At 44.1% G+C, this 72,089-nt stretch overlaps 1 protein-coding gene across 1 annotated transcript; it reads left to right on the top strand.

Moving 5' to 3' along the window:
- Positions 1–10,702: 10,702 nt before the first annotated feature.
- On the top strand, positions 10,703–47,812 carry REEP5 (receptor accessory protein 5). Its single transcript, XM_075341897.1, has 5 exons — positions 10,703–10,899; positions 24,260–24,353; positions 41,989–42,127; positions 47,045–47,213; positions 47,385–47,812. The coding sequence occupies exons 1-5, from the start codon at positions 10,782–10,784 to the stop codon at positions 47,432–47,434; spliced, it is 570 nt and encodes a 189-aa protein (XP_075198012.1). The 5' UTR covers positions 10,703–10,781; the 3' UTR covers positions 47,435–47,812.
- Positions 47,813–72,089: the final 24,277 nt, after the last annotated feature.

Genomic DNA, 72,089 nt, shown 5'->3' on the forward strand with positions numbered 1-72,089 from the left:
ACTCCGATCTGAAGATGTTCACCAAGCTTTTGGCAGCTAGGCTCAATTGTTGGTTACCCCAACTTGTGCACAAAGACCAGATGGGTTTTGTCCCTTGCCGTCAAGGGGGGGACAACACCAGGAAGGTCATAGATTTGGTGGACGTGGCGAATCGGAGGAAACAACAGACGCTATTGTTGAGTCTTGACGCGGAAAAGGCTTTTGATCACCTCGCGTGGCCTTTTCTCTTCAAGACATTGGAGGTCTTCGGGATCTCGGGTGGCTTCATGTGTGCTTTAAAATCTCTTTACAGTGCCCCTACTGCCTCTATTAAGCTCCCCCTTCACATGTCTAGGCCCTCCAACGGCACCAGGCAGGGGTGCCCCCTGTCTCCCCTTCTCTTTGCGCTTTGCATAGACCCCTCGCGTCCTCGGTCAGGAGCAACCCGGACATCTCGGGGGTCCTGGTTGGGAGCAAATCGTTTAAAATTTCGCTTTTTGCCGACGACGTTCTCATTACACTCACTAACATCCACGTTTCCCTTCCAAATTTAATGCGCACCTTGGGTGCATACGGGAGCCTTTCGGGGTATAAAATCAATTCCAGTAAAACGGAGGCAATGCCATTGAACCTCGACCCGTTGGCCCTGGATTATCTGCGTTTGAATTTTAAATTCCGTTGGAAGTCAGATGCGGTCAAGTACCTGGGGGTCAACTTGACATCTACTTATGACTCTCTCTATAACCTTAACTTCCCCCCCCCCCTTTTCCGAGAGCTGAGGGCCCTTTTGAGTAAATGGATGCCCCTACCCCTTTCGTGGATGGGACGCATGGCGGCAGTAAAAATGAGTTTGCTTCCCAAACTCCTACTTCCAAGCAGTTTGGAGTCAGACATGGTGCACCATTGGCTCAGGGCAGGCCTTTTCAGATTTGCAGATATTATAGATGGAAGCACAATGCAGATCCATTTGTTTGAGCTTCTCAGAGATAAACTTTCCCTCTCTAATCGAGAGTTTTTCCAATACCTGCAGATCAGAGACTTGGCTGGCTCCTTGTTTGGAAGGGCGGGGGTTTCAGTCCCCACAGACTTTGAAAAAATTTGTAGAAGGGGCATGGACACGAAGGGTCTGATCTTACATGTTGCTTTCTGAGCTTCAGGACGGGTCTGAGGGGATTTTTCCATATATGCGGAAATGGGAGTCTCTATTGGGAAGGCAGGTTCTTCCTCGGGAATGGACAACAATTTGGGGTAACGCCGCCAAGACATCAATATGCACATTATATAAAGAGAATATCTACAAAATTTTGTTGTTTTGGTACCACACTCCAGACTTCCTTCATGGCTTAGACTCCTCTATACCGGCTTGCTGCTAGAGATGCGGGGGGAGCACTGGCACCATTTTACACATACTCTGGTCCTGTCCAGGGATAGTCCCCCTCTGGGAGCAGGTAAAGGGGTTGATTCACAAAGTACTTTATATAGAGGTAGATCTTGATCCCTTGATCTATGTTCTGGGCCTCGGGATTGGGGGCATGCGTAAAATGGCCTCTAGGCTTATGTCTCACATCTTTACAGCGGCGAGGTGCCTAATAGCAAGGAATTGGAGGCAGCCAGGGACCCCCTCACTCCAGAGCCTCAAGTATAGATTATTGGATGTTAGACGCATGGAACACCTTACGGCACTATTGAATGACACAATGGAACGCTTCTAGGCGTATGGTCACCATGGGACTACTTTGCGGGGTGTGAGAACCTGTAAGACCCAGGCCTGTGGGCCCTAGGGAAACTGACTGGATTCTTGTATTCTCTCCTCTCCGCCACCTTTCCTTTCCCTCCTCAACCCCCCTCACTTATCTTGGCATTGTCTGTCTAGTTGTGAAGTTTATTGTTATATTTTGGCACTCAGTGGTATTCATAATCATTAGTAAGGTATCCCTCAAGTCGCAGCGGCTTCACCTACAGCTTGGGGTAACTCATGTCTGCGGGGTAGGCGTTTTGGTGTGGAATGTTATCACTAGGTACTGCGACTTTATTCATTGTACTTATTCTTTATGGGGACATGTGTCTCAAGAATTGTGATTTTCTTTTACTTTTTATTTCCTGTATGAAAATTGAAAATTTTAATAAAAATTTAAAGTTTAAAAAAAAAATTGATGGTAAGATGCATTGAGCCAAATACAGGACCAATCTTGAAGAAAACTTTCTGCGAAAGACCTGAGACTGGGACGGAGATTTGTCTTTCAACAAATGATCCCAAACATAAAGCAAAATCTGCAAATGGAGTGGTTCACAAATAAACAAATCCAGGTGGTAGAATGGCCAAGTCAAAGTCCAGACCTGAATCCAATCAAAAATGTGTGGAAAGAGCTGAAAACTCATGTTCACAAACGCTCTCCATCCAACCTCACTCAGCTCGAGCTGTTCTGCCATATATGGCAGCCTGCTAATACTCATTCATTGCAATTTCTGTTAGAACCCTTAGAGGTCGTTGGTATTCTTTTGAATTGCTGAGTTCCCTTTAAGCTAAATGTATTCTGGGTAAGGAACGCCTCCCTGAGCTGAGAAGAAGCCTGCAGCCATTTTCTCCTTGGATTTGTTAGGAAAGGACCTGCTGATTCACCTCTCTGTAAATTCACCCCTGCCTAGTGTAATCCGGTGAGCAAAGCAAATTACATGTGTTAGTGATAGAATCTTAGATGGAAGGCTGTAGTAAATGAATTGTACATTGTAATCCTACATCTTAGTCCTTGCCTTGTTTGTATAGATAAGATTTTCTATGTATTGCAGATGCAGTGACCTTTCACCTACATTCTCATAAGAACTGTATCTCATGTACTGTTATGCTATGTTAACTCTGTATTAACACTGTACTGACTGTAATCATTTTCTTGTTATAGTTTGTACCCGTATTCCATATTCCGTATACCGTATTCAACTGCATCTTGGATATACCGTATTCAACTGTATATTGGATATTCCTATATTCACTGTATATTCCACGTATACTGCAATCAAGTACACGTTACCAGCCAATAAATCAAGGCTACTGAATTCAGTCTGTTTATTTGAAATGTGAACGAGGGTTTAGCTGTATGCCGGAGATTCACAGCGTTACGAGAAAGAAGGCAGAACACGACCTGTTTGCAAAGGAATAATGGGCAAGAATTTCAGTCTCTCGATGTGCAAAATATATTCCAAGCGACTTGCAGCTGTAATCGCAGCAAAAGGTGGCGCTACAAAGTATTAACTTAAAGGGGACGTGTGAGTGGAAGAGGAGACTTTATTCCCCTTCCCCTCCCCCCCTTTTTTTTCCTTTTTCTCTCTTTTTTTCATCTTTCCCTCTTCTTTTTTCATTCTTCCCTCCCTGATCTTCTTCACTTTTTCTTTATCTATGTTCATTTCTTCAATCAGACCCTTTTCCTCTTTTCTCTAGTCTATTATTTTATTTTATTTGTAGTCAAGGTTTTTTAGATACCTTGGACATTACTGAAACAATAGAGGATAAGTTGTTTACCTCTGGTGCCAATACTTATTTAAGGTCTTTTAGTACCTTGGGTATTACTGAAAAGGTAAAGAATAAGTTGCTAATCAAGCACAATTATACAGAAAGGTTCTCATGTAATAAGTTTGTTTTTCTTTTCTGTATTTCATGGAAAAATGTATATGCATATTGTACTGATATTCCTTTGTACGATATTGCTTAATAAACACAGTTTAAACATAACTTAAAGGGGACGAATAATATTGCACGTCCCAATTTTGTTATTTATTTTTTTAAAATGTTTAAAATAAGCATTACACTTCGTTCAACTTCATAATTGTGTCCCACTTGTTGTTGATTCTTCACCATAACATTAAAATTTTTATCTTTATGTTTGAAGCCTGAAATGTGGGAAAAGGTTGCAAAATTCAACGGGGCTGAATACTTTCGCAAGGCACTGTAAATAGTAATCCGTTAATGGATCCTTTTTTTCAAAACGGACAAAAAAGTTATGCAAACACAACTTTTTTGTCCTTTTTGAAATAAATAGATTTTTGCAAGATCCATTTTTTAACATGGGATTGCTGCTTGGATCCATTCTGATGGATGATTATTGGACATGTGATTATATGACTAAACAACATTGTAATGCTATTAACTTAATATTTCTCCCGTGCCTCCCCCATACTCTGGGACGCTCTACCTCAGCATATCAGACTCTCCCCTACCGTGGAAAGCTTCAAGAGGAACCTCAAGACCCATCTCTTCCAACAAGTCTACAACCTACAATAACCCTCAGTCCAGTACACCACTGCGCAACCAGCTCTGTCCTCACCTATTGTACCATCACCCATTCCCTGTAGACTGTGAGCCCTCGCGGGCAGGGTCTTCTCTCCTCCTATACCAGTCTGTTTTGTACTGTTAATGATTGTTGTACGTATACCCTCTTTCACTTGTAAAGCGCCATGGAATAAATGGCGCTATAATAATAAATAATAATAACTTACAGATTAACTATATCTGCAGGGAAAAAGTGTTTAGGGACATGACAGGTTCCCTTTAATGTCTACATACTTATTATATTATACTGTATGTTGTGGTGCTAAAACACCTTGCAGATCGGTGGGGGGCCAGGTTCTGAGAGCTACAATGATTACTCAACATACTGATTTAGAAGCGCTTGGCTCAGCCTACAGCAAGCACAGCTCCTGCATAAGCACACGCACAGAGCGGTGTAGACTTTCCAATGTTCACATCCATCTTTCTGTGCATGGACTCATGCAGAGGCTGAGACCTTGTGAGAGAGAAAAAAAATGATTGAAGTTTATACTAGCAACAAATAGGAATAACGTTTGGAACACCATTCTAAGTCCAAACTGGGTGCAAAAACCTAAAAAACCATCACTATGGGGAGATAAGGTATGCACACCAGTGACTATGTAAGGGGAATACATTAAATAGCAGAAACTGCTGTGTGAATACTGACTTGAAAAATCCAATAGCTATATGCAAGAGTGAATATGTGAAAAATGGAATCTGCATTACTGCCATGAACATATGAATCAAGAGAAATTTAGCTACTGAATTGATCAATGCAATAGAGCCCCAACACTACGCCAAAGTATTTCTCTACGTTGGGGTCCCTAGCTTGTGTGTGTCCTCTCATGCAGTTAAAAAACTTACCGTGTATGGGAAGCTGAGACCCAGGCTATTTATGCATATGATATGGATTGGCAATAGGTGTGGTTGGGGAGGGTTTACAAACGAAAAAATACTAACAAATAGGAATAACGTTTGGAACACCATTCTAAGTCCAAACTGGGTGCAAAAACCTAAAAAAAATCACTATAGGGAAATAAGGTATGCACACTAGTGACTATATAAGGGGAATACATGAAATAGCAGAAACTGCTGTGTGAATACTGACTTGAAAAATCCAATAGCTATATGCAAGAGTGAAAATGTGAAAAATGGAATCTGCATTGCTGCCATAAACATATGAATCAAGAGAAATTTAGCTACTGAATTGATCAATGCAATAGAGCCCCAACACTACGCCAAAGTATTTCTCTACGTTGGGGTCCCTAGCTTGTGTGTGTCCTCTCATGCAGTTAAAAAACTTACCGTGTATGGGAAGCTGAGACCCAGGCTATTTATGCGTATGATATGGATTGGCAATAGGTGTGGTTGGGGAGGGTTCACAAACGAAAAATACTAACAAATAAGAATAACGTTTGGAACACCATTCTAAGTCCAAACTGGGTGCAAAAACCTAAAAAAACATCACTATGGGGAGATAAGGTATGCACACCAGTGACTATGTAAGGGGAATACATGAAATAGCAGAAACTCGCGGGCAGGGTCCTCTCTCCTCCTATACCAGTCTGTTTTGTATTGTTAATGATTGTTGTACGTATACCCTCTTTCACTTGTAAAGCGCCATGGAATAAATGGCGCTATAATAATAAATAATAACTTACAGATTAACTATATCTGCAGGGAAATAGTGTTTAGGGACATGACAGGTTCCCTTTAATGTCTACATACTTATTATATCATACTGTATGTTGTGGTGCTAAAACACCCTGCAGATCGGTGGGGGGCCAGGTTCTGAGAGCTACAATGATTACTCAACATACTGATTTAGAAGCGCTTGGCTCAGCCTACAGCAAGCACAGCTCCTGCATAAGCACACGCACAGAGCGGTGTAGACTTTCCAATGTTCACATCCATCTTTCTGTGCATGGACTCATGCAGAGGCTGAGACCTTGTGAGAGAGAAAAAAAATGATTGAAGTTTATACTAGCAACAAGTCAGTGAAAAACATGAGAGCAGCACATGTAGATGATAGAAAACAGATTCACCGATTAAATCGTGAGCCAATATAGGCTCAATGGGGTCAGACAGTGATGAGATATAAGCAATGTGTGGAGTTGCAAATGTACCGCCCCCGTGTCAGCGGCCAAGCCGCTCCGATCCGGAGCCGCAATGGCTCGAGGGGTCTCCGGACCCGGGGGTCTGCGTGGACACTCGAATTAAAAAAAGAAGAGAGGGGGGGTATGTATAGGGGATTAGAAAGTTCGTGACGCCACCCACGGTTTGTGGTAATGTAGGAGATCACCGCTGCTGTTAGGGGAGCCCGATGGCGATGAGGTAGCAGCAGGATGTTTCACCCCTCCGTGGGTAGGGGGTTTGTGCCCCGGGGCCCGTTGGGTGTTGGTGATTGGGGTGCCGTTGGGTAGAGGAAAAGGGGCTTTTCAGCATACTCAGTCCAGGAATAATAACACCGACAGCTTGTAAACCAGAGTTCTGAGCACCACTGCAGCCTGGAGGGAGCACGCTGGGATCCGTGCCCTTGGTGTTGCTGTTAGCCTGTGGCCTTTTCCGTGGCACCGTCTCACTAGTTGGACCCTCAAGCTTAAAACTTTTCGGGTCCCACTCACCCGTATGGCTAACGGAGTGAGCTTGCTCTCAGGGTTCACGCGTAGGATTTCTGTGGACTGTATTTGGGAAAGTCCTATACCATCGGTGCACTAGTACCTTGATTTTGGAGCGGGTTGGGGATGAATCTTGAAGTCTTCACCCACGTCGGGTAAATTACCGGGACGCGTGAAGCTACTTCCCGGCCTGGGGTCCACGTACCCCGTAGTGCCCTGGCCCCTGCTCGGTGATGGCTCAAGGCCTCCGGATGCCCTCCTCGGCAGTCCGTGCCCCTTGATGCGATCCCCTGCGACAGGGGTTCCAGCTCCTACCAGGCCCAGACTAACGTCTGCCACCTAGTATACTCCAGGAGCCCTGCTCCACCGGTGACCTCTCCCTCTCAGAGAGTCACTTTCCACCTCCTACTCCTTTCGCTCCTGATTCACTTCTCTGTCACTTTCTCACTTTTCCCTACCAACCCCCCCATATGGGCAGCCCTATTCCCTTCAGGCCCCCCAATGGTGTGTCTGGTGGGTTCGGTGTAAAGTGTTCCTAGGATTTTTACTGACTAAGCTGTTAGCAACATCAAAGGACCAGGATCTATAACCAAGGAGGAGTGGATACTGTGCAGAAGGGCAGGTTGCACAATACCCTGTGGCGACCTGATAGGCCAGGGCGTCACACAAATATTGCTTAGTGGCTCCTGTCAAGTATTACAGTTCATCTCCCGCTCTTCACTTGAATGTACAAAGCTGTTGTCTGCTCCATATAACAATTGTATCTGGAGTAGGTATCACTTGATCAGTGGGGATGCCAGAAGAAGAGATGAGCGATCCTGCCGAGTCTCACGGTGACATCTGACGCTGTTGACACTGTAGAGCAGTGGTTCCCAAACTCCAGTCCTCACGACCCCCAACAGGTCATGTTTTCAGGATTTCCTTAGTATTGCACAGGTGATGCCTTGATAATGATTCCATCACCTGTTCAATAGTAAGGAAATCCTGAAAACATGACTTGTTGGGGGCCATGAGGACTGGAGTTTGGGAAACACTGCTGTAGAGTCTGCCACTCCTCACTATGCCTCCTTTGGTGCTTCTGAGTTGTAGAGACAAGCTCCTGCGTCGGCCAGCTGTGTTCTCATTAGTGATTGGGCTAGCAGGAGTTAATTTCTGCTAGCCTGCTGGTAACCTCTTGGATCACATGTTGTGGGAGAACTATCACAGTCACTCCCCGCCTTTTTAGATGGAGGAGCCTGTCCTCCCATGCTGACTATAGCTTTAGCTAAACTGGTCCATGTGCTGTTGTATCACAGTGCTGCTAGTGATTGTATTGCTTTGTGTGTGGCCTTGTTGTGGCGTTTTCTCGTCGTCTCGTTATTTCCTCCTGCTTTTATTTTCCTCCTTATTAGGTTGGGGCCACACGGGGACTACTGCGATCCACTTGCATGACACTCGGCTCGTGCTGGCAGTACAGCAGAGCCGAGTGTCATGCATGTGTCCTTGAAACTGAGGTCCGTTCGTGCGAGCAGACCTCAGCTGCGGGGGGCGGGCCGGCACTCAGGAGGGGAGGGAGGGATTTCTCTCCCTCTCTCCTGCGTAGCTGGCTATTGCCATTCTCGCACTGCACTAGCGGTACACCGGAGTACCGCAAGTGCAGTGCGATTTTTCTCTTGCCCCATTCACTTGAATGTGTGCGAGAGAAAGAGTCTCGCATTACAATCGCAGGATGCTGGGATTGTTTTCTCGGTCCAATTAGGGCTGAGAAAATAATCGCTCATGGGTGCTGACACACAGGCTAGAATTGGTCCGAGTGGAATGCGATGTTTTATCGCACTCCACTCGCACTGTTTTTCTCGCCGTGTGGTTTAGACCTTACTTGTCTAATACCTCTGTGTGAGCGTGCTGTGTGATTGAGTTTTGGTTTCCCCTGTTTGTCCTTTTCTGTGGGCTCTACCACTCCTGTCTTGGCCCTCCTCTGGGGAGAGGGTATTAGATTAGGGTTGTTCAGGAGCAGGGTAAGGAAGGCTGCCCAGACATAATCATCACTCTTTTCCACTTGTGTACGGGTTCTGATGTGAGAGCATCAGAAGCAATATGCTAATGACCCTCTGCTGTGGGGGTCAGCCGAGGGTCATGCGACTGTGATGCGATCTTGCGATCATATCACAGCTGTGGAGAAGAGGGAGGGAACACTTCTCCCATCTCCTCCACTGTCTGTCTTTTCGTACATTGCACTGCGAGTGCAGTGCGATGTTTCACACACTCCCATAGACTTGTATGGGGGGGTGATCTGAGACTCGCTGCGAAACGTAGCATGCTGCGATTACACCGAGAGCACGATTCATGTCGAGAAATAAAAGGAAAGAGGAAACTGCCTCATTGATTAACACTGATGCGAGTGCAATACGATTTTTTTATCGAATCGCACTCACACCAGAAAATCACAAGTGCAAAAGAGCCCTTAGCCTTATCTCTGGGATCAGGGACAGCTAGGGTTCCCTAGTATGCGGGCCAGTTTAGGAGCCCTGATCCCCAGTTATCTCATGCAATATTTTGTTCACTGCAGGGTCTTAAAAAAACCTATAAAAAAAGGAATCAAAATGATGTATGTACCCCAAAATGGGATCAATAAAAACCTATACAACGCCGCAGGAAAAATAAAGGTATATGTCTCAGAAAATGCTGACATAAACTTACTTTTACACAGTTCTGATTTTTTTTAACCTCTAAAATAACAGAACTTTTAAGTCTGGTATCACCCTCATCGGACTGACCCGCAGATCACCTGCCGCAAGACAAACTGCGCAAAAATAAACCCCAAAGGATAACAGAATTGGGGGGGGTTTATCATTTCACTCCATTTGAATTTTTTTCCCTCATTTTTATTGCATTATATGGTGAAATTAATGTCATTCTTCAAAAACACAAATCTCTCACATGGCTATTTTGATGGAAAAAAAAAAAAGTTAAAACAACTACATAGATAGAAATATAAAAACTTAAAATCTCAAGAAAAAATCCATAAGGCTGTGTTCACACGTTGCGTTTTTGATGTATCATTTGTCTACAGCACAAGTTTAAATAAAGTTTGTGTCATTCACCACAAAAGCAGCAAAAATGGTTTTTCACTCTCATTGCTTTCAATGGTTAAAAAAAAACAGTGTGTGTGTGTGTGTGTGTGTGTGTGTGTGTGTGTGTTCTGGAATGTCATAGCTGTTACTGGTCCTGTACACTGTGTACAGCATAGGATAAGGGCTTCAGGTGCCTCTTGCAGATCGGTCACGTGACATACCCCTCCGCCTGAACAGGCATTAACCCTTCCACCAATCATGTCCTTTCTATCAGTTTTTAAACCTTAGCCAAGTAAGCCACCACCTGATTGGTCGCTCTGCCCATTATGGTGCGCGCACACACATCCCGCACACAATGGCTGCGCTGCTGCTGTAGTGAGCCCGGGGTGTGGCCGCAGTGCATGGAATGGTGTGCGCAGCGGACAGAACAGCAGGCATGCGGGCAGGACAGGCAGGGAGGGGCAGGCAGGGTGGGGAGCGCTGCCAGCTGACGGCTCCTGTCTCCCAGACTTGGCCTAAATGCTGACGACGAGAGGCGCTGTCCGCAATGAACTCCGCCCCACGGCTCTGCCCGCCTCCAGCTCTACACTGAGCTCCGCCCTCCTTTATCTTCAGCTCTACCCTCTGGCTCCGCCCTCTTCCATCTTCAGCCCGAGCTCCGCTTCCTCCATCAATAACTCCGCCCTCCTCCATCTTTAGCTCCGCCCTCCTCCAGTTTTAGCTCCGCCTGACGGCTCCGCCCCCTTCCTCTTCAGCTCCGCCCTCCTCCATCTTCAGGCCGAGCTCTTCTGCGGGTGTCACACATCAGCCATCGCACGGCCCGGACACAGCATGGTTATAGCGCTGAAGGACGGCTTCGAGAAGTTTCTCAGCCAGAAGAATGTGTTCACCGACCTGCTGGAGAAGATCGAGGCCAAGACCGGCGTGAACCGGCGCTACATCGCCTTGGGTGAGCCCTGCCCTGCTGGCAGCTGTGCCCCACACAGGCAGTGATGCCAGGGAGCAGAGCCTGCTGGGGAGCGCTGCTGCTCTCTGGTGTCACCTCCTTTGTATACGGGGCTCCTGAGTCACTGGGGGAAATGTCGCAGTTCGGTGATTGGTCCTGATGAGACATTTGTGACTTATCACTGGAGCAGCCATTGTGCCACAAATGCTTAAAGCCCAAGTGGTGATTGGCAGACGGTGGGCTCCTGTCACTATGGGTGAGGCCAATGGGGATATTGTGAGAAAATGGCAGAGATTGCAGGTGATGGGACGCGCGGTCCCATCTGACATGTCGCTGTCGTGTTTGTCGTCCAGGTGTCTGTCCTGTGCCCAGTGATGGGTGGTATATGGGCGGCTGTGGCTGATCTGTCCCTGCCGCCTGTGTCCAGGGTGGAGGTATCCATGTGGTGTGTGATCGCTCCATGTGGCCCCCCTTTACCATATGGCAGCGCTCCCGATAGGTGATGGATGGGCCTCTGTGTCGTCCCCTCTCAGCCCACGTTATCGATGGCGAGATGTACGAGGTGTGGCGGCTCCTACAGACATTCGCTTTGGTGTCATTTAGCCGCTGCTGAAAAATTATTTTAACGAAAAAAAATCTTTTTTTTTACCTTTTTAAAAATCCATTCCCCAGTCTTGTTTGGGGTGAGCAGTGCAGGGCGGCTGTTCTAGGTGATTTCTTGGTGTAACCGATATAGTGGACCTGTCATCTGACTCCGGCTGCCCAAACCATGGATGAACCGGAAGCCGGAGCACACAGGGGTATGTCCTCTAAGGCTGCTTTCACACATCTGGTTTTTGCCGTCAGGCACAATCCAGCGAAATTTGGATAAAACTGATCCGGCATCGGATCCGTTTTATTCCCCATTGACTTGTATTAGCATCAGATTGTGCCGGATGGCCTTGTGTTGCACGCAGCGTCCGCCGGATCAAGCGAAGTTTCTTTGTCCGGCTGCCAGAAAGGAACGTTTTTTGACAACAGCAAAAAACTGGACCACGCAGGATCCGGCGCCATCCGGCATGTTGTATAATGGATGCCGGCAGGGTTGGTCTGGGCCGCCGGGGTATCGGGGAATCCACCGGTAGGCCTCGGGCCCTCAGTGGGCCCCTGTCCCTTTAATTAGTGCAGAGCTGTGTACAGCGCCACAGGGCCGCCGTTTTTTCAGGTTTGGCGTTATGTGCGGCAGATGCCCCTCCCCCCTACACTCTGAGGGCACCCCAGCCTTTCAATCACAAACTGCAGCGATGGCACAAGTTCTTTACTATTGCTGCAGTTTTTGCGGATGCAGAAGGACCTGCGGTGACATCACAGACAGTCATGTGACTCACCGTAGGTCCTGCACTGCGGAAGTCCCAGGCCAGTACATATCCGGTGTACAGGCCTGGAGACCGCGCGCTATTCAAATGTACGTGCATCATTCAGACGCTCGTACATGTGAACAGTGCGGCCGGTGTCAGGGCTGAGGCGGAGGAGCTGCTCAGCCCCGCACCGACACAGCGGCCGTCATCACACTGCCGCCGAAGCAGCAGAGGAGAGGACGCGCAGGGCTGCAGGTAAGCGCTCAAGAGGAGCCGAAGAAAAGAAAAAAAATCATTCTCACCTGTTCTCCTCTGTTCCCGCCGTGCTCCAGACCGCAAGACACAGACCCGCTCAGTGACCCGTCCGATGCACGGAGCCGCCGCTGCAAGCTGACTTCATTGCTGTACTGCAGTTAAATGGTTTACGGCGCCGCAAAGCATTTAACTGCAGTAAAGCCATGATGGCATCCTGCGGCAGCGGCTCCATGCATCGGACGAGATCATGGCGGTGTCCATGAGCCTGCGGACTGGTAAGGTAAGGACAGCAAAGGAACGGAGGACAGGTGAGAATAACGTGTGTGTGTGTGTGTGTGTGTGTGTGTGTGTGTAAACAACGACATAATAGGGGACAAGAAGGGAGGCCCATTGCTACAGTACACAAGGCTGGGGGGCCCTTTGCTACAGTACACAAGGCTGGGGGGCCCATTGCTACAGTACACAAGGCTGGGGGGCCCATTGCTACAGTACACAAGGCTGGGGGGCCCATTGCTACAGTACACAAGGCTGGGGGGCCCATTGCTACAGTACACAAGGCTGGGGGGCCCATTGCTACAGTACACAAGGCTGGGGGGCCCATTGCTACAGTACACAAGGCTGGGGGGGCCCTTTGCTACAGTACACAAGGCTGGGGGGGCCCATTGCTACAGTACACAAGGCTGGGGGGCCCATTGCTACAGTACACAAGGCTGGGGGGCCCATTGCTACAGTACACAAGGCTGGGGGGCCCTTTGCTACAGTACACAAGGCTGGGGGGCCCTTTGCTACAGTACACAAGGCTGGGGGGGCCCTTTGCTACAGTACACAAGGCTGGGGGGCCCTTTGCTACAGTACACAAGGCTGGGTGGCCCTTTGCTACAGTACACAAGGCTGGGGGGCCCTTTGCTACAGTACACAAGGCTGGGGGGCCCATTGCTACAGTACACAAGGCTGGGGGGCCCATTGCTACAGTACACAAGGCTGGGGGGCCCTTTGCTACAGTACACAAGGCTGGGGGGCCCTTTGCTACAGTACACAAGGCTGGGTGGCCCATTGCTACAGTACACAAGGCTGGGGGGCCCTTTGCTACAGTACACAAGGCTGGGGGGCCCTTTGCTACAGTACACAAGGCTGGGGGGCCCTTTGCTACAGTACACAAGGCTGGGGGGCCCTTTGCTACAGTACACAAGGCTGGGGGGCCCTTTGCTACAGTACACAAGGCTGGGGGGGCCCTTTTCTACAGTACACAAGGCTGGGGGGGCCCTTTGCTACAGTACACAAGGCTGGGGGGCCCTTTGCTACAGTACAGTGAATGGATGACAAACTGAACACATCTATTGTAGATCAGATTTCTATCTGTTTCTAAGTGATCCGTCAGTAAGTGTCAATGGAGGAAAAAAGGTTCACACTCCACCCCCCTCAGTGGATTAGAAAACACTGATGCAAAATGGATGATGATACACACGTAAAAAGGGCATTTTTTATTGATGCAAACAGAGGTATGAATGTGGCCTAGAGTTATGATGTTCAGTCCATGGCCCAGTGGAGCTGCGGACGAACATCCATACCTATCCACATTCTGCCTTGTGTATCTCCCCGGATACGTTCTCATGTAGTGACATTACACACCTTTTCCACTTTAAATTTCCTTGCGGAAAATCTCCTGTATTCATTGTGACAAATTATTGCATGATATTTTAATAAATCTCATACTGACTCCAGAGTTATCCATAAACGCTCTCATCAGAGTTCTCCTTTACATCTGATAACCTTTTCTTCCAGCTGGGAGAGGGGCGCCGTCCTTACAATTGGGAACCTAGTGATCACCAGTGGATGTCTCCCCTGACTTGTGTAATTTCTTAAAAACTCACACTTTCCCTGCCTAAAATCTGTGGTCATGTTGCACCCTCGTGGAGACTATTGTCAGCCCCTTCTTCCCTCCAGAGGTTGTGGTGCCCCAGGCACGTTGCAGTGAGACTGGCTGATCTCACACGTGTATAGCTCTGCATCAGGATTTGTAAGCCAAATTGGGTCCAAAAAGCAAAGAAGAATATGATTTCTTTACATTTATAGTTATTTTTACAGTGTTTCTGTTCCACTTGTGGTTTTGGCAAGAATTTACTGAGCAAAATCCGCATGTGTGACCGAGGGATTACGCTCCAGGCCGTTGTGACTTCAATGTCTAAACCTTCTTTGTACCGGCCTCCTACGTAGAGGAAAGAAATGACTTCCGCTCTCCTCGATTCGCCTGTATTATATACAACTCCTGTTTTCACCTGACATTATACCCGGCACTGCGCCTGATTTGAGTAACAAATTTCAGCGGAGAAAACTAAGACACAGAATTTTACTAATATTTTCTTATCTCTACTGTATTGTAACATCAGCGCCAATAATATGGGCATGGCAAAACCTCAACTGTGCCCAACCATGAGAATGACGAGGGGGCAGAGGACGTCTCAGACTCTTGGTTAGTTAATGTCTCACACACCCATGTGCCGGCTAGTGCCTGAGCTGGTCGTGCAGGGTATAATTGCCCTTCTCACATTACTAGGGCATCGCACCCATATATCCTAGATTGTAAACTACACCCTGCAGTAAACAGCCTCGTACAAATTAACATAGGTCATATACGTGATATACCTGTAAACTTTGTGGATAGAACATGTGCCTAATAAATAAATATGTATATGTGTACTGAAGACATAGGAATTCTTGGTAAATTGTTTCTAAGAGCAAACTAAAAGCAGAAATAGTAAATATTCTACTACCAAAAAAGAGAAACAATGCGAAAGGTTCTCACTGCTCAGAATTCTATTGATGCAATTAATCTTGTGTACATTTTTTTTTTTTTTCCTCCGGTATCGGGCTGTTTAGTGGTTTTGCATTTACCCATTCTGGTTTATGAATCTATGGGACAGTGTTTGATCTGCAGATCAAATTCACCCATAAAAATCAATAGATTTAGGAAAAAAATGATGCCACACCAATGGTGGCAAAACTAAAAAGCTAACATAGTGGGACTCAAATCCAGCAGGTTAGATACAATTTGTCAAAAGTCAACTAAACCCCTAAACTAACCTTTCATTAGAATATAACTTTTAATAATTTCAAATAACATAACAATATAAACACACTGTTCAAGTATTTAAAATGACTTATCGTATTTTTCGGACTATAAGACGCACTTTTTGTGGCCAAAATTTTTGGTGAAAGTGTGGGGTGCGTCTTATAGTCTGATGGCTGCGGGGAGAGGGGTGCGATAGTGGTGGAGCTGGTCATCAGAGGCAGGAGCAGGCTGTAGTAGCGCCTACCGTGATCACGTGGACCCGCTCATTATCTCTTTTCATATGCATGCATCCTCCCGCCCATCATCTCTCAGCCCTGAAGCCGGCGCTGACAGGTGGGCGGGATGATGGGTGGGGGGGCGCGCATAATAAACAGCCAGCCTGCGTGATCATCCCTGGCTCCTACAGCCCGGAGTGATCATGTGCGGCTGTATTCACTGCTCCCCGCGCATCATCAACAGCTTGGGGTGCAGTGAATAAGTATACTCACCGGTCACCGTTCCCTGTTGCATCGCGATGACCTCTTGTCTGCCTGCCCGCTGATGTGTGTGGAGAGCGGTGTGCACAGCGATGATGTCATCCCTGTGCGCACAGCTCCACACACGTCAGTGGCGCTGCTGCTGGCAGACAGGAAGATGAGCGATGCTGCGTGGAGTGAGGAAAGGTGAGTAGAAATGTTTTTTTTTTTTTGTTTTTTTTTTTTTGTGTACCACAGGGGGCTATACCAGGATGGGGGACATATATACAAGGATGGGGATAATATGAAAGGCAGGAGGATCATTACCAGGATGGGATACCTTAGTAGAGAATTTGGGGACATTATCCCCATAACAGTGTCAGCAGCAGATCCTCGCCCCATAACTGTGTCGTGACCACATTTTTTGCTTAAAATTTAATTTTCCTCCTCTAAAACCAGGGTGCGTCTTATGGTCCGAAAAATACGGCAGTGCAGCGATAGTTGTATTGATTGCTGATCAACTTTCTTAGGTGAAGAGGACAGACAGTCCTGATTTAGTTATATAGATTGCATTTAGCTGATCATCACCTGATTGTCAGCACTAAATGTCTGTAAGAGGCATCCTTTCCAGGAAACGAACACTGCACTCGCCATATTCAAACAGAATCCTTTGCCTCCCCAACATGTTTCACCACACTGGCGTCATCAGTGGTAAGGCAAGTGCAGTGTTTGTTTCCGGGACAGGATGCCCCTTACAGACATTTAGTGCTGACAGTCGGCTGATGGTCAGCTAAATGCAATCTATGTAACTAATCAGGGTTGTCTGTTCACTTCACCCAAGGCCTCATTCACACATCTGACTTTGTTACATGTGACCTCCGATTTCCCACATATTGGCGATACGGACACACATGGACCCACTAAAATCAATGGGCTTGCGTACACGTCTGTGTTTTGACATGGACAGTGTGTCCGTGTGGAGCACTCGCGTGCCCATGTGCTCCGTATGGTGACATGTCCGTTTCTTGCTGGCAGAAAACGAACATCAAACGGGACTGCACATTGATGTGATCTGTGGGACATGTACGGAGGAAACGCGTCACTGAGACAGACCTAAATGTATTTTTATACTTGCCTATCTCTGGCGCGGCTGTCACACTTGCTTCTGGGCCCGCTCATTATGCTCATGAATATTCACTGCACTGACTGCAGACCCGGAAGCAAGTGTAACAACCGCATCGGGGACAGGTAAGTATACAAGTTTGTGCTATCTGGATGTCACACGGATAGCACACGCACAGCACACAGACATACCTACACACCACAGACCATCTAAAATGTCTGTTTTTTGCATGGAGGTGTGAAGGAGGCCTAAGAAAGATGATCAGTAATTAATACACCTATCGCTGCACTGTCAGTTAAAGTATGGTACTTGAACGGTATATTTATATTGTTATATTTTGATTTAAAATTCTTAAGTTATATTTCAATGAGAGTCTTTAGTTTGGGGGTTTAGGTGCCTTTTGGCAAATTGTATCTAATTATCTCCCATCCGTTTCAACTTTATGTAAAATAAGTCAATTCCAGCAGATTGACACACAGTCAATGTTTGTTTTCATACACACAAAAAATAGCGACATTTACGCTATGAAGACTCCCTGTACTTTACAATAAAAGTCAAAGGGATGTCACAAGATGCCATCATTGATGGTGACAAAAGCGCTACTGGTTTGTTAATTTATTCAATGGAGGGATAAAAAGTACTGTAAAAGTAAAAAAAACATAAACTTGGAAAAACCGATGGCAGCTAAAATTATCAGAAAAAAAGTCAACATTTCCTAGTCTTCTGCTTGAATAAACCTGAGTTTAAAGGGAACCTGTCAGGTGCAATATACACTCAGAACCACGAGCAGTTCTGGGTGCATATTGCTAATCCCTGCCTAACCGTCCCGGTATACACTAGCATAGATAAAGAGATCTTTAGAAAAAGTATTCCTAAAGATCCCATATGATATGCTAATGAGGCCAGCGACTAGCCGGAAGGATATTAGTTCCCTTGGCTAGTCGGCCCTCTTAGCATGTAAGCACGCCCCTGTGGGCTAATGAATGCACAGCGTCAGAGGATGGTCGCATTCACCTCTGCTGCCGCCATCGCGTCTAGCTCCTGGATTTCGGCTCAGTATGTATAACCCCGGAGTTAGGGCCGTGTGCACTACTTCAATTTGAAGCCAGGACGTGTACACCCAGCTTCATAGTACGCATGACTGAAAGTCTGGGATCATGCGCACTGAGCCGAAATTCAGCTTTGGGCACAATGGCAGCAGAGAGGCGAGAGTGACCATCCTCTGACGCTGTGCGTTCATTAGCATGTTGGCACGCCCACAGGGGCGTAGTAACATGCTAAGGGGACCGACTAGCCAAGGGAACTTATTCTAAAGATCCCTTTAGCTATGCTAATATAGGCTGGGATGGTTAGGCAGGGATTAGCAATATGCCACCAGAACTGCTCGTGGATCTGGATGCATATTGCACCTGACAGATTGACTTTAAAAGACATGGTGGGCACATTGGATAATGTAGAAGTAAACTATGCCCCCCGTGTGTTTCTCTTCCCGTCTCCCATTCGTAAATATGTAAAGCTGTATACGCCTCTCCATTACCTGGAGACATCCTTTAGACTATCCGAGAGCAGGAGACTGAGAAACAGGCAGAACATGACCGTCAGGTTGACTTCTTGCATGTGTGGAATACAGGGGTAGAGGTGAGCGTGTCTGCCCGGTGGTCACTGCAGGAGCTTCTCCGATGTGCATGCTACCGTTGGAAAAGGGATTTTTTTCCCATTACCATTTACTACTGAGGTCCCCTGTGAGACTGATGCTGGAGTGCTTGTGTCTGACCTCTGCCTCCTTTATTCCATGTATTCCCAGACCTGCTTATTATCATGCATTTTGCTAATTGTTACATTGGCTTGAAAAACGCCGTACCCATGCAAGAAGGCTGATCTCAACATCCCTGGAGTATGGCGCATGGTACCCTATCAAAGTAAAAAAAAAAAAAATTGTTTAGTACAGAAATCCATGAGTATAATAAAACATTATTTATTTTAAATTATTAAAAATGACGAAAAATAGGTTTAAAAAACATTTATTAGACCGCGTCGTGAGTAAGAGCATGAGTGCTTGAAACGCGTAGACCTGGTCTACCACAAATGATTGTTTAAACCTATTTTTCGTCATTTGTAATCATTTAAAATAAACCCGATTGTTTTAAAGAGAACCTGCCGGGTGCAATATGCACCCAAAACCAGCAGCAGTTCTGGGTACATATTGCTAATTCCTGCCTAACCGTCCCTGTATACACTAGAATAGATAAAGATCTTTAGAAAAAGTATTTCTAAAGATTCTTTGATATGCTAATGAGCGCATGGACTAGTTGCAAGGGCGTTACTTCCCGTGACTATTCCGCCCTCTTAGCATGCTAACATGCTATTCAATGCCCATTGCCCAGCATCCTCAGCAGTGACAATGGACAATCAGAAGTCTTGGCACTTCCGGTCATGCGCAGTATGAAGCCTGGTGTACGTGTCCCGGGTTCGGAGAGGCCTAGTGCACATGACTGGAATTGCCAGGGACTTTTGACGATGTGCACTGAGCCTTCACCCAGCGTCTGAAGCGGTGACTATGGACACAGGTGCTTGTGTCACTGCCGCTGATGTTGGGCAATGGGCGTTGAATTGCCTGTTAACATGCCCCTGTAGGCTAAGAGGGCGGACTAGTTGAGGGAACTAATGTCCTTGTGACTAGTCCATGCGCTCATTAGCATATCATATGGGATCTTTAACACTAGTACTACTGAGGTAGTCATTTTGACTACTTTGCACTATGTATTTCTATATAGGTGTCACGAGTCCAGTAGTTCTAGTGTTAAACATACTTTTTCTGAAGATTTTTCTCTATGCTACTAGATACAGGGACGGTTAGGCAGGGATTAGCAATATGCACCCCGGACTGCTCGTGGCACTGGGTGCATAATGCACCTGACAGGTTCACTTTAATTTCATCATGGATGTCTGTGATAATGGTGCTGGAGTTATCAATTTTTTTTCTACTTGGATCGGTGCCATCCAGCTAGTTGGACTGGATAACCCATGCATTGGCTTCCAACATGACAGACCCGGAGTGGTGAGCTGACGCAAGTTATTCTTTCTGTCTTTATATAGTGCTCTATGACCTATGGCATAAAAACATTTTGGAAAAAACTATTCACAGATTTAACCGCTTAGTGATCAGGGCAAATTTTTCAATTCTGACCTGTCGCTTTGTGGCAATAATTCTGGAATGGTGCAACATGGCCCAGTGATTCTGAGATTGTGTTTTTTGTTTGTTTTCTTTTTTGTGAGATGTTATATTTTATGATAATGGTAAATCTAGGTTATGTTTTGCGTTTATTAGAAATTTGACACATTTTTTAAAAAAAATCCCAATTTTCAATCTTGAATGATCGTCCCTTTCATCCAGATAGTCACACCACAGTAAGTAGTTACTAACATTCCCTCATGTCTGCTTTACATCAGCACCATCTGTAAAATGGCCTTTTAGGCTATGTGCGCACAGTGCGTTTTTGCGCGTTTTTCGGGTGCGTTTTTGGCCTCCAAAACTGCAGGACTTTGCTTCCCCAGCAAAGTCTATGAGTTTTCATTTTTGTTGTCCGCACACATCTGGTTTTTTTACCTGCGTTTTTGAGTTAAAAAAAAATGAACATGTCAGTTCTTTCCTGCGTTTTTCTGCGTTTTCCCCCCCATGCAATGCATTGGAAAAACGCAGCAAAACGCAGAGATCAAAAACGCAGCAAAACGCAGCCAAAAACGCACCAAATCGCGGCAAAAACACATGCGTTTTTTATGCGTTTTTTTGACGCAGGTGCGTTTTTGTGCGTTTTTTAGCGGCCAAAAGCGCAGCGTCAAAAAGACGCAGTGTGCGAACCTAGCCTTATGTTGTTAGGATGTTGGAAGGTTAAAAATTGTGGCAGCAATTTTTTTTATATTTACAAAACTTATTTTTTTAGAACCTATTCAGTTTTGAAGTGACATTGGGGGATCCATATTGGAAAATCCCCAAGAGCGATGCCTTTTTTACAAACAGACCCTCAACATATGCAATACCGCTGTCAGGTAGTTCATTAACCCTTCAGCTGCTTTTCAAGAAATAATGCCATGTATGATATGACAGGAAAGAAAGATTGTTATTTTCACCACTGCTGGTAACATCTGAAGATGACACTATAGCTGGCAGACTCTAAGCCTATGTGCCCACGGGACTGTGTATCTGCGGATTTTTCTGCATCAAAATCCGCAGCTTTCCCTCGGAATCCGCACCTTTTCATAGGTGCGGATTTTGTTGCGGATTTGGCGATTTTTTTTTTTTTTTTTTTTTTTTAACACATTCAATTGAATAGGCAAAATCCGCAGGTAAATCCGCAACAATAATTGACACGCTGCAGATTTTTCCGCACGAAAATCCGCACGATTTCCGCTGAGGAAAAATCCGCAGCGTGGCCACAGCATTTCCCAAATGCCATAGAAATGGCTGGGGAGTACACACAGTGGTTTTTATGCATTTTTTTTTTTTCTGCAGTTTTTTTTTTTTTTTTTTAAACGCAACATCTAAATTGTCAGCGGTTTTTACTGCAATTTCTACCCATTACGGTCAACACAGCTTAGCAGAAAAATGGTGCCATTTACACTGCAGTTTCCTGGCCATAGCCTGCGTTTTTCATGCAGAATAAAAAAATGCATCGATACGATGTGTGAACATGCAGTATCTACAAGCAAATAAATGTAATCAGACTGCCATAACTATGGGACTATGGAGGTTTGGGGAAAGCCATGCAAAGCCTGACCGGGCGGGGAGACGCTACATTGTATCCGCGTCAGAATACAATGTACTGGGCTGCACAGTAATGTATGCGGGGCTGTCCTTATCTACCCATGTTCAGATTGTCTTGTGACTTCTGCTTCTTGTATAGTGTGACAAATGTTTGTAACCACACATGGGGGAAGGTTTTATGAACATGTCTGCTGGCAGCCAGACTGGGACATTGGTCAGCCATATACTGGTATAGAGGCCAGAGCCTCTGCTACCTTATAGGAAGATACAAGTTGTTGGCTTGTCATCTTTGGCTTCATCAAGGCAAATATTTATTTTAAATTTCCAACCCTCTTTGATAGATAAAAATGAGGGGATGTGGCAACTCTATTGCGATGTCCATCCACCTCCGTGGCTCAGGGTATTGTCCTGACATTCGCCACTGCCTCTGGTGGAGAGATCTCCATACACAGCACTGGATGAAGCCTGTGCAGCCGGGAGGGATTTATCTCCCTCTCTCCTCTGTAGTCAGCTATTGCCATTCTCGCTCTGCACGCATGGTACATCGGTGTCCTGCGAGTGCAGTGCGATTTTTCTCTCGCCCCATAGACTTGAATGGGTGCAAGAGAAACCTGGATCACGTTGCACCCGCAGCATGCTGCGATTGTTTTCTCGGTCCGATTAGGGCTGAGAAAATAATCACTCATGGGTGCTGACACACAGGCTAATATTGGTCCAAGTGGAATGCGATGTTTTATCGCATTCCAGTCGCTCCGATTTTCACGCCGTGTGTCTTAGGCCTAACTGTGTAAGTCAGTTGTTACCTTCACACAATAATTGCATCCAACAGGATATTTGTTGGAGATGGGATTGATTAAATAGTTTATTAAAGAAGCCATCCCATGAAGATTTTTTTTTTTTATTATTATTAACCTTTTTATGTACTGATATACTCAGCTCTCGACACTGTCTCCAGGATCTAGTGCAGTTCTGCTCCTTTTCTCAGTTATGTCACTGCTCTGCAGACTCTTCAGGATCAAGCGCTGTTCTGCTCCTTTTCACAGTGATTTCACTAGTCTGCTCTGGAGACTCTCCAGGATCCAGCACAGTTCTGCTCATTTTCTCAGTGATTTTACTGGTCTGCAGACACTTCAGGATCAAGCGCTGTTCTGCTCCTTTTCACAGTGATTTCACTAGTCTGCTCTGGAGACTCTCCAGGATCCAGCACAGTTCTGCTCCTTTTCTCAGTGATTTTACTGGTCTGCAGACACTTCAGGATCAAGCGCTGTTCTGCTCCTTTTCACAGTGATTTCACTTCTCTGGAGACTCTTCAGGATCCAGTGCTGTTCTGCTCCTTTTCACAGTGATTTCACTGGTCTGCAGACTTACCAGGATTCTAGCACTGTTCCTCTTTTCAGTGACGTCACCGCTCTGCAGACTCTTTAGAACATACTGCTCTCTGTGTGATCGTGAAGTGACATTTGCAATGTAAGTCTATGAGCATCAGAACGAGGCTCCATAGATTTAAATTGTAAGAGGCGTCCGGCTCGTACACTGAGTGATCCAAAGAGTCTGACGTGCGCAGACTTTGCTGAGAAGATAAACAGAACAGCACTGTATCTTGAAGAAAGCGTCAGTAGGTGGATGTATTAATACACAATGCTACATGTGGATATTTATTGAAAAAATATAAATTCATGGTTTCTGTAACCTCCCCCACTGGCTTCATGGGTTGGGCAGATTTCTCTATTCTCCTAGCTGTTTTGTTTGGAATGTAATGTGAAACGACTCAAATGGATTTCCTTAGTCTTCCTGTCCTGGTGGCTGTATAGCTTTACTATAAGTTGTTTTCGCTTGTGGTATACTATGCTCATTAATATATACTGCTCCGTCCTGGTATATACGGTAACTGCTGTGTGTGTAAAATGAGAGGTTCCATGGAGTAATCGCACATGACAGCTGAGGCTGTGCTTGGCGTGCCATTTGCATGTGTAGGAGGGAGAGGGCGGCAGACTTGGCAGCAGGAGTCTTGACGTGCACTTTAGGAAGCTGCAGCCAGACGCTCTGGAAGATGATTCGGTTCCTTGCGGCAGGTAAGTGGCAGAGAGGAGTTTCCACAGTAAAACTTCCATATGTCTGGAGAAGCATACAGAATACAGAAAACCTTCCATCGCCTTTAGGTTGTGGCCTAGTCTTAATTAGTAACTTTGAGAGAGTTCCATAAACTTTCCAGATTGAAGTGATTTCACGCAGCTCGCACACATCAAGGCACCAAGAGGGTTAGACGAGCAAACAAAATGTCTTCTGTCCGGATAAGTAATAGAGGTCGTTGTTCTCTGCTGATATTAATGCTTCATTTGTTTTTCTTTTTTTCCTGAACAGCTATCATCGGCATCCTGGCAGTTTACTTGGTGTTCGGTTATGGGGCGTCTCTGCTTTGCAACTTGATTGGATTTGCCTATCCAGCCTACATCTCGTAAGTGTCTGTTACTATAACTGGTTTTCTGTGTGTGTGTGGGCTGTTAGTCTTATCCCAAACTCGCATACACTGGAGATCAAAATTAAAGAACAGTGTATAATATGATCACTTTCTTTTTCAGTAATAATGTAATCAACATTGATCAATATTTGAAGGTTTTTGTAAGGGGTGCACCGTGCCACAACAGCGTTTTAAAAAAGATCCAAACTTTATCACCATAAACCATTAATTTTGCCCAAAATGTGATGATCATAATTGGAGAACAGCAATGACTGAAGCAGAGAGAAAGATTATAACTAAATTATCTGAAGTTAACAGTCCCCAATCAGTAGGACGTGTACAGGCCTTTGCTTTGAATGACTTCAGCACATCTGCGGCCACAGGACATCACTAGTCTCTCACTGCTCTGGTGTGATTTTTGGTCCACTTTTATTCCAGTCTCTTCCTCAGTTCTTTGACTGTTGTGTGTTTCTTAGCTATAACTTTGTCACCAAGGATTTTCCAGAGGTTTTCTATTTGGTTTAGATCAGGACTCTAGGATGGCCATTTCATTGTTTCAATGTTTTCTGTTTCAAGGAACTGCTTTCCCTGTTTTGCTGTGTGACAGGGGGCATTGACCTGCATGAAAATTGCTTGCTGATTTGAGTGATGAACGCAAGTAAGGAACCATGTGTTGTTGATGAAGGTTCCGATACACTCTTCAATTTACACTGCCATGTAACTGTATGAGAGGTCCAACTCCTGCTGCAGAAAACATTCCCCAAACTATGGCACTTCCTCTACCACCCTTCACTGACTTCTTAACATACTTTGGGTTCAGTATTTCTCAAGTTTGTCGACGAACATAGTTTCCCATCAGACCCAAATAAATTAAACTTGCTTTAACACTAAAATGAACTGTGGACCACTTCTCCTCTGTTCACAAATCATGCTTTTCACCAAAGGTGAGTCTAACCTTTTGATTCTTTCTGCTAATGAGAGGTTTGGTCACTGCAGAGTGGGCTTTCAGTCCAAATGCTCTTAAACGTCATTACACTCTGTGATGAGAGAGTATTTTGCTCTGTTCAGTGCTGAAGTGGCGAGCAATTCCAGCTGCAGTATTGAAACGATTACCCATGTAGAATCTCCGCATTATCCGGTCCTCTCTTGCATTTGTCTTTTTGAGGGCGACCAGAATTCTTGGGGGACTTGAAAGAGTTTGACTTCTTTGATTATGGCAGGGTCATCCCTTTGGCCTTCATCTGGATAACCTGCTGCTGGAGGGTTTCAGGCACGTTGCAACGGCACACCATATTTGCAAACTCAGTGCAAACATGAAGGTTAGGCTGCCAGTTAAATAGGGTTCGTCAGATAATTAAGAAAATTAGCACCAGGTGCCCGATTAACACCAATAATTTACAGGTATCCCAAACTGTTCTCTAATTTTGATGTTCTTTATCAGTTATCTCATTTACATTTTTATTATGTGCTTTACAATAATTTAATTTATGAAATAAGCTTAAAATACTGCTAGTTTACTCATGTTAGGATATAATCACATAGGACTACACAATGACTTTAACATTTAGGAAATCATGTGTTGTCCTCTAATTTTGATCTCCAAAGTACAATTAAATATCCACCTACATCAGTGTCCCTCAACTCCAGTCCCCAAGTCCCACCAACAGATCATGTTTTCAGGATTTTCACAGTATTGCATAGGGAATAATTCCATTACCTGTGCAATACTAAGGTAATCCTGAAAACATGATCTGTTGGTGGGACTTGGGGACTGGAGTTGAGGAACACTGACTTACATTATGCCCAATTTTCTTTGAGAGATATTCTAAGCTTGAACATCACGGCTGAGCTGGAAAAAAAAAATCTCATTTTGTCCTTTTGGCTTTTCTGTAGGGTTTTCTTGCTTCACATTATCTGAACAATTCCACATCAGTATATTATATGGGGAAATGTTCTCTTTCTTTCCACTGTCACCATTTAATTACATTTTTACATCTTGGCAGGTTAGTTATTTACAGCATGGCAGAAAGCGCTGACACATTGTAAGGTCTAGACGTATCATATAGCACCAGGTATTCAGACCACACTATATTCGTGGGCAGGAGATTGGGAAACACACGGACATGAATCTCGGTTGGGAAACTTCTTGAGTTCATATAAGAGAATGAATGTTGTGTATGTACAGTATAAGGTGCTCTCCACCATGCTTGTGGCTTCATACAGCATCCAAGGCAGCAAGTTGCTTCTTTTTTTTTCTGATAAACATTTGCATGCTGAAATGGGAATACCGCCGTTTATTAGGATTACAGGGGCAGGCTGTTCTGTCATAAGTCCATACCGCTCATAAAACCAGCACAGTGATCGGATGATTCCGCCTCATGAATGGCTGAGATGGGAATACTTATATATATATATATATATATATATATATATATATATATATATATATATATATATATATATATATATATATATATATATATATATATATATATATATATATATATATATATACAATATAAATATATATATATATATATATATATATATTTATATTGTATATATATATATATATATATATATTTATATTGTGTATATATATATATTTATATTGTATATATATATATTTATATTGTTTATATATAATATATATTTATATTGTTTATATATAATATATATTTATATTGTTTATATATATATATATTTATATTGTTTATATATATATATATTTATATTGTTTATATATATATATTTATATTGTTTATATATAATATATATTTATATTGTTTATATATAATATATATTTATATTGTTTATATATATATATATATATATAATGTAAATAAGGAGGATCTGTATGCTAGCAGCCATTTCCCTAGGTATAAGTGTGTGCTTTGTGTATCTCCTTTATGTGCGGCTCTGGAAGGAGGAGTGTCCGTGTGACCTGGGGCCAAGGGTTTGCATCCAGCACAATACGGAGCCTGTTCTGTCTCCTAATCTGCCATCTGTTCCTACGGCAGGTACCGCATTGTGCCAAGGTCGCTCTATTGTCTGCTCAACTTCTGCTTTTGTCACACTTTATATCGATTTCCTTTTAAACTGGTTTTCTACAACCCGCATCCTTCCTCATCTTCACATTTCTAGTTTCCATTCCGTGTACTGGATTTAATTGCCCATGTACAGATATATATAATGGTAATGCAGGCACTGTAATATTATACATGGATGTAATAGAGTTTCTGATACTTCACTTTAGTCCAGATTGTAGAGATTTGTACAGACCAATGTCTTGAGATGGTGTTTTCTGCTGAGTGACTTGGATCTGGTTATGTGTTTGAATGTTTGATACAATACATGTGATTACGGTATGTATTATCGCACCGACTGAGCTGTCAGTATTTGGCCATATTCGCATGTCTGGGGTTTTTTTTTTTTTTTCTGCTAATGCAACACATATGACATGCGTGTGCTGTCTGTGGGGTTTTCTTTTTCGCAGACCTTGCCTTGGCAAATTTCAGTTGCATTTTTTTTCTTTGTTAGCAGACTTTACATCTGCAAAAAAATAAAAACCTGACATGAAAAAAACATTAAATTTCAATGTGTCTGGTTTTGGTTTAGCATCTGATGTGAGAGAATCGGATGTGATATACTAATCACACTGCTGTGAGCGTGACTGCGGGAGTCGGATCACAGATGAGGAGGCGAGATACATTTCCTTATTCCCTGTCTCTGCGTATACTGCACTGCGCTCGGATGTCACCAGTGCAGTCCGATGTCTCACACCCTCCATAGATTTGTATGGGTGCACATGATCTAATTTGCAGAGGCACGCTCAGCTCTGCTTCATTGACTAATATTGGTCAAAGTGTAGTGTGAGGTTTTCTCGCATTGTACTAGTCTGATTTATACTCTCATGTGAACTAGGCTTTATAAGTAGTGTGGCTATTAAGATAAGATAATTTTTACTGAAGTGCACAGCCGGCTAAATTGTGTTTGGCGAGTTTGTGGTATAAATGAGACATTACACATGTAAGACACCGGGCCCAGAGCTGATTCCACAATAGATGGACTGTGCTCTGCATGAGCTTCGCCACGAGACATCCAGAGTAAACTGTATGAGCCTTTATGTCACTGTTTGGGACAGTATATAATACACTTTTTATTTTTTGGTTCACTCCTCCTAATATACTTCTATCACTGTGGAATAAGTTATTACCCCCTCCTTCTTTTTTTTTTTTTTTTTTTTTTTTTTTTTTTTTTTTAAATTCTTTATTTTAAATACCAACATGTAACAATGAAAACTTACCGCTCCGCACGGAGCAACATAGAGTTTATCAAGTACATAACAATAACAAGTGTCCCGACCACCAGAACCCATATGCATCCATCCTCCATCCAAGCAAATCTGGTCTGGTTATAGTTTATTTTTTTTTTATTTTTTTTGGGAACCAACACAATACAAAGAGAGAAGAATGTACAACAGAGAGAGAGAAAAAGGAATTCTAAAAGAGTATAGCGCAAGATAGATGGCAAGAACAAGGGAGAATTATGGGAGGGAGCGGGAAATGAGGTAAGAGAGGAAGGGAGGGGGGAGAGGAGAAGGGAAGAGAGGGAGAAAAAAAAAAAAAAAGGGGGGAGGAGGGGGACTCTTGGAGCATCACGCCGCCAACCCTCCAGGACACCCCTGCGGGCCAGAGAGCAGACCTGTGTGGTCCATTGAGGAAGTGAACTCCATCCATGGCAGCCATGTCCTGCAGAAGTCCTCCCGACGATCATTAAGAGAGGATGTCAAATCCTCCATATGCATTAAGTCATTGACTCTTGATACCCATTGGGCCATCGTGGGAGGAACAATAGACTTCCAGCCAAGAGGAATGCAGGACCTGGCGGCCATGACCAGGAAACTCAGCAGGGAGCGCTTGTATTTAGGGATCGAGAGCTCCGATAATTGTAAAAGAAACAACTCCGGACCCAGTGTCTCTTGCGTCCCTGTTACCTGTCTGATTACCTGCCTCACCCCCGACCAAAACCTCTGCAGAGAGGGACATGACCAGAAAACATGTACATAGTCCCCTTCCTCCATTCCACATCTCCAACAAGTGGAGTCCACCGCGGGGAAAATCCTGTGCAGTCTAGTCGGGACTCTGTACCACCTTGCCAGCAGTTTGTAGTTGGCCTCCAACAGTCTGGAACTGATCGATGTTTTATGTGCTAACAGTAGGATTTTGTTTCTTTGCATGTCGGTCAGAGCAATCCCCAGATCCCTCTCCCACTGCCGTAAGTAGGTCGGAAGGGGCAAGTCTCCTGGGTCTGATAACAAGTTGTATACTATAGAGAGTGAATGCCGTAGAACGCCCCCCTCTAGACACAATTTTTCGAACCTCGTAGGGGGCCCTGCATACTGAGTGAAGCCGGGGCGGGAGCACAGAAAATGCCTAAGTTGCATCGCCCTCCAGCTCCCCATGAAGTCCGGGGTCAAGAGACTGCGGATATCCGTAAGTGATAGCCAGTCTCCTCCTCTTCCCAGGTGACAAGCTCTGAATCTACCCCCCAGGGCCCAGCTCCGAAAGACTGGGTCCAAGAGGCCGGGACGGAACTCCGGGTCCCCCAACATGGGCGACATGCAGGAAGGCACTGGGAGGAGAAGTCGCCGAATCTCATTTTTTGAGCAGCATTCCAGGGTGGCACCAATAAGTGGGTGAGATTTCAAGTTTGACGGGGAAAAGTGCAAAAGCCAAGGAGTGGCCGGGAGGTGTATGTCCGAGAAACTCTGTTCCAGTGCAACCCATGCCTTTGTCCTAGAATGGCGGCACCAATCTAGTACACCCCCTCCCCTTCTATCCTAAAGCACCAAGAAGTGAGCATAGATTTAGACCAGGGGTGGGGAACCTTTTTACTGCCGGTGGCCATTTTAAAATTTCTACCAACCTTCGGGGGCCGCACAAAATTATCAGTGTGAAAATGACACTGCTATATTTGGTCAAACAATTAATTAACTCACCCCTACTGTGGCGGCTGGAGCGGCTTCTCTTTGGTGCGGCTGTGATGTTTATGATACTAAACATGTTGCTTCTCACAATTGCTTTTCTAGGTTTGTCTCAGTCTGGAGTGCAGTCAACTCTTTGTCCTAATAATATTTGGTAAATCATATACATCACATAACAAACTCTGTATATACAGTACATCACAGGAGACGCTGGAGGCACATATAACACATAGGAGACACTGGGACTGCTCTATATACATTACAGGAGTCACTAAAAGCACATACATCACTGGAGGGACTGGGGGCATATACATCACATTGAAAACGCTGGGACTGACGTATACACAACAGAAAGGAAACGCTGGGACTGCTGTATATACACATCACAGGAGACACTGGAGGCACATACATCACATGAGGAGCTGGGGACATATATATGTTCCCAGCCCCTCCTGTGATGTAAATGCCCACAGCTCCTCCTGTGATGTAAATGCCCACAGCCCCTCCTGTGTTGTGTATGTCCCCAGTGTCTCCTGTGATGTATATGCCCCCAGTATCTCCAATGTGATGTAGAAGTCACAGGAGACGCTGAAGACAAACAACACAAGAGGGGCTGGGGGGCATGCACATAACAGGAGACGCTGGGGGGCATACACAATGCAAGAGGTTCTGGGGGGCATACACAACGCAAGAGGGGCTGGGGGAAAAGACATCACTGAGGGGGGGCACAGACATCACTGGGGGATCACAACACTGGGGGTGATACACAGCATTGGGAGGGCACACAGCACTGCCTCCCAGTAATGTCAGGGATCTGCACACAGCACCTGCAGAGCCTGACATTACTGGGGAGCCACAAACCTGAGGGGATACACCGCATGGGGTGAGGGACACAGCACTGATCGTTGCACACAACTCTGGGGGGATGGTACACAAAGTACTGGACGGGGAGCAGAGTGCAGGTGTGCGCACACACAGCGCCGGAGACAGTGCAGGCCGGAGGGCAGAGGTGCAGCCACACCGCTCCGGAGGACAGAGAGGCGGGCACACCGCATGAGAGGAAAGCGGGGTGGGCAGATCGCTCCGGAGGGCAGAGGGGCGGGCACACCCCACGAGAGGAAAGAGGGGCGGGCAGATCGCTCCGGAGGGCAGAGGGGCGGGCACACCGCACAAAAGGACAGAGGGGCGGGCACATCGCTCCGAAGAGTAGAGGGACGGACACACACCGCTGATCACGCTAACACTGGACAGCGGGAGAGCCCATTGGTTCGCCCAAACAGTGCATGTGGTCATTTAAAGGGCCGGCGGCCCCAGCTCTGCAGCCCCCGGGAATCTGCCCGGGGGCTGCATAAAAGGTCATGGCGGGCCGCATGCGGCCCGCGAGCCGGAGGTTCCCCACCCCTGATTTAGACCATCAAGGTTGGTGACATTTCCCCCTCCATAATTTTACATCACCAGGGCAATTTTAATATTTTTCTTATTTTTTGTTGTCCGAATCTGGGGGCATCTTATAGTCTGAAAAATCCAGTACATATAAAAAAAAAAACAAAACAAACAACTGGCTATGTCCCCTGCAACATCCAAGCATAATGCACAGCCTGCGGCCCGCCATGCCATTTTGTGCAGCCCCCAAACCTTTTTGCATACAGTAGTTTCCATTTCGGAGGGAGGAAGATGAGCACCATGTATCCATATCTGGGTCCAGACACAATTCTAGCTTAGTCCTGGGTTCATTGCCCCCTGTTTAGCCCTCCAGACAGGCATTAGTGCTGGCTGTCTGTGTGCAGTTCTCACCATTATAGATTATGGGAGTTGTGAAATGCAGCCAACTACTACAGCATCCATAGACCTCAGTGGAGAGAGTTACCTGGTGCGGGGGGCTTAGGACCCCCATTCTCCTGATATGTGGGAGTCTTGGCAGTGGAACCTGCATCTCAAGACATTTATAAAATATATTTGTGATATACCATAAAAATACCACCAAACAATACTCTCAGTATTATTCCGGCTCTGGGACGTAGTTCAATGTGACATTGTGGCCCGTGGACTAGAGCACGCTGTGCACCCCTGATGTTTGTGATTAGTACGGAAAATCTAAGTAGCTGTAACCGTGGAAAGCAGAGCTGGGGTGTCACCGGTCTATTCCTGCGGTCTCCTTACAGAGGTTGAGGGATAAATATATAAATGTTGGATTTCAAAGTGCCCAATCCTTTTATCCTTAAACGAAATAAGGGGCTGCCAAAGGAATTTGTCACTGACTCCTCCTCCTCCTCCTCCTCCTATTCAGAATACATAGGCCTAAAGAAGCCAAACAGTCATGTGGGGAGGACAGGTGCGATGTAAGTGTATGGCAGCATTAGAGGGATTCCGCACCCCAGAAACACTGTAAATTAACCACAGGGCCCCTATAAATCTCATTCCCTTGGTGTAATATTCTTTTGCCTTTGATGTGCACAAAACGCAGTTCGTCCGATATGTAAATGAAGGTGTTCAGAGCAAGCTTGGCGCGGTTAGTCAGTGTTTCTGGGGTAATGGACTAACCTCATACACAATGTATCAGTGTAGTTTACGAGTCCAGCTGGGCCAGTGATCTGACTCTACAGCCTGTTGTCCACTGAAATCGGCCAAAGCTGTCACAAAAGATGTAGCAAATACTTTTACCCCTTTGTAGTGTGTCTCCACATCTGTGTGATACCACAGTCATACAGAGCTCTAGATGTGTCGTCTGCCACTAATACATGGAGATGATCTGCAATGACCTCAGCAGGCTGGCATCACATCTGTCACTTCCTGAGGTGGCACATTAGGTTTATTTTTTGTGATTTCTATGTATAATTGGCCTCAGTCTTTACAAACCTATAAGCTTCAGTATTGTGCAGCGTACATGAGGTGGCAATGTAAAGATAAGGATCAGGAAAGTATCTGATCTGCGTGCAGCCAGTGACTAACATTTGTAGTTCTTTATTTTTCTCATGTTATATCGGCTGATGCTCCTTCTTAAGATTGTCACAGAAAAACCAGACTTGTAATGCCTAACAAGGAAGACAATTGTGAGCACTGCCCCGAGCCTTGTTTTGTAATCAGCACAAGATTGCAGCCGTTCCCAAAATGAACGCCATATTGCAGGCCGCCCGCTCTCGGAGTTATGCTCTTATTGTGTGTGGAGGTCTTCCTTTTTTCATTGCTCAGTGAAACAGTAATTGCCGAAGAAGAAATGTTCCCCCATCATCTGTACACATTGGGTGAGCCAGTGACCCCATAGTCCTCCTCACACTGCGGTGACCATCGGCCTCCTCTATTGTCACGTCATCGTCCACGCTCTCCCTGGAGGACAGACCTGCCAGGGCACAATCGGGGCTTTAAGCTGTGGACTTTCTTTTCTCCTCAGGTGAATATAAATGTTGCACTTTCTAAACCAGTTTTTCAAGCTCTACATTATATATAGAGTAAGGTCTTCTGCACACGAGCACATTACAGCTTAGTCCTGTACAGAGCAATATGGGAGCGATAGGGTTTCACAGAGTCTCTGACTTAATATGGAGGTAATGAAAGGCTCTGCTGATATACTACATTTGTTCTTGAAGCCTTTTGCTGTCAGCGCAAAATTTTGCCCAATGCTTTATTCCAAGCCCAGATGACCGTTGACATCAACCAAGTTCCCAATTTGCAGATGTTCTCTTTTCCATGTGCTCCAATCCCACTATGGTCCGGCCTGATTCACACTCCATGTCTGAGTACAGACCACTATTCGTGGACCGGTCTTCATTCTTCCATGCATTATATATAAATAGGAAGCAGCTGAATTCGGGATGGGAAGTCCACGGCCGCTCAGTGAATGATGGATCAGTGAATGCAGCGTACGGTGCAGGAGCTGCCTGCTGTTGAATGCACTTGCCTGAACCTTTATATGAACCAGACTGGGGCCCACCATGACTTTTCCTCTTGGAGAGTCAGCTCCTGCTTACCTACACTTTGACAGCAGCCGGATGTAGACAGCTCCATCCGAGCGGAGAACGGCTGATTCGTGGAGGTGCAGATTGTCTAACCCCCACCAATCTGGTATTAATGTCCTGTCCCAAGAATTAGGTTATCAATAGAACAGGCCTAGACAATCCCTTTAATATTAATGTGCAGTCCACTGTGCACATAGACGGCAGACCGGCTGACATTACCGCTGTCTGAATGAAGCTTTAACATTCTGTGGCACCTTCATGCAGTTTTAGGTCAATGTAAGATTTTACAAGAAATACATACAAACTTATTTTAGGGGGAAATTGTCTACTTGGTTCAGGATTTTAGCAGCAAATATTAATGTTCATGAAATGCTGAATTCATACATGTCGTCATTTATGACCTACAACTATATCTATTCTACATGCACATACAGTATATCACAAAAGTGAGTACACCCCTCACATTTTTGTAAATATTTATCTCTTGCCATGGGACAACACTGAAGATAAGACACTTTGATACAATTTAGATCAGTCAGTGTACAGCTTGTAAATAAATAACTAAATAACTCAATATGCAGTCATTAATGTCTAAGCCGCTGGCAACGAAAGTGAGTACACCTCTAAGTGAAAATGGCCAAATTGTGCCCAAAGTGTCAATATTTTGCGTGGCCACCATTACTTTCAAACACTGCCTTAACTTTCTTGGGTATGGAGTTCACTAAAGTTTTACATGTCGCCACTGGATCCTCTTCCATCCTCCATGACGACATCACGGAGCTGGTGGATGTTGGAGACCTTGTTCTCCTTCACCTTTCGTTTGAGGATGCCCCGTTTAGGTGTGGAGACATGCTTGGCCAGTCCACCCTCAGTTTCTTTAGCAATGCAGTGGTCTCCTTGGAGGATGTTTTGGAGTCATTGCCATATTGGAATATGAAGAGAGGGGGATCATGCTCTGCTTCAGTATGTCACAATACATGGTGGCATTCATGGTTCCCTCAATGAACTGTAGATTCCCACAGCCGGCAGCACTCATGCAGCCCCAAACCATGACACTCCCACCACCTTCTCCAATCTTATCAGTTAGTGATATACTGATAGAACACAGGTGGCATCCAAATACCGTCAGATTTTTTTTTTTATCTTATCTTGGACCCATAGACTTGCATAGCTGATTTTGAGCCAACACTTGGGTCAATATCTGAACAGCCCCATACGCGATTATGGGTATGAAACACTGATGTGAGAATGAGGCCTAAATGAGAGGCTGCTTTCTCGTAACTCTATACTCTATTAGGCCCTGTGCGCACTAGAAATTTCTTGAGTCTGAAAGATTAGCGCACTTGCGTTAAAAAAAACCGCACCAATAACGCATGTGTTTTTTATGTGTTTTTTCCACAGGTTGGTCCCTGCGGTTTTTTACCATTATCTATGGCAAAAACGCAGGTACCTGCAGAAAAGAAGGGACATGCTCATTGTTTTTCTCAAGAAATTCTGCAGAAAGAATAGTCTTGAGAAAAAAACGCAGTGTGTGCACAGCTAATTTTTTTTTTTTTTTTTCTCCATAGGTTTTGCTGGGGAATGTCTGCAGAAAGGTTACAATCATTTTCTCAAGACATTTCTGCAGCAAAGATGCAAAAAAAAACTCATTGTGTGCACAGGGCCTAAGGATACTTTTAAAATGTGTTTCTTAGAGTAGATTACACCATTTAAAAAAAAAAGTGTTGTGTTTTTTTTTTTTTATTCTGAATAAATTACTAATTTGTGAATGATGGTTTCATGGAGAGGGTTTTCTCTTCTGTATCGGGATGCATTTTAGTACGAGACGTGGTGTAGATCCAGGCCATACCGTATTCTTCACCCTTTTTATGGCTGGAAGTATTCGCCTGGGGCAATGCCGGCTGATTATCCCAATTTCATTAACTGCAGGAACAATTTGTAATAATGGCCCAAGTGCTGTTTGACACTACACCCCTGTAAAATGCAGACGACTGCTTTGATCACAGCTATTAATGTCCTCAAGTTTTAATACCCATTAAAGTTAAAACCCTGACAGTCTAATCCTGTGAACATCACTTCGGATGATCCATCATGGTTAAATGCAAGCAACATAAAGGGGTTCCCTGCAGTTGAAGCGCTTTTATTAATAGTTGGGGCATTTTCAGTATGTTACAAAGTTCAATAATTTTTTACAATGAGTATCATTTATTTCTGAAAATTAATTTATTCATGATAGTAGTTTTTGGCATCTAAACTTTTCTGGTTTCGGAATCTGATATTGCTTGACGTCTCCGGGTTCCTCGGTAGCCAGTAATGGGGGGGGAAGCAGATATTGGAGCCAAAGGTGCTTATAACAAAGCATAAGAATACCTTAGCCAGCAATGTGAATTACACACCGTATGGCGGCAGCTAAATGTTAGCAGGACGTGTGGCTTTTCCTGCGGTGCAGTGTACATGAACAATCGTCGGCTTTTTCACCCGCCGAATTGCTGCAATATCAGAAAGATGATTTGGAATGGACCATGGGTTTGTCCCATTGTCTCCGCTTTCTCTAAGGCCTCTTTCACACGTCAGTGATTCTGGGACGTTTGTGCTTTTTTTTTTTTAAACGTACCAGAATCACTGACATACGGAGACCCATTATAATGAATGGGTCTGCTCACACGTCAGTGATTTTTCACTGCACGTGTCTCCGTGAGGCGTACCCGCGTGTGCGTGATTGCCGCACGGAGACATGTCCATTTTTTTCTGGCATCACTGATGTCCCACGGACCACGCAGTGGTGTGGTCCGTGAAACACGTGCCAGAAAAAAACGTGCTTTTAAAATAAAAATCATTTTTACTCACCCAGCTCCAGCGATGTCCTCTGCAGCCCGTGCAGCTTACTGCTTCTGAGCCGGCTCATTACTGTCGCGCATATTCATGATGCACGACACAGCCGACCCGGAAGCAGCTGCTGCGGGGGTCAGCGCCGGCCGGATGCTGCACCGCGGGAGCGATCAGCACCATGGAGAGCGGGAGCGGGCACGGGTGAGTTAATCTCTAAGTGCAATCACGGGCCACGGAGAACGGAGCCCAGATTGCACTTAGACAACCCACGTGTGCCGTGATTCACGGCACACGGAGGGACATGTGCGTGTTTTACACGCCAGTGAAAAACGTCACTGTTTTTCACTGACGTGTGAAACTGGCCTAAAGGCCCCGTCACACACAGAGATAAATCTTTGGCAGATCTGTGGTTGCAGTGAAATCATGGACATATTGTTCCATTTGTACACAGCCACAAACCTGGCACTGATTGTCCACAATTTCACTGCAACCACAGATCTGCCACAGATTTATCTCTGTGTGTGACAGGGCCTTAAGCTTCCAGACTGCGCTCCTGCTTGATTGTTAGTTTGAAGTGTCGGCACAGTGCAGTACCATAGAAGTGTACACGTTCACCACTGCTACATGAGGTAGGAAGAACACGGCAGCAATGAATCTGGGAGATTAGGAAGTAAAAATATCCAGGCCAACCTCAGTGCAGTACATATAAGGCTAGTTTCACACTTGCGTTGAACGGGATCCGTAGCATTGCGTTGTGTGACGGATGCAACGGATGCGTTGCATATAGTGGCACAACGCATGCTACAGATCGTACAAAATAACGCAGTCCGTTGTATTTTTTTTTTTTCCTTGACTTTACACATCTGAGCATGCGCAGTTGTGTAAAGTCAGCTGCGTTAACGGAATCCATCAAATGACGCATTCTAACGGAATCCGCCACCATAGGCGTCCATTATAAAAACAACGGACGCCTAACGGATTCCTGCAGATTGCGTTTTTTTGACACTCCGCCAAGCGCAGAAAAACGTTACATGCTGTGTTCAATCCGCTAGACGCAGCGTCAAAATAACGCCGCTGCGTCGTCTAGCGGATGTAACGCAGACACTTGCGTTACAATGCGTCGTCCATACAACTCTATGGAGAATAGCGCGGTCCGTTAACGGACTGCGCTATTCTCCATAGTGACGGAATGCGCTGAACGCAAGTGTGAAACTAGCCTAAGCTACGTAGAAAAGAGCATGTAATCACAGAATATTTGGTTGGTACCCTGCCAATAAGCTGTAAATAGTAAAGGATACAATTTTACTTAAATTGGAATGTTGCTTGTTTTCAGAAATGGTACACAGGTATACCCACTTAGGAACATGGGAATCATCCTTAACCCCTTCATAACCTGCCGACCAACTTTCCATTTTTTATTTTTCACCTTCCTTCTTCCAAGAGACGTAACTTTTTCATTTTTCAGTCAATCTGGTTATGTGAGGGCTCTTTTTTTGTGGAACAAGCTGTACTTTTAAATTAAACCCATGAGTTTTATCATTTAGTGTACTGAAAAATGGCAAAACAATTCCAAATACGGAAAATTGCAAAAAAAAAGTGCACTTGAACTATTGTTTTTGAGATATATTTTTTTCACTGTATTCACTATATGGTAAAACTGATGTATGGGTGTGATGCCTGAAGTCAGTGCAAGTTCGTAGACACCAAACATGTATAGGCTTACTTTTATCTAAGGGGTTAAAAAAAATCAGAAGTTTGTCCAAAAAAAGTGGTACACGTTTTGCACCATTTTCCGCGACCCGTAGCATTCTCATTTTTCATGATCTATGGCTCAGGGACGGCTTAGGCCGCTTTCACACTTGCGTTCAGCGCAATCCGATGCTATGGAGAATAGCGCAGTTCGTTAACGCAGTGCTCTATTCTCCATAGACTTGTATAGACGACGCACTGTAACGCAAGTGTCTGCGTTTCATCCACTGGACGACGCTGCATCTTTATTTTGACAGCAGCGAGGGGAGGGAGCGCTACATGTAGCGTTTTTTGGGTCGTTAAAATAACACACCTTGACGGATTCCGTTGGAATCCGCCAAGGTGTCTAATGATTTTCTATGGTGGCGGATTCCGCTGCTACGTGCTAAGTGGCGGAATCCACTGACGGATTCCGTCATGTTCTACTGAACATGCTCAGCATGTCCAGCAGAACGATCTAAATCGTTTAAAATCATTCCTGGTCCCTCTCCCCCTCTCACCACCTCTCTCATACTCACCGATCACTGGCGCGACGCTACACAGTTGTCCCAAAGCTTCAGCGGCTTTTCCTCTTTTGAAAATGCGGCCACTCATTATTCCAGTATTCTAGTATTCACTTCTTCCCCCGCCCACCGGCGCCTATGATTGGTTGCAGTCAGACCCGCCCCCACGTTGAGTGACTGCTGTCTCACTGCAACCAATCACAGCCGCCGGTGGGTGGGTCTATATCGTACAGTACAATAAATAAATAATTAAAAAAACACCGCCACACCGCCACCGTGGAACACCGCCACTCTGTCAGCTCCAGGCAGCAACTAAAGTGAGTCGTGCTGTCAGCGTGGACATCACTGAGGTAGTGTGTGAAGTGATGATGGGAGCGGTAGTGCCGGTGTGTATGCGGTGATGATGAGTTTGTTAGTGCCGGGGTGTGTGCGGTGATGATAAATGCGATAGTGCCGGGGTGTGTGCAGTGATGAGGGGTGCGGTAGTGCCGGGGTGTGTGCAGTGATGATGATGAGTGCGGTAGTGCCGGTTGTGCGGTGATGATGGGGGGGCTCGCTCTCTCTCTCGGCTTAAAGCAAAGCGTTATTTCACAGGAATCCGTTGCCTTTATATCAAACTATTTACAACGCATCCGTCTCATGCATTGCACAACGCATTGTGACGGATGCCGTTCAACGCATGTGTGAAAGCGGCCTTATTTTTTGTGTCTCGGCTGGACATTTTTAATGGTACCATTTTTGCTCCGATGCTATGTTTTGATCGCCTGTTATTGCATGTTGCGCAAAATCTGCAGCAACCAGACAACGTAATTTTGGCATTTTGATTTTTTTGCCGCTACGCCGTCTACCGATCAGATTAATTTATTTTATATTTTGATCGGGCATTTCTGAAAGCAGTGAGTATATATTTTTTATTTTTTAACCCTTTAATTTTCAATATGGTGAAATGGGGGTAATTTGAACTTTTAGGTTTTTTTTATTTTTTATTTTACTAGGTCCCCCAGGGAACTATAAGGATTAGCTGTCTGATCGCCCATTCATTTCTCCTGATCAGAGCATCATTGCTCAGACCGGGTGAAATGATTCTCTTGTAAGCTGCAGTACTCGGCTGCGTCTTACAGGACCTTAGTTATGTGAGCTACAGGATTTATCACATAACTATGCTACCCTGTGCTACCATTACAACCATCGGATCCACGTGATGAGGTGACTTCCGTTGGCGGCCTGTGAGCACAGGTCTACCGCAATCGCTGTTAAGATGGTGCTGTCACATCTTTACAGCTCCATTTAAGGGGTTGACAGGATAGCGATTCCACTCGTACCTGCGAGGCACACATGTTAGCTGTACGCATGTGTGCGGATGCCTGCCTGCAGCCCGCAGCAGCAGGTCGAGATTAACACTATGACCGCAGGGATGTAATATTATTGACCCCAGTCGTTAAGGGCTTAAAGCACCACTCCAGGGTTTTAGGTTTTTTGTTTTGTTTGTTTTTTTGTTTTTCATAGCACCGCTGGAATAGTGTTTTCAATCCAAGTCCCCTGTCTTATACTTGCCTTCTGGTGTCTTCACCTCCTATCGCAAATGCAGCAGTCTGTCTCCAGTGACATGTGACCTATCTGCTGCTTCAGTGTTTCATGGAGCAGGCCGGAGATTACAACTCAATGTAAGTCTAAGAGATCCTCGTTCTGGCTTCACAGAGGTGCATTGGGCGTTTTTGATGTAACTTCTGACTTCCGCCAGTCAGAAGTTAGTCCTAAGATGGCACCATGGGAACAGAGTGACGTCAGTAAAAGGGAAGTATAAGATGGGGGGCAGGGGACTTAAAGCGAGGCTTCAAGGGCTGGAAAAATAAAACAAAACTTGAGTTGTGCTTTAAATAGAATACAGTGGAGCTACAGAAAATCTAATGTGGTTCCATTGAACAGTTCTAGTGGATTTGCGATTTTTCACTCATGGAGTGCACACTGTATACCTGAGCATATAGCGATGCATAAGAAATTCTCTTCCGACGCTTAGGCCCCTTTCACATTGCGTTTTTCTCTACATCCACAGGTCCCGTCGGGGCATCCGTCCGGACCGCCCCTCCCCCACTCTGCAAAACGTGCTCCGGACGCATGCGCCCGACAGGGCCATTCACTGTTATGGAGCGCACTGCGTTAGCGTGTGCTCTGTTTTGTGCAATTTTGTGCACATATATGTTTCTGCAGACGGACACCCGAACGTAGACCACCTACGTTCGGGTGTCCGTTTGCAGAAACGTATATATGCACAAAATTGCACAAAACAGAGCACACGCTAACGCAGTGCGCTCCATAACAGTGAATGGCCCTGTTGGGCGCATGCGTCCGGAGCACATTTTGCAGAGTGGGGGAGGGGTGGTCCGGACGGATGCCCCAACGGGACCTGTGGACGTAGAGAAAAACACAATGTGAAAGGGACCTTAGAGAAGTCAGAGACGACATCCTTCCCATTGTCATGTTTTAGCAAAAACTACAGAATTGTGAATGTTCGATGTTATTTCTGGGAACAATAGACGTGTTCTAATCCTGGCTCTGTAAGCCGTCCGTATTATCTGGAGAAGTCTCACCGCTGCTTTGTTTTTTCCATGTAGAATCAAAGCGATTGAAAGTCCCAACAAGGATGATGACACCCAGTGGCTGACGTACTGGGTGGTGTATGGAATATTCAGCATCATTGAGTTTTTCTCTGATATCTTCCTGTCCTGGTTTCCTTTCTATTACATGATCAAGGTGGGTTAATGTATAATATATCTTTAGAATTTATCTTTTGTTTCATACAGTAAATGTAATTATTTAGATCGGATAACAAGAGTCTCCCTTATTGCCTTTATGTTAACAAATGCATTGCAGACTACGAGATACCACAGCTTAGTCTTTTGATGACTTTAGGACCAAGTATGTTTTGAGTAGTTGACCCTATTTTTTTTTTTCCCCATGTTATATTAGTTATGCATGAAGTCACTGAATAATTAAGTTTAATTTGAGGGATTGGGTGTAGAAAGTGTTGTTTTTTTGTGTGTTTTTAGCTCCACTACAGCAGAATCCTTTTCTCCCACTTCTGTCTATTGTGCCGACTAAAGATGGCTCCCCCCATACTACAGACAACAAGGCTCCCCCCCATACTAAAGACAACAAGGCTCCCCCCCCCTATACTAAAGACAACAAGGCTCCCCCCGCCCCATACTACAAACAAGGCTCCCCCTCCATACTATAGACAGCAAGGCTCCCCCTCCATACTACAGACAGCAAGGCTCCCCCTCCATACTATAGACAGCAAGGCTCCCCCTCCCCCCCATACTACAGACAACAAGGCTCCCCCCCCCCCCCATACTACAGACAACAAGGCTCCCCCCCCCCCATACTACAGACAACAAGGCTCCCCCCCATACTACAGACAACAAGGCTCCCCCCCCCCATACTACAGACAACAAGGCTCCCCCCCCCCCCCATACTACAGACAACAAGGCTCCCCCCCCATACTACAGACAACAAGGCTCCCCCCCATACTACAGACAACAAGGCTCCCCCCCCATACTACAGACAACAAGGCTCCCCCCCATACTACAGACAACAAGGCTCCCCCCCCATACTACAGACAAGGCTCCCCCCCCCCATACTACAGACAACAAGGCTCCCCCCCCCATACTACAGACAACAAGGCTCCCCCCCCATACTACAGACAACAAGGCTCCCCCACATACTACAGACAACAAGGCTCCCCCCCATACTACAGACAACAAGGCTCCCCCCCCCCATACTACAGACAAGGCTCCCCCCCCCCCATACTACAGACAATAAGCCCCCCCCCCATACATACTACAGACAGCAAGGCTCCCCCCCCCCCCATACTACAGACAACAAGGCTCCCCCCCCCCCCATACTACAGACAAGGCTCCCCCCCCCATACTACAGACAAGGCTCCCCCCCCCGCCCATACTACAGACAATAAGACCCCCCCCTCCCCCCCCATACATACTACAGACAGCAAGGCTCCCCCCCTCCATACTACAGTCAGCAAGGCTCCCCCCATACTACAGAATATTTTTTTATACAGTGGAACCTTGGTTAACGAGAACAATCCGTTCTGGGAGTGTGCTTGTAAACCAAGTTACTCGTCTAGCAAAGCAAGATTTCCCATAGGAAATCATTGCAATGCAGACAATTCGTTGTCATTGCAATGCAGACAATTCGTTGTCATTGCAATGCAGACAATTCGTTGTCATTGCAATGCAGACAATTCGTTGTCATTGCAATGCAGACAATTCGTTGTCATTGCAATGCAGACAATTCATTGTCATTGCAATGCAGACAATTCGTTGTCATTGCAATGCAGACAATTCGTTGTCATTGCAATGCAGACAATTCGTTGTCATTGCAATGCAGACAATTCATTGTCATTGCAATGCAGACAATTCGTTGTCATTGCAATGCAGACAATTCGTTGTCATTGCAATGCAGACAATTCATTGTCATTGCAATGCAGACAATTCGTTGTCATTGCAATGCAGACAATTCGTTGTCATTGCAATGCAGACAATTCGTTGCACAACTTGTTCAATGTTCGATCCCGGTCCCCTATTGTGCCATTCCAAACATGAGTACACACACACACACACACACACACACACACACACACACATATACACATATATATATATATATATATATATAATAATAATAATATTATTATTATTATTATTATTATTATTATTATTATTATTATATAATTATATATTATATATATATAATATATATATATATTATTATATATATATATATATTATATATATATATATATATATATTATAATATATATATATATATAATATATATATATATATATATAATAATATATATATAATAATATATATATAATAATATATATATAATAATAATATATATATATATATATATATATATATATATATAATATATATATTAATAATATATATATATACATACATACATACATACATACATACATACATACATACATACATATTATGCTCACCTCATCTTCCGTTCCATTGCTGGCCTCCTGGTTCTTGCAGTTCGCTGGTACAGGATATGTATTGGGTAACCATCGCGACCGATGCCGGAACGTCCGCTGCCAGAGCGCTGACATCAAAGGCAGGAGCTGCTTGCCTCTGATTGGCCAGCGCGCTGCCTTTCAGTAGCGGCTGACAGCAGAAGTTCCTCCATTGTCGCAATGGTTACCCGATAGACATTCTGCAGCGGCGAACTGCAAGAACCAGGAGGCTACCAATGGAGCGGAAGGTAAGGTGAACATAATATGTGTGCGTGTTTGTGGGTGTTTGTGCGGAGTGCAAGAGCAGGTCAGAGCGCGGTGGATGTACGGAACCAGAAGTGTGTGCGGTGAGTATTTGCTCATACGGCAAAGCTTGCTCGTAAACAGAGTTACAAATTTATTATTATTACCACTGAGAATGCACCAAGAAACCCATTTTGCTCCTGACACTTTTCTTATGTAACTTTATCAAATAGACTTGAGGCTTCATCAGGGCTCTTTTGTGACCACAAACTACTCCCACACCCACAGCCTTCTGTAAATATGTATTTATTGTAAACCTCGTGAGTTATCAGCTGGGTGTGACCTGATGGTTCAGAAAACCAGTCTTGGTTAATATCAGTTGTCTCATTATTTGCATGTCTCACACATTCAGCTGTGATTTTTCTGTGTTTGTTGGTTTTTTTTTTTTTTTTTTTTTTTTTAAGGTTTAGCTTTTTCTGTAAAAAACAAACACCCTGAAGCCTCCTTTCCCGATTGATGAGCTGATTAATCCTAGCCCTGCTATATTCTTTTCTATATATCCGTGTTTTGTTTTTTTCTTTTGTTATGGGCACATTGGAAAACGATAATAAATCATTATGGTTTGACTGATGCTCACAGCCCATAATTCTGTTCTAAAGACAGTTGCATCCATATCCTTAAAAATTCTGATAATTGTAGACAAAATTATCTGTAGAAGTGTCTTCAGTTTAAGAAGAAAAAAAAAAATCATGGATGGATTCAATTTATTTATTTTTTTTTTTTAGGAATAGGGTATTTTCTCTCTAATTGCATTACTGGAAGAAGAAAAAAAACAATTTGTGCAACACAGCTGTAAAAAACAAAACAAAACAATTTTTTTTTCATTTTTTTTTTTTTCTGGTGTGATCTGTTTTAGTTGATGTACCACGTCTGTGTTATATATCAAAACAAGAATTCCGCGGAGACACCATCACATGTTTCTCAACGCTGGCAGGAAACTAGCCAGGTCTTTCACCGGGAAGGAACAACCACGGGAAGGGCAGTCTCCAGTCAAGGAAACCGCCTATGCCAAACATGGTATCCATCCACAGACAGCTGTTTTGGGGTATTTGCCCCTCATAATTGTGGAGTAGGAAACTGCCCTTTCCGTGGTTGTTCCTTCCCAGTGTAAGACCTGGCTAGTTTTCCTGCCCGCGTTGAGAAACGTGATGGTGTCTCCGCGTCATTCTTGTTTTGCATATTTTCCCAGGGGGCCTTGTTCTAGTGTCACTGCGTTGAGAAACATGTGATGGTGTCTCCGCGGTGTTGGATGTTGCTCTCCCCGAGGTTAATCATCCTTACCTATGTGTTATATATCAGATCACTTCTTTCTTCCAACCGTCCTCTGATATGCTTTGTGTAGACTACTTTTCCCATGATGCAGTATTATCATATTGCTCTTGCTTCTGTCACTGATCTATCAATTGCTGATATTAGAACTGCTGTTGTATACATAGTTTCACCGTATCGTATATAATGTGTGTGTGTGTGTGTATATATAGCAAACTTTCCTCATATAGCCTATCTGATGTATATACAGTGGAGCCTCCCCGTGTGGCGTGCATGGAGTGGAGCCTCCCCGTGTGGCGTGCATGGAGTGGAGCCTCCCCGTGTGGCGTGCATGGAGCGGAGCCTCCCCGTGTGGCGTGAATGGAGCGGAGCCTCCCCGTGTGGCGTGAATGGAGCGGAGCCTCCCCGTGTGGCGTGAATGGAGCGGAGCCTCCCCGTGTGGCGTGCATGGAGTGGAGCCTCCCCATGTGGCGTGCATATGATTTGCACTCACGGAAAAATTACAAAATCAGATAATACTCCCCTCCGTTCCTGGGTATAACAGCTACTCTTCTCCACTTTTGCTATTTGTTTTGGTCTGCAGCCGTGATGTCAGAGTGTATTACCACTGCAGCCAATCACTGAGCTCAGCAGCTCTAATGATAGACAGCGGGTATCATCACTGCAGCCAATCTCCGCTGCAGTAATACAAAACACAATGCTCTATAAGTGCCCATACAGACCCTGTAGTGGTAAAATGTCCTGACACATGTCATGCCTAACTTGCTTGTGGGTGGACATGGTGGCTCTTTGCTATCTCTCCTATAGATGCTTGGGTCGTGTCACATGGAATGGATAATGTACGTTATAGTCCCTGGGTCTTGTCCTGCTTACAGCACTGTCATTGCTAAATAGCACTTTGTGTGCAGACCACCACAGACCAAGAGACGTGGAAGATCTCTGTGGGCAAGATGTATCAGAAGGATCAGTGTGATGAACCCACTGGTGTGTAGAGGCGGAGCGCCGGTCTGGCTTTAGTGCATAATATGTTCCTTTCTGTATTGCAGTGTGGCTTCCTCTTGTGGTGTATGGCTCCCAGCCCATCCAATGGTGCGGAGCTGCTGTACAAGAAAATCGTCCGCCCCTTCTTCCTGAAACATGAGGTACAGATGGATCGTATAGTGAAGGACATTAAAGACAAGGCTTCAGAGACTGCAGACACCATTGGCAAAGAAGGTATTTTGTTCACAGTTCTCCTGTTGATTGTGCATTGTGGTGTGCGTTTAGTCTTACCAATGCCGACCGTCTTATGTCACCTACCTGACTGCATTAGAAACTTTTTCCTTTTGTGAGATATATCTTCTTTACAAAATCTACAGTGTGACCTTTTTTTTTTTTTTCTTCTAGCTAAACGGGCCACAGTGAATTTGCTGGGTGATGAGAAGAAGAGCACCTAAGCCCAGAATTTTTGGATGGATTCAGTCCCTTCGAAACACCTCTGTATACTTTGGGACAGTGGTATCATTTGTACTTCTTCTCTGCCCCTGGGTCTGGAACACATGGCTGACCACAGAAGGGGTGTTCTGTGTTTCAGACCCCGCTGGTGCTGAGGAGCATTAATATTGTTGCCTTGAAAACCTGTTATTTTGATATGAAGACAAGAACACGTTGACTTTGCTGTACTATTTTGCTGTTGTGTGTAGAGGAGGTCGGCGTTTTTATTTAAAAACCATCAAGTGTCCAAAGCTTCAGAAATAAGTCTGTGTGGGAAATGCTTCTAATGTATTGTATTGTCCTGCATTGAATGGATCCGAATAAACAATCACCATACTGAACACCCCTTGTCTAATATTTGTATTTATTACTCCCATCATCTTCAAGTGTCACAACTACATCCTATCACATTAGAACCTTCGTAGGGTCCCTTAGGGTCCGTCCTATGCATAAAAAAAACTAGACCGCAGGGAAAGAAAATCAGTCAGGCACTTAATGCAAAGCTGTATAAATAATGAACAGAGTCGTGAAACATTTACATAGAACATGAAACCAGAGGAAGCTCATTAGGAATATAAGGGAAATTAACAAAGCATGGGAAACCAGTTCTCTAGTAGTAAGATTTGGGATGGCAGTCCCGGGGTGTTGAGCCATAGCCTCCAGATTTTATCAAATTGCCTGACTGCCTTTCTTTTAATATACTCTCCTTTTCTCTAGCTGCATAGTGCTAATGACTCTATTAGGCTGGAATCACACTTGCGAGTGTAAAATCGGTCCGATTCTCATGCTGGAAAGTCGGACGATTTTAGTTCACTTTTCATCAGTGTGCAATCAGTTTTTACCCTCAGCAGCTGCTACTCATATACTGTTATGTACAAGAGCATTTACATTATTCTCTGCTCCTTGCTAGAAATCTATTGTGAAAAACGCATGTTACTAGGATGGTCCGTGTGCCGTCCGTGTGACATGCGTTTTTTTTTCAAGCACCCATAGACTTCCATTGAAGAGACTTGTGCGAGAAACTCACCAAAACACAGCATGCTGCGATTTATTTATTTATTTATTTTTCTCATTCCGATTTGGACTGAGAAAAAAATAGCAGATGGGAGCTGCCTCATTGCTTAACATGTGTCCAAGTGCAATGCGAGAAATTCATCGCAAGTGTGAAGCCGGCCTTATTGAGAAACTCTGCCACTAACGGCGGAGGGGGGGCAGACTGCTTCCACTGAGAGGCAATGGTTTTCCGTGCTATATATAGAATTCTGGGCATACTGATGGCAAGCTGGTCCTCTTAAGGAGTATCTGGTTTAATACCCAGCATACAGAACTTTGGATGAGCGATCGTTCTTACTCCATACACCTCTGCCTCTGCTAAAGTATCCAAAACATTGTTCCAGTATTGTCCAAGCCTAGTACATTCCCAAAACATATGCATAAGGTGGGCATCGGGTAAATTGCAACGGGAGCAGCATGAATCACTCCTTACCACAATTTTGCGTAGGAACGCAGGCGTTTTATATTTCCTGTGTATTAGATACACCTGATAGATAAATTGGGCACTGAATCTAATATAGAATCCCAACAACTGTCCCAAATCCTCCTCTCCTCCCACCTAGTCTTGGTAATAAGGGGGAATTTATCATGGAACGAATTAAGTAGTGTTCTATATATGGAGATTAGTCCTCTCTTAGAAACCTCAGACTGGATTACATTGCCATGACACAGTTGGTGGAGAGTTTGGGTTCTATTTTTTTTTATTCGGGCTACGTACGTGTGCCAAAGCTGTAGGAATCTGTAGAAAAACTAAGGGGGAATGTCAAATTCAGTCCGTATTTGCTCAAATTGTTTTAGTGCATTGTTAAACTGGATGTGTGCCACTGTCACCACCTCCTTTGCCTCCCAGTCAGAGTACCCCTCTTTGCAGGTTAATAACAATGGATTTCTCTGGCATGAACCCTGACTGATTCTCATGAATGAGCTCTGTAATAACATTAGCCAGTCTGACCAAGAGAATTTTTTCTAAAAGCTTTACATAAGTCTGGAGTAGTGAAATAGGCCTATAAGACTCTGAATGGAGGGGATCTTTACCTTGTTTAAGGATAACTACTACGGTAGCCTCCAGTATGGATGAAGGGAGATGCCCCGTATCAGTTGCCGTTTGGAAGACCCTCAACAACAGAAGCATTAGGGCATTATTGAAGCGCTCGTAAAATTCATCAGGGATTCAATCCGATCCCTGGGCCTTCTCATTTGGGGAGGTTGAAAGTGCAGACTCCAGCTCATCAATTGTCAGGGGCCTATCCAGCTCCTTAGCCGCTTTTTTAGAAAGTTTGAGTAGTTGTATCTTTGACAGACAGTCATTTAATTTCCCATTGCCGTTAGAGGATCTAGAAGTACGTAATCTAAAATAATTTTTAAACTCTGCTAAGATGTCCTTATCTGTCACGCTAGGTACGGGGAAGTAACAAGCTAAGATCAAAAGGGAAGGGAATGGAAACCCTGTGTCTAGGGAAGAGGGAGAGCGTGATCCCTAACCAAACCTACTGCTGTCCCCTGCCTTCCGTCACCACCCTAGCTGGATTCCACACCTATGTGCCGAAGCAGATATCTGACCCTAAAATAGGCCCTAGATAGGGAATGGATCAAATGAGCGCTTAGTCAACCCTACTAAGCTCTAAAGAAGATACGGAATACACACAGGGAAACTCAACAAATAACCTCTTCAAATGACTCGGGGAGAAGAACTGCAACAGCAAAGTTTCTCCAGATGGATACAAGCAGACTGCTTGCCCTGAAGACTTCTTAAGGGTATTAAACCTATCACCAGCACAGAGTAAGGGTGAATGAGGGTATTTAAAGAGACCCAGGGAAGTGCTGAAGGTTTAACAGCTCAAAAGGTGAGAAAATCAGCAGGGTTCTAAAGAGAAAGGGATAAACCCCAAGCAGGGATAAATGGAAAGTCAGAGAGCGGCTTGTGCAGCCAAACGCTGCAACCTTCTACAGCTGGAAATTACAGGACTGTCTGTCAAGTATATCACACCTGTGACAGATCCTGACCTTGGCAGAATCCAGGCTGCATTTCTTCCAGTAGGGAAATTGTTCAGTGGAGACTTTCTGAGCCACCACCCATTGCTTCCTAGTGGTGACTGAAGGTCTTTTGGTGAATCTGTGTTAATATTTATCTACCTCTTCTGCAAGTGAGTTGTCAGCTTTCTAGATTTGGTTTAAAATTGGTATATTTCTTTTGAGAAGATCATTCTACAAAAAAGCCTTAATATATCAATGTTATATTTTAAGTATTCCCTAATAATAATTCCCACGTTGGGCGCCAATAATGTTAAGGTGAACTCTTAATCAGAGATCACTAGTTGCCTACTGCCTGGCCTAATTGGTATATACCAAGTGCATGCATAAAGAATTCACACCAGACACAGTCAGATATGAAATCTCTTCTTGGTCACAGTAAAAATGGCACCAAACAGAGCGAGTACAAGCATGCATCCTCTTGATATAGGCTAGGGGCATACACGAGTTCAGATATGCCCATTTAGTGGGACAGTTCATGGGCTAGCCAATGGGGAGATCTGTGTTGCTGTTGATGGGCGGGTCTGACTTCAGTGAATGAATCCATGATGATGGTGATGAGAGGGACGTCATCTGGTGGATCCATGCTGATTGTTTGGTCTGTGATGTCATCGGGGACCATTTTGGGTTCCTCTGAAAACTGACTGGCTTATGTATAGAGAATTCATTTCATTGAACACACTTCTCACAGTGCTCTATGTCCAGAGGTTAATTAAGTATTTCATCTTATGGCTCTCCTCAACAGTCCCCCCCTAAATACTTTATTAACCTTCTGACCCTACTGTGGTCCTCTAACACATCAGCCCTAATGCTTTAACTGCAACTTTTTTATTTTGCTATCCGCTATACAAGCAATGCTAAGCCTTTGCCCCCACTGGTACAGACTGTTGATCAGAGAGTTGATCACATCCCGCACACACAGTACACAGAGGCACAGGTAACGTCCCAGTCCTTAGTACAGACTATTTAATGCCGAAGAGCTCACCCAGGTTTTGAGATTAATCGATTAGAAAGAATAAGGCAATTGTAAGAATAAGCTTCTTACCGTTGTGCTGCAGCTTTTAGCATTACTGTTTCTAAAAGACTGATTCTCAGTCAATATCTGAGTGCTGTCCACGTGTTTGAGATTTTTCTACCTGAATACACCTAATCACAACACTAATGGATCTCTTCTTGTCTCGGGTCCCTAATCTACCACCAGGAGGCCTTTAACCAGATTCCCCTTGCGCATGGATCAGATTACCTTCAGTAACAGAGTAGCACTTTTATGGCTTCAAATTCCAACAAATAAGACAAATACCAGTTACCTACAAGTGTATGTTACCCTTAAAAAGTCACTTAAACCCTTAAAATAATTTGTTGGTTCAGGTCAGATAATGTTTTTCCCACCATGAGACCTTATTTGTATAATGTTCCTGTAGCCATTGTTCCCTTATCATGGTTATTTCCCATGTATCATCACCAATCTTTTCTAATACAATTTGATATATTCCAGGGGTCAATTTTATCTCAAAAATATATTAACCCCAATTTTCTAAAAAATTCTCCTTTAATAATCAAAGCTAAAAAGACTCCTAGACAAAATACATACAATGTCTCAACTGGAATCGGTCAATACAGGGGTAGATACATGACAATAGTTCATCCTTCAATCACAGATCAATATACACTTCTCCTCCTAGACAATTCCTCAGAGGGAAAAATTGCAATTTTTCAAGGATTTACATATGCTTCATACCGTTGTTCATATTAGATACATCTTTCTCTAAACAACTATTAAACTCACTGTTACACAGTGGTTTGGGAACTAAAAACAAAGACAAAAAGATATTTCGTCTCTATAGTTCCAACCCCTATCCAGTTTCAGAGACCATATACCCACAATGATAGAAATGTCATCCCTGATAGCTCCTTTTTGATGTATCTTATGACCGCTATTCAACATCCAAATCATATCCACAGCTGGTCAATCTAACAGTGGAAAAAACAGGGATAACTTTAAAAATAGGCACATACTGGAATACCCATAGATTATTCCCAATAGAACCAACACCCAAAAATTAGTGTACACTCATCTACTGAACTGTTACTGTTATTTTAGATATCATGCACCTTATAGAATGCCAAAAGGTCATTCACTGCAGAACAGAGGCCCAATATTGGCTCAATGCCATCATCTGAACTGTTAGAAAAAAGGATTTTTTCAGCAAAGCAACAAACACATATATGCCAAAGATTACACAGAATAAGTCCAATGACCATAGTATATTCCTTGATATAATTCTTGATAGATGAAATATTGATCACATATGCCTTTGAAGTTAGAAAATAATATTCCTCTTCATAAAAATAGTCTATTTCAGACACATGATATGTCACAGGTTCCTTCTGGTAATGGTTACACACTCTGTGCTTGATAGCTTCACACTCTTAGGATACACTTTACATCTTGCACCTCATTTCAGACACATAATATGTCACGGGTTCCTTTTGGTAATGGTTAGACACTCTGTGCTTGATAGCTGCACACTCTTGGGATACGCTTTACACCTTACACCTCGACGCGTTTCCCCCCTTGTATGATAGAGCCAAAGGGTTCATCAGGAGGTTTTATTGATCCATGAGTTCAATATCAATATTCAATATGGATCTAAAAGAGGAGGAGAGAAATATATACAATCTCTCAATAAAGATGAGATACACATCCTAACATATATGTAAGAAGATTACACCATCAGGGTCTTACTCAAAATGAGGCTATAAACAGTCCCACCAGATATAAATCGCCCTATTCAATATACATATTCCCTACATCAATATAAGTTTACTCCTTACAAGATAGAAAGGAGTACACAGATATATATATATATATACATATACACAAATTAATGACCACATAGACTAAATCAGTCAGCTGATCTTAAATATATAGTGGATGTAACCGATAACACTTACCCCAAAATCACCTCAAATAAAGCATGGTATGCCGAACCGGACCACTACAGTAATAGTTTAGGGGTCCAAAATAAGATAAGACGGTATGAGCTGGCTAAAATGCCATGATAACATCCGTCACAAACAATCCCCAGATGAGGACACCGGCACGCCAGCCAGCAGCCATGCGGCAGCTTTTTAAATGAGAGCGGGCGCCATTACATTTCCGGTCCCAGCCGCCTCCCATCATTCATCACGACTGCGCACAGGCGCAGTCACGTCTTTCACATTGTTTCGTATACAAACCCGATGTTACTTCCTGTCTGCTTCATCAAAGCCACCGCGCATGCGCAGAACCGCGCCAACCACGCAGCCGCCCATATTCTCCAACCGGCAAAGCGTAGTTCACATAGCGCAGCTAACTCCATGTGTATGAGAATCCTGAAGGATGTTGATACGTATGGAGTTCTTAAGACTGACCCCACTGAACGGTTTTCTAGGGATCTGGTTGTGTTATTAGATGAAGCCTTGGATACTGGTTTAATCTCGGCCCAGGAGCACAAATTCCTGGTCCCAACTTATCCGGTGGTGCCTACCTTTTATGCACTTCCAAAATTGCATAAGGGGGTGACACCATTGAAGGGAAGGCCTATTGTGGCCGGAATTGGTTCGATTGGTCAGAACGTCGGAGTCTATGTTGATAAAATATTGCGGCCTTTTGTTGTTTCACTGTCCACATACCTAAGAGATACATCGGACCTTCTGTTGAAACTGGAGGGGATGACGGTAGATCAGGGGGCATTTTTGGCGTCGGTCGATGTGGAGGCTCTCTATAGTAGTATCATACATGAGAAGGGTCTGCAGGCAGTCAGTTACTATCTATCTGGGAGGGCCGTCCACTTCGATCGGCACAATGAATTTGTCCTTGATCTGCTATCATTTATCCTGCACCACAATTATTTTCTATACGGCGGTAAGTACTTTCATCAACTCAGGGGGACTGCAATGGGTTGCTCATGTGCGCCCAGCTATGCAAATCTCCTCCTGGGTTGGTGGGAGGAAACCGTCGTTTTTTCTGGGGAATATAAATGGTGGCAGGATAGGATAAGTGCGTGGTACAGATATATAGACGACGTTCTGATCATTTGGACTGGGACTAGAGAAGAGTTTGTGCAAATGGTGGAAGAACTAACTGTGAATAATTTTAATCTAAGATTCACATACGAGATAGACCAGCAGAAAATATCGTTCCTTGATCTTCTTATCTCATTGGATGAGAAAGGCTCTATTCACACAACCATATTTAGGAAACCTACATCAACTAATAGTTTATTGCGGTGGGAGAGTCATCATCCCCTACCTCTTCGGAAGGGTATTCCAAAGGGTTAATACCTTAGAGCGAGGCGCAACTGTTCTGAGATTAACTCATTTAAATTGGAGGCTTCCAATCTGAGGGGAAGGTTTAGAGACAGAGGGTATCCGGAGATGGCCCTTAATGGAGCTTTTCAACATGCTCTTCATAAACAGAGGAGTTCCCTACTAGTTCCAACCATAAAAAGAGCTAACCCGGATGAGATCAGGGTTATTGGTACTTATAATGTGCAGGCGGAACGAATTTTTGGAATTTTGAGGAGACATTGGGGCATCCTGAAGGCAGATGAATGCATAGGAAATAATATCTCGGAAGATCCTAGGATAACTTATAGGAGAGGTAGGTCATTAGCAGACCGATTGGTGCATAGCCACTATAAAAAACCAGTACTGGAGGGGACCTGGCTGAACCGTCGGGTCTGTGGTACTTTTAGATGTGGTAGATGCCACTTCTGTGGTTGGATTAATGTCTCTAAGTATTCGGTCAGTGTAGCGACAGGGGTTAAGTACTTTTTGAGGGACTTTGCAAATTGCCTGACAAAAGGGGTAGTATATGTGGTAACATGTACATGCCCAAATAACTATGTCGGGAAAACGCGATGCGAATTTCGAAGGCGTATAGGGGATCATTTGGGGGATATCCGGCACAAACGGGACACCCCCATATCCCGCCATGTTTGGGAAAATCATGGAGGCGACTCAGGCGTACTTAAATTTGAGGTCTTAGAAGTAATCACACCAAGTGAAAGAGGAGGGAATTGGGACAATAAAATTCTTAGGAAGGAAACGGAATGGATATTTCGTTTCGGGTCGGTACAACCTATGGGTCTTAATGAAAATCTAACATATGGGTGTTTTTTGGATTGACGTATATTGGGGTGTGATGTATTTGGGAATATATTGAGAGGGTTTCACTGGGGGGAGGGTATTTTCTTCCCTTACTATTTTTGGTGCATGGTCCAGAGGTATTGGAAAGATTATATGAGGTTCGCTTGAATGTTAACCTCTTTTTTTTTTTAATCAGATACTTTTTTATTAAAACAGAATACATACAACAGAATAACAAATCGGCATCCAAATTAAATTTATCACATCTATTACCCCTTTAACTCCCCCTCCCGCCCCCTCCCCCACCCCGGCAGCAACACTTCTCCCCGATACTACATCCCATATAGTACACACTTATAATACCCTCCAACTGTAGTATAGCAACCATCCCGTTGTGCAGGAGGAACAACTAGTAACACAAATAGAACAAAACACACACATCAGAGGTCTCGGACGGCTATCCCCATCCATTATCAGTTTACTGGTCCATCATTCGTCCTATCCGCATTGCAGCCAAGGAGACCATAGCTTCTCAAACATTTTAACATTCCCCCTTCTTTCATACACTCCCCGTTCCAGCTGAAGAATACATTTCACCTTATTAATGTACTCTCCCCTGGTCGGGGGGTCTTTTTTAATCCAGGACCTGGCGATTAGCTTTCTTGCCGCATACAGCAGCCTAGCAATGACAATTTTCATAGTATTTTCCACCCCAAGCTCCTCAACATATCCCAATAGGCATATCACTAGTTCCCTGGGGAGGACACACCCATATGTTCTTCCTATCTTGTGGATAACCTTAGTCCAAAAGGAGACCAGTCTCGGACAAGACCACATCATGTGAAAAATACCTGCGTCAGATCCCTGACACCTTGGACACTCCGAATTCCTTTTCAACCCCATTTTAAACATCAGTAAGGGAGACCTATATACCCGGTGAATCACGTATAGGTGAGACAGTCTGGCTGGTTCGCTCATGGAAAGTTTAGGGACATACTCTAAGATACTCTCCCACACCTCCTCCGTTATCGGCCCAACTTCCTCCTCCCATTTAGATTTAGTTTTAATTGGGTAGTCTAAAAGAAAGGTATGTAGTATATCTTTATACGCGCCAGAAGTTATCCCTTTAGTGCTTCCTCCGCCCTTACACACATACTCCAGTACCAGGTCAGTCTGTATGGCCACACTTCGTTTAGCCGCTTGGGCTGCAATCGCATGTTTTAATTGTCTGTAGTGAAGCCAGCCGGACGCCGGCAACTGAAACTCACTCTGTAACTGTGGAAACGATTTCAGAATTCCTCCGTCCAATATCTGATGCATGTATATTACACCCCTGCGTCTCCACTCCTCAATATTCCCCATTTTCTGAATCTCCGGGAGATTACTGTTATCCCAGATAGGTGTAAACTTAGTTAACCGGGTCACCCCTCTCACCTTTTTCAGCCTATCCCAGGTCTTATTTATAAGTGCCATTGTAGGAGACGTTCTACCCAGGAGCCCCACCGCACCATCCTCTAGTCCCATTACCAATGGACTTCTACCCACTATGTATTCCAGTACTTCTTTAATGCCCCCATCTTTCTCTCGATCAGACCAACCCCTGAGGTGTTGACATTGCGCCGCTATATAATACAATTCCGGATTTGGGATTGCTAGACCCCCCTCATCCTTCGGCCTTTGTAAAGTCTCTAATCGCACCCTAGGCTGCTTTTTACCCCACACCAGGTCCCTAAACAGCGAGTTTATCCCTTTAAATCTTTTCTTTGAAATACAAACAGGGGCATTGTGCAGTATGTATAGGAGTTTAGGCATTACTACCATCTTTAGCAAATAAACCCTTCCAACAACTGACAAATGTAGCTTGTTCCAGGCATCCACCTTGGCTCTCAATTTTTTAAGGAGAGGCCATAAGTTCACCTGTATGTATTTTCCTACTGGCAGAGATATCTGGATACCTAGATATTTAAATTCGTCCACATTCTTCAATTTGTTAGCCCCAATATCCTCATTTGTCCAGGCTACTTCCCCATCCACTTTAAAGAGGTTTGATTTAGACCAATTAATGGTCAGTCCCGAAACTTCTCCAAATTTCTCTATTATCTGCATGGCATGATCCAATGAGGCTGATGGATCCCCCAAGAAAAGTAATAAATCGTCAGCATAAAGAGCTATTTTCTCCTCTAAATGCCCATACTTAAATCCATGGATCTCCTTTGATTTCCTAATGGCCGCCGCCAGAGGCTCTATTGCAATAGCAAATAGGAGCGGCGATAGTGGGCAGCCCTGTCTCGTTCCCCGGTGCAACTCAAACGCTGAGGAGGTCATACCGTTAACTCTAACTTTAGCAGTAGGCCTATTATACAACAGCTGCACCCACTTTACAAACCGTGGGCCAAAACCCATATGCTGCAACACTTTCCACAGATACCCCCACTCAACACTATCGAACGCTTTCTGGGCATCTAGCGAAGCGATCACCCTCCGGCCAGGGTTGTCAGGCGGCAACTGTAGATTAAGATATAATCTCCTGATATTAGCAGCTGTCGACCTATTGGCCATGAACCCTGATTGGTCCATATGTATTAGGTTAGATATAACTCCAGTCAGCCGGTTTGACAACACCTTAGCCAGAAGCTTCACGTCCGCTGTTAATAACGAGATGGGTCTATATGAGTCTGGAAGCCTCGGATTTTTATCCTCCTTCGGAATTACTACTATTATTGCTTCTCTCATAGATTCAGGCAATACACCTTCCCCCTCCGCCACCTCAAAGACTTTCAATAGTTTGGGTAATAGGATTTCTTCTAACTGTTTATAAATTTCAACTGGTAGCCCGTCTGCTCCCGGTGCCTTGTCATTGCTCATGCCATGCAGAGCGTCCTCCAGTTCATCAATAGTAATAGGTGACTCCAGTTTATCTCTATCCGCCACAGACAACACCGAAAGCTCACCTCGCTCAAGAAATGAGTCCACCTCTTCCACCCTCATCTCTCCAATAGAAGAATATAGCGTGCGTTAGAAATCTTTAAAGACCCCAAGGATCTCCTCAACCTCAGTGACCTGTGTCCCCTCCACCGTGTCCATACCATGCACAAATGAGCTACTCCTTTGAGCTGCAGCTATGACCGATAATAGATGACCAACTTTTTCCCCCTCCTCATAAAAATGCAATTTTTGGAATGCCTGCTTCCTTACCGCCTTCTCCAAAAGCATCTTATTAACCTGTTCATGCGCCTGCCTAAGATTTTGCTTCGCGTCCCTAGTAGTACTCCGGATTGCTTCCAGCTCTGCCTTATCTAAGGCCTCCAGGCTATCTTTCTCATCCTGCCTCGTCTGTGTTTTACGTTTACAAATATCCCTGAACAGGAGCCCCCTGAGGTATGCCTTCATCGCATCCCATACCACCAGCGGACCAGTGCTACCCTCGTTGTGGATAAAGAAATCCCCAAGATCCCGTTCTATATTCCCCATATTAATATGACGGATCCATGCTGGATGAAGCTTCCACTCTCCCCTCCTTCCCCCTGTCAGGGTCCCCCGTCGTATGGACACTAAAATTGGGCTATGATCTGAAATCACTCTTGTCAAATATTGCACGTCGCCTATCATTGCATCCATCAGATCACTAGCTAGAGCCATGTCAATGCGGGACAGAGTGTTATGCGAAGCCGAATAACAAGAGAAGCAGGATACCCTCCCATTCCTCACTCGCCAGGCATCCACCATTCCAAGTTCCCCAATAAGAGTGCCAAACGAAGTCATACAACTATCCTGGATACCCGGAGGTCTACTACTCCTATCCCAGTACAGGTCTATCACATTATTGAAGTCCCCCACCAGTAAAAAAGGGATTACTCCCCCCTTCTCAGAGAACTCCCTTATCTCCCTTAGTTTGGTGCACTTATATGGAGGTGGTATATATATTGCAGCTATACACATGAGTCTGCCAAATATTTTACACTTGATGGCCACACACTGTCCCTCTTTATCCACATACACTTCTATCTCTTCATATTGCACAGAGCTATGGATCAGCAGTGATACACCCCTTGCATAGTTGGAAAAGGTGGAGTGATAGGCCTTCTGCACCCATCTCCTATTTAAAACATGTGTTGTCTCCTTTGTGAGATGCGTTTCTAGTAGACATATTACTGACGGGTTCTGGTCTTGAACATATTTAATTAATGCCGCTCTCCTAGACCTATCTGATAACCCTCTAATATTCCAACTCAACACCTTAATTCTATCCCCCATTATCCCACCCAGTAAAACCATCAAACCTTGTAGTATCTCCCCATGCTGCCTCCACCCTACCCCTTTCCCCCCTCCCCCCCTGCTCCCCTCCCCTCCTACTCCCCACCACTTCCTGTTTTCGAGTACTCCCGTGAAGCATCGGGTTTTCCAAACCTGGTCCATAATCCCTACTAAATTCCCCCCTACCTCCCTCACCTTCCCCTCTTAGACACATTTTAAAACTCGTCCCTTTTCCAACAATTCTCCACTCCCACCCTGTCTATGTATAATCATATTCCACTCAACCAATATAACAGTAAAATGGCGAACAGTAATTAAACTGGAATCTCAAATTGTAAATACCACCACCGCGCCTAATTAGGCAGTCCCCATGTCCTGCGAAGCTCACATCAAACCCTTCGCATTCCCCCTGCATACTACCTCAATCCCAAAGGGAAGGAGGAAAAAGAAAAAAAAAAAAAAAAAAAGGGGGGAGAAAAAAAAGAAAAAACAAGATGGGTCCCCTGTAAGCTCCTAAGGATGTCGTAGAGCCTCAGCCGGCCTTCTCCAACACACTGCAGATTCAGACAGTCAGCTCATTCCTTCAAACGGATCCGCTTTTCGTTTGCGTCCAACCACTGCATGGCTTCCTCCGGAGTTGTAAAAAAGTGCACCTGCTCCAACGCCATCACTCTTAGCTTTGCCGGGAACATCATTGAGTATTGCACCCCAATCTCTCGCAGGCGCCTCTTTACTCCTGTAAAAGTCATACGTAGCTTTTTAACAGAAATGGAGTAGTCCGGGTATATGGAAATTCTCTGGCCGTCAATCATAAGATCCTCCATGTCTCTCGCCTTTCGCAGTATAGTGTCCCTGTCTCTGTAGTTGAGGAGCCTGGCTAGCATAGTGCGAGGGCCCCTGCCTGCTGGTTGTGGCTGCATCGGGACTCTGTGTGCACGTTCCACGGCATAGAGCTTGGATAAGACATTAGCACCCATTTTCCCCCTGAGCCAGTCTTCTACATATTCAGTGGGGTTTCTTCCTTCCGCTTTCTCAGGGATGCCGACAATTCGGATGTTATTTCTTCTAGAGCGGTTCTCTAAATCATCATTTTTTGCCATGATTTCAGCTATCTGCTGTGCAAATGTTTTTTCAGACTTTTGTAGTTTTGTAATATGATCCTCTGTTATCCCCACTCTCTCCTCCACAGCCGTTGTTCTCAGATCTGCTTTCTTGAGGTCTTTCTTAATGTCAGCAACCTCTGCCTGTAATCCCTTAACTTGCTTTGTCAGGGTAGTCAGAGCCTCTTTACAAAAAGACACCACTGCAAAAACGTCCCTTAAAGTGGGGTTTTCTGGAGCCTCCTGTGCACTATGTGTTTTCTCCACTTCTGTATTATCTTGCTGCTTTTCACCATCCCCCATCTCATCAGAGCTGGCATTATCTTCTCCCTCCTCTCCTATCTCACCTCTGTTATCTATATGCTGATGTGATTTCTCTGAAGTCCAGGCAAATTTCTCCAGCCTTGCAGCGATCTGCATCCTCTCCTGACAGGCTGCATTAACTTTCTCAGCTTCCTGCCTTATCATGGCACCATCTTGAGAGCTGGGACTTTCCCGCCTCCATTATCTTTTTGCCTGAGACGGACCATGGCACTCTGCATCCACCAGACTCACCCCAGATAAGTCCTCACCACCTTATCTTCCTGACAGCTGGCTGAGGCAGTGATAACAGCGGTATTCAGGGATTTATCAAGGGAGTTTGCAGGAGAGCTCCACAAACACGTCTCCTCACATTGCCGTCCAGGCCACGCCCAATGTTAACCTCTTTAATTCAAACCCACATTATTGGTAGTGGGATTGGTTTTTATCAATAGTAACAGTAAGCTAAAGGTCAAGAAATTATGAAGAGAGGGGTATAATCAATGTTAGTTAGGGTGAGAATGTCCCCCCTATATTTGGGAGTATTGAATTGACCCTTTAATAATTATATTAACTAATTCTATATATATATGCAGAAAGGCCCTTTGGATTTTCAAATACATCTGGTTTATATCGCAAATATGAGATCAGTCAGTAATTTTAATCCCCTCCATGTGGCCCCTTGGTTATTTAGATTTTTGTGGCATGTTGTTTTTAGCCTGTGTGCTCTTAGGGCCTCGGGCGCATGCGCGGCGCTGCGCTATGTGAACTACGCTTTGCCGGTTGGAGAATATGGGCGGCTGCGTGGTTGGCGCGGTTGTGCGCATGCGTGGTGGCTTTGATGAAGCAGACAGGAAGTAACATCGGGTTTGTATACGAAACAATGTGAAAGACGTGACTGCGCCTGTGCGCGGTCGTGATGAATGATGGGAGACGGCTGGGACCGGAAATGTAATGGCGCCCGCTCTCATTTAAAAAGCTGCCGCATGGCTGCTGGCTGGCGTGCCGGTGTCCTCATCTGGGGATTGCTTGTGACGGATGTTATCATGGCATTTTAGCCAGCTCATACCGTCTTATCTTATTTTGGACCCCTAAACTATTACTGTAGTGGTCCGGTTCGGCATACCATGCTTTATTTGAGGTGATTTTGGGGTAAGTGTTATCGGTTACATCCACTATATATTTAAGATCAGCTGACTGATTTAGTCTATGTGGTCATTAATTTTGTGTATATGTATATATATCTGTGTACTCCTTTCTATCTTGTAAGGAGTAAACTTATATTGATGTAGGGAATATGTATATTGAATAGGGCGATTTATATCTGGTGGGACTATTTATAGCCTCATTTTGAGTAAGACCCTGATGGTGTAATCTTCTTACATATATGTTAGGATGTGTATCTCATCTTTATTGAGAGATTGTATATATTTCTCTCCTCCTCTTTTAGATCCATATTGAATATTGATATTGAACTCATGGATCAATAAAACCTCCTGATGAACCCTTTGGCTCTATCATACAAGGGGGGAAACGCGTCGAGGTGTAAGGTGTAAAGCGTATACCAAGAGTGTGAAGCTATCAAGCACAGAGTGTCTAACCATTACCAAAAGGAACCCGTGACATATTATGTGTCTGAAATGAGGTGCAAGATGTAAAGTGTATCCTAAGAGTGTGAAGCTATCAAGCACAGAGTGTGTAACCATTACCAGAAGGAACCTGTGACATATCATGTGTCTGAAATCGACTATTTTTATGAAGAGGAATATTATTTTCTAACTTCAAAGGCATATGTGATCAATATTTCATCTATCAAGAATTATATCAAGGAATATACTATGGTCATTGGACTTATTCTGTGTAATCTTTGGCATATATGTGTTTGTTGCTTTGCTGAAAAAATCCTTTTTTCTAACAGTTCAGATGATGGCATTGAGCCAATATTGGGCCTCTGTTCTGCAGTGAATGACCTTTTGGCATTCTATAAGGTGCATGATATCTAAAATAACAGTTCAGTAGATGAGTGTACACTAATTTTTGGGTGTTGGTTCTGTTGGGAATAATCTATGGGTATTCCAGTATGTGCCTATTTTTAAAGTTATCCCTGTTTTTTCCTCTGTTAGATTGACCAGCTGTGGATATGATTTGGATGTTGAATAGCGGTCATAAGATACATCAAAAGGAGCTATCAGGGATGACATTTCTATCATTGTGGGTATATGGTCTCTGAAACTGGATAGGGGTTGGAACTAGATATAGAGACGAAATATCTTTTTGTCTTTGTTTTTAGTTCCCAAACCACTGTGTAACAGTGAGTTTAATAGTTGTTTAGAGAAAGATGTATCTAATATGAACAACGGTATGAAGCATATGTAAATCCTTGAAAAATTGCAATTTTTCCCTCTGAGGAATTGTCTAGGAGGAGAAGTGTATATTGATCTGTGATTGAAGGATGAACTATTGCCATGTATCTACCCCTGTATTGACCGATTCCAGTTGAGACATTGTATGTATTTTGTCTATGAGTCTTTTTAGCTTTGATTAATAAAGGAGAATTTTTTAGAAAATTGGGGTTAATATATTTTTGAGGTATCATCCCCAATCTAGAAATTCTCCATAAGGTTCTATGTGAGATAATCCAGTACTATGTGTGTTGTGACCCTCATTCTGCCGGTATGATGACTCTTTACAGCGGTTGTTGTCTCCAGATGGGTTTTCCCTCAAGCTTCATGGAAGTTGCTGTGGTTAAGGGAAAGGTGGATCGGTCCATCTGATTCTGACTCAGGGCTCATTCTGACTTGTCTTTTTAGGATCACCCAGTCTCCTGGCTTGAGACAAAGTGCTCCTGACACTGATTTAGGATCTGGAATTGGATGATACACATGTTTAACACACTATATAGGCATTTGTATAAGGCTCGTACATCACTGGTCAGGATATCACATTGTATCTGAAGTATCCATGAGAAATATAATCACGTTCCAGGTGCTAAACCAAAAATATCTTATATAAAGATGTAATTATTAAAAAAAAGGAAAACGAACATTTGTTACATGATTTGCCAGCGTTCACTATTAATGATAATAAGATAATTCTTGTGGATCGTTACATTTTTATGTTATAATCCTTAAAATTCCAAACAATATACACCCATGTGACTATAGACACAATTAAATATTCCAATAAAGGAGGGGGCAGGGATTGGGGCAATAGCCCTAAACTCTTCCTACCTCGCAGCGGAGGTCGGCACCCTATAAGGCGAATTGGCGCCCCCGCTCACCGACGGCTCACCCTTCCTATCCCTACACTGGTAAGCTAATACATGCTGCTAATATCAATGCGGAAATATAGAAACCGTGAGATACAGGGGATAAAGAGGCGTCAATATGCAAATATATATATATATATATATCTCCAATTCATTCCCAAAGATTAAATATTCAAACTCTATATTTTACTTAGCTGTTTGGTAGCTTAAATCAATATATTACAGCAAATTCAAGGACCCAAACCTAAAGGAAATTAAATATCTCACATGTATAACATGTACCCACTGTATCAATATAATAAGGCTAGGTAAAGTCATGAGGAGCCTGTCCCTGGGGGGAAGCCTACAGATTGTCTCACTTGTATGTGATTCATCGAGTCTATCGTACTCCAAAATTTTTATTTGACATAGGTGCCAGACCGGATCCCACATGTCCTCGATGTGGGGCGGACTCAGCGTCCATGCTCCAAATGCTGTGGTCCTGCCCTAGTTTGGAGGCGTTTTGGAGGGGTGTGACCTAAATTGTTAACAGAGTGTATGTCACAGATCTGAGCCTTACCCCCTTGGTGTGTATCCTGGGATATATCGAAGACCTGAAATTGGAAGAAGAGGGTAAAGTGGCGGCTGCCTGTATGCTATATATGGCAAGAAAATTAATAGCACAATATTGGATTACGGATCAAGTCCCCACCATATCAGAGTTTGTTAACAAGGTCAATTGGATAGTACATTTGGAGAAAGGAATATATTTAAAAAGAAATTGCATGGCCAAATTTGAAAAGATCTGGGCCCTGTGGATAGACTACTCTGGTCTGGCATCTAGGGATCTATTTATTTTCCGATTGGGCTTGTTTTAAACTATGATATAAATAGCTGAAAGGCAGTACGACTGTGGGAACAGTAACCTCCTACCATGAACTCGTTCCCGGTTTGTGTCTGGCTATAAGGTATACATGACGGTCACTGAGATAAGAACATGGATATTCCAGATCCTCTAATACTCCATAGGTCAAGGGATTTTCTGTGGAGAGCTACGGCATCTATATATCACATGTGGTGAATGGTCAAATATATGTTTATTGCTTCTTGGTTTCTCATGTGGGGGGGGGGGGGGGGAGGGATGGGACTGGAGGGGTTATGTTGACCCTGAATTGTATGTTTTCTGTAATACACAAAATCTTTAATAAAAACATTTTAGTTTAAAAAAAAAAAAGTCATGAGGAGATCTTGTCCAATCACAGACCCTCCACTGTTCAATTCACACTCAGACTAATAAAATAAACGCATATTTGTCAGACACTTAGCATGAAAGAAGCCCAACGCGTTTCTCCCCTCTTCACAATGGCAGACAGTGGTTCATCAGAGGCATCCCCGGGTACTGATCTCTATAATGACCTCTGCTATAGAATATGTACTTTTACCACTTTTTAGGAACTCCATTTTTACATACCACCAACATCATGAGTTTTTCAGCAGTAATGTTTTCCATACTGGATATGTTTCAGAGCAGGCCTGAAAAGAAATTCACACAACACGCACAAAACTCATATAAACCTACTCATGGTAGATATATATGACTAATCTGCAATCACTGGAGCAGTAGAGCGGATGAGGGGGTGTTTCTACGAAGTCTTTACAATTTTTTCTACCTTAATAGGCACACGATTTACAAGACTGGAGGTGTCTGGCCACCTGGGTATTGAAGCAGTGGTGCCGCCCATATCTTGTCCATCCCAACACCTTTGTCACATGTGTTACCTGGGCCATTATTGAGTAGAGCGCTCATGGCAGAGAAAGCTTACCGCCCTTGATACACAGACCTTCCTTAGTCAGCTGGCTCCCTGCATCTCACACTCCGTCCCTTGCTAAATCGCTTGTTCCTGTAGGGATTTAAAAACACAAGGAGTAACCAATGTCACGTACATGACAGGAGCCACCGAGGTACTGGTACTGGTCTGCATTGGTAAAGGACTCTCAACTCTAGGCCCAGTCACTGCTTCTTTGTTGTCTGCATCTCCTCCGGCTGCTGCCTATGTCCACATTTTGACTATCTTACCCCACTCCGCTCTACAAACCACAGTGATCGCAAATCTTCATCTCGTTCTCCTATTCCGATGGGGGAGGAGCGAATGGTTTGATTTTTATTACCTCATGTTGCGTAACCTCAGCATATCCAGTGAAGAATCAACCAGCATCTTGGTATCTGGATCCATCTACGAAAAAACTCAAAATCTGCATTAGCAATGGGCTCATCTGAGACATGTTCAAAACCTGACGATTCTTGTTACATCAGAGCAATCATGAGATATATGTATGCCTGCTGTATCCTCTTCACAGATAAAAATATAAAGACAACTTAATAGAAAAACTCAATTTGATGAACAAATTAAAACCTTAAATAATATGTGTGATTTTTCCACATCATCTTTCCCCCCTTTTTGAATCTATTATCCAAAACATAATTAGATCCTCTCTCCTCCTATACCAGTCTGTTTTGTACTGTTAATGATTGTTGTACGTATACCCTCTTTCACTTGTAAAGCGCCATGGAATAAATGGCGCTATAATAATAAAAGAAATAATAATAATAATAATAATTAGATTCAAAAAGTGTGTAGAGCTCTACATTTAGGCATGAAAGTCACATTGTATAGATTGTACCTAACCGGAAACACCATAAATATTATGTTACGTGTAACCTTATAATGGAAAACTATTTCAATGGCTTTTTTTAACCTTTTCGCTTGAACCACAGAAATCTGCATTACAATCTTTCTTTCTATAAAAAAAGAAAACAGATGATTCAATACATTATATATCAAACACAGAATGCCATAAATCATCCACATACCTTAAAAACAAATTGTAATTATTAATAAATTAGATTATTAATAAATATTATTATTACTACTACTACTATTATTAGGTACTTAATAATTACCCCTCTATAATAGCCTCATAAATCAGAAGGAGCCAGTTTGGGTTGAGCCACCATGGGACTCCACTCCCCACACCGTTAGTCTTCCATCTCATTTGTACTCTAATTGGTGAGTGGTCTCATATACTTCTTGTTAAATATTCCACCCCTACCACCAAGGGCAGCATCGATTAGGAACCCACTGCCAGGTTAATTCTCAACAGCGTATGATAGATTGAGGAATAACAAGTTTAGGATTTTTGAAACACCAAATATTATGATAACCTAGCTCAATAAGTGTACCAGACATTTTTGTGGGGGAGCCCCAAAATATTACTCATGAATTTATCCCAGAAGGGATGCAGGTGATTATTGAAGTCTGTCAACAGTAGGGGCAGGAGAATTTTTACTGATTTAAAAAGGAATATTTTTTTGAGAACGTCTCCAGAGTAGGGGGGTGAAAAGAACAGGGCAACCAATATCACTCGAATACCATAAACAGAGAACATCAGATAGACAGCACATCTATCGACGTAGAGGGAAACAGGCAAATGGAATGGAGCGGTGGACCAGAATGCTTACCCCTCAAGCGTGCGTGGAGTACAGAGTGGAATGACGTACCCACCCAGGGACTTTTGAGTATCTGGACCTTTTACCAGACTAAATGCGTTTCTGTCAAGCAAACGATGGCTGGTTGATATTTACGGAGTATTGTGAAGATGGCATACCTTTTATTACCATCCACCAGCCCCCTTATATCCTTAACGAATAGGTTCACGCTTTGAGCCGTAACCTAGATCTAACATTAATTACTAAGATAACCAATTTATCCGTGCCTGCATAATATAACTATATAACTGAAGTCTGAGCCCCTAGGGAGCATAATATCCATGCTGAGAACCCCTCCTGCCTCACATCCCCAAACATTAACCAAAATTCCCAACATTTCTCTCCGGGGCAAAGATTGGGGGCCATTGTGGAAACTAGGCCAGCAAAGCAAACAAGGCAGTGTGTCAGACACAATAACCAAAATATCGCACAGACAGATTTGGAGACTTGTGGTTCCACAGGACTAGATTGCACTCAGGTCCGCCTCAAGTTCAAATCTGAGCTGAGGGTGAGAATAAGACTGGGGGCAGGGACTGCGATTTAAAGCGCCACTCCAGCAATGAAGAAAACAAACGCTAAAGTGGTGCTTTAAAGGTTTTCTTCACTTTCACAGGATCAATTTCACTTATATTGGGAGCAGCACAAAACTGTCTGAAAATACAGCTGTGCATGGTGTGAACGTTTCCAGTAATACAAGTAAACAGGAAAGTCTGGTCTGAGAAAATCCTCGTGACATTTCTGCTACTTGTAAATAATTGATGGCCTATATAAATAATGTAGAGAGGTTCAGTACAAAGAGAAGCATTTGGCTTACAGTCTAGGATTACCATGCCCTCATTTTGTTATCAATGCATTTTTTTTTCCTTGATGCTGATGCCTTCATTGACCAAAAAAGATTATTTGAATTGGAGAATAGAATAATCTACATCGGATTTAAAGGGAACCTGTCACCTTAGGAAATGCTATTTACCTGCAGATATGGGGGTTAATCTGTAGGTTAATATAGATACCTTACCTGGCTGCCTTACTGAAAGTGCTGCTACTGGGAGAAAATGAACTTATTTCCTCACTGTAGTTGCTGGCTTTCAGTTGTAGAGGTGTGCTTGGAGTGGGTATAGTAAGCACGGCCCGGGACTTAGACCACTCACTCTGCAGAGGCGCTGCACAGCAAGCTGTCAATCAAACTGCCAGGCGTGCTTACAGCTACCACTCACAGTGGGCGATGAATGAAGCCGCTCCGTACATGACATAAGCCAGCAGCTTAAGCAACAAAATAAGTTTCAATGAAGAAGCCAGAGAGTATTGTGCCTCTTATTTACCTGCAGATTAATTGTATATCTGCAGATAAATTGTATTTTCTCATGTGACCGTTTCCCTTTAATTCCCTTAAAGGTATGTTCACACGGGACATTTTTGGAGCGTTATTTTTTTTATCCTGACCTAAACCTGATCTTGTGGCAGGATGTCTCCTGGGAGTCATCTGCGATGTTTGTGGCATTTTTTGTGGTGTTTTTACAGCGTTTTTTTTCTGTGATGTCAAGACCAGCAAGGTTTTAAGAGTACCCGAGTGCTGGGACGGGCCAAGATTGACCTGGATCCGGCACTCAGGTAGTAGAAAGAAAAAAAAAAAAAAGGTAGAAAGAAAAAAAGTAAAGCAATACTTACCAGTCTCCATTAGATGCTAGAGTGTATGGGCTCCTTTCAAGTATTACATCCTTCAACAGGCCCCTATCATATGGGGGGCGAAGCATGATTGTAGTGGAAGGGAGAAAACATTTCCAAGCTCACTAACCCAGCTTGTCACGCCCACTAACTTGGAAGGAGCCCATACATTCTAGGCTCAACTGTACCTGCTCCCGCAGCCTGTCCTACTTCTGGTGCCGCTCATTAGCCTCATGCATATTCACTGCTTCCCCCCACTGGAGTCTGTCGGTCTATCGTCCAGTAAAAAATAAATAAATTTAAAAAAAATAACGTAGGGTCCCTCTCCCCATATTATGATGCCCAGCACAGATAAAGCCCACGGCTACAGGCTGCAGACCCAACTGTGTGCTTATTTTGTCTGGGTGTCCAAAATATAAGTGACCCCACGCTGTTTTTTAATTAGTTAAATAAATAATTTAAAAAGAAACAAAAACACAAAGCAGCGTGCAGTCCCCCCAAATTTGATACCCAGCCAAGATAAAGCCCACAGCTGAGGGCTGGTATTCTCAGGCAAGAGGGACCCAGCCTAAAAATATCAGCCTGCAGCCGCCCAGTATTGTCGCATCCATTAGATGCGACAATACCAACACTTTACCCGACTCTTCCCAAATTGTCCTGGTGCGGTGGCAATCGGCGTAATATCAGGGGTTAATCGCAGCTCATAGCTGCGACTAAGCCCTAGATTGGTAATGGCAGGCGTCTGAGACAACCCTCATCACCAGCCTGTAATAAGTGAAAAGAAATAAAACACAAACACAGAAAAAATCCTTTATTTGAAATAAAATACAAAAAGCCCCTTCTTTCACCACTTTATTAACCCCAACACACTCTGCAGTTCTGACGTAATCCACACGAGGTCCCACGGCGATTCAGCTCTGCTACATCTGAAGATCACAGCAAGCAGCCATATAACTAGACTGCCCGCTGTGAGCTCCAGAGAATAAATGAGCCTCACGATCATCACTTCACTCAGGTGATTACCTGTGACCGTAAATAGCTGAATCATTCTCTGTATAGACCAGGTCTGTGATTGGTTACAGTCAGATGCTGGGGGTGCGTCTGACTGCAACCACAGATGAAAGCAGTGAATATGTAATGAGCAGGGAAGTGGAGGAACCGCGGCAGTGTACAGTTGCATCGGCGATTTGGTAAATATAACGCACCTGCTCCAATCCCCCTATCCCCACCACCTTTTAAATGCCAGTCAGATACCCTGCATCAATTCCGGGCCTAACTGGGTTTTTTATTAACCCATTTTGACCTGCCGATCAAGGGTATCTGCGAGTCCACCTGTCACTAGGGTGAAAAAACGTAGCAAAAGCGCTGAAAAGAATTGACATGTTCATTCTTTTCAGAACGCACGAAAATCGGAGGTGGTTCACAAACCATCAGGAAAAAATCCGAATGAGCTGTAAGTTGCATTAAACAATTAAATACATGGCTTCCATAAACAGAACAGAATACATAGAACAGTGCTGCTGGTAACATTACTTAAATATATTTTACCAGCAGCACTGTTCTATGTATTCTGTTCTATATATGGTAGCCATGTATTTAATTGTTTAATGCAACTTACAGCTCCCTCCTTAAATGTAAACTTTAGCATTCTGGGTATTTAATTGTGTCCCTTACAGAATAACTCTGTTTTTTTAATGTTTAATATGTGTTTTTAATTAATATAATAAAATTGTTTTTTTAACATGAACCACTTATTTGTTTCCTGATTGGGGGACAATTGTCTGTGTTGATTTAATACCAAAAATGTATTTTTTAAAAAAAAAAAAAAAATATTTCTTCCAGTGTGGCAAAAGGAGGCTTATTCGAGCGCCTGTTTTTTTTTCCAGATTTTTAAAAACACTTTATTCACAATTTATTGTATTTAATACTCGCCTTAGGGGACATGAAGCTGCGATTATCCGATTGCTGGTGCTATACATAGCAGTGCACTAGCACTTTCCTGTATAGAAGAAATAGCGATCTCCAATGAACACCGACTCGCCGGCATTCACACGACGATTGTAATGGCAAAGGGGTCATCATCAGACCCCCGGCTGTCATGACAACCCATCAGCGGCCCGCAATCAAGTCATGCACACGCTGTCAGGAGCAGGGAATGCCGCTCTCCCAACCGTTAGGCCAGAGTCACACTTGCGAGTGCATCGCGTGTAACTCACGCGAGTCTCTCATTGATTCACCCGGCATGGACTCACACTCTCCGGACAGGAGCATCTCAGCTGCATAGACATACA

The sequence above is a fragment of the Anomaloglossus baeobatrachus genome, chromosome 1 (genome assembly GCF_048569485.1).
Source record: "Anomaloglossus baeobatrachus isolate aAnoBae1 chromosome 1, aAnoBae1.hap1, whole genome shotgun sequence".
NCBI lineage: Eukaryota > Metazoa > Chordata > Amphibia > Anura > Aromobatidae > Anomaloglossus > Anomaloglossus baeobatrachus.

Bases quoted from the DNA above. Each gene is read 5' to 3' on its own strand.
- REEP5 (XM_075341897.1), top strand. From the start codon at position 10,782: ATGGTTATAGCGCTGAAGGACGGCTTCGAGAAGTTTCTCAGCCAGAAG. The intron at 42,128-47,044 runs GTGGGTTAATGT...TCTGTATTGCAG, and splicing joins CTTTCTATTACATGATCAAG to TGTGGCTTCCTCTTGTGGTG. The intron at 47,214-47,384 runs GTATTTTGTTCA...TTTTTCTTCTAG, and splicing joins AGACACCATTGGCAAAGAAG to CTAAACGGGCCACAGTGAAT.